The sequence below is a fragment of the Zingiber officinale genome, chromosome 2A, assembly GCF_018446385.1.
Source record: "Zingiber officinale cultivar Zhangliang chromosome 2A, Zo_v1.1, whole genome shotgun sequence".
Lineage (NCBI taxonomy): Eukaryota > Viridiplantae > Streptophyta > Magnoliopsida > Zingiberales > Zingiberaceae > Zingiber > Zingiber officinale.
In genome coordinates this window covers 138,324,502-138,396,590 of record NC_055988.1, presented here as the reverse complement: position 1 = coordinate 138,396,590, position 72,089 = coordinate 138,324,502, and the positions used below count along the sequence as shown (strand labels likewise).

General features: G+C 41.6%; 1 protein-coding gene across 1 annotated transcript; it reads left to right on the top strand.

Moving 5' to 3' along the window:
- The first annotated feature begins 29,904 nt into the window (after nucleotides 1-29,904).
- LOC122042428 (chaperone protein dnaJ 15-like) lies at nucleotides 29,905-56,895 on the top strand. Its single transcript, XM_042602545.1, has 11 exons — nucleotides 29,905-30,374; nucleotides 35,847-35,970; nucleotides 51,055-51,137; nucleotides 51,206-51,317; nucleotides 51,422-51,526; nucleotides 51,658-51,708; nucleotides 53,885-53,974; nucleotides 54,079-54,187; nucleotides 54,267-54,415; nucleotides 54,490-54,543; nucleotides 56,330-56,895. Exons 1-11 carry the CDS (start codon nucleotides 30,247-30,249, stop codon nucleotides 56,549-56,551), a joined length of 1,227 nt encoding a protein of 408 aa, XP_042458479.1. The 5' UTR covers nucleotides 29,905-30,246; the 3' UTR covers nucleotides 56,552-56,895.
- Nucleotides 56,896-72,089: the final 15,194 nt, after the last annotated feature.

Here is a 72,089-nt window from a genome sequence, read left to right as displayed (position 1 = left end):
TGGGGGCTGAAACCTGCATATCCATGAAATGATGTAAGGAAGTGCATCTCACAAAGAGAAAAAATTAATATTAACTCTTCTAGGATATCATGAGTCAAAACACCAGGGATTTAGTGCATCATAAATCATAATCTTAGTATTTCTAAAATGTAACTACCATATAGTGCTCAATTTTCCTACCATCTATGTTATACGTCATGTATAAGTGAGAAAACATTTCTAGACAATCATATTGCTAATATTGAAATTTCAGACAGATACTACATCAATTTTTATCTATAACCACGATAATGACTTTTTGACAACTGCCCTAAGATTATAGTTGGCAAAATAATAGATCCCTGAAGTAAATGCCCAACATTGGAAATAGTAAATTCTGTAAATTTTTCATCTAAAAACTAACTTTTGGAAAAATAGCAAAGAATCAGACAGATATGAATGTGTTTGAGAGGTATTGAATACTAAAAGATTCATTAGAAAGAAAATTACACATTAAGGAAGAAATATAGGGTCAAATTTTTACCTTATGCAGATGTGAGAAGGCACACTTAAACAAACAACCAATTCACTTCTTGGAATAGATCAATAGGAATCTCTGTCACACAGATGCAAAACATGCTTATAATCTGTAGACTTTTAACACTATCAAGTGCAAACTAAATGACTGAAGAAAAGACATGTAAATGTAACAAAATCCAGCAAATTTGCAAGTGTATTTAAAGGAAAGAACTTTCATGTATCTGCAAATGAAAATTTGAAAGAACTTCCAGAGTCAAATATAGAGCAGAATAAGACTAAGGCGTCTAGCTATTATAATAGTGGATCTCCCCAACATGAGAATATCCAGAGCCTCTTGAACTACCTTTTCGGCCTCAAAATCAAGTCCACTTGTGACCTCATCTAGTAGAAGAATAGAAGGATTTGAAAGCACAACACGAGCTATTGAGATTTTTATTTTCTGTTCTTCAGTCAATGTTAAACCAGTCCTACCAACCTATATTGCATCATGTTCAATAAGTGTAATGCAAAATAGAATATCAAATGAGACTCACCCAAAATTAAATATGATCAAAAGACAAGCTCAAAATTAAACATGTGCAAGATCAACCTGAGTTTCGTATCCCATTTCAAGAGAAGTTATGAAATCATGTGCATGAATTGTTTTAGCAGCTTCTTCAATTTGATCAGATGTAGCAGATCTTCCATAAGTTATATTATCCTTGATGCTCAAACTTAACAAAGTTGGTTGCTGGGTAACTAGTCCAATTTGGCTTCTCAACCATTCCAACTTTAGATGTTTTATATCTCCCCATCCAATAGAACTTCACCTACATCAAGAAATCAAGATGAAACTGTCAAGCATCAATGAAATGTACATTAGTGTATGATAGGAAAACATAGTCAAAGAAGACAAACCTAAGGTAAGATCATAGAAACGCTCCATAAGAGGAATTATACTACTTTTTCTAGAATCATTCCTACCAACAAGGGCCACAATTTTTCTAGCAGGTACATTTTGGTAAAAGCCACTCAGTATGAGAATTTTTGGACGTGAAAGATAGCTGAAGTAAATATTCCTGAACTCAATATTTCCTTGCATTGTAGCTAAGGTACTTCCATCCTGATTAAGAGAAGAATTTGAATAGCTTATCATCTCAAAAAGTTTGTAACCAGCAATTCTCCCTTGCTCAAATGAATAGAAATTGATAACCGCTTGATTAAGTCCCTTGAAAATGACAGACTTAATGAGAACAAAAGATATCCTAGAGAGAAAATGAAAAGATATACTGGAGATGAATGTAGATTTCATAACAAAGCTTACTTACAGGCTACTCAAAATTACAGCAAACAAAGTTGTAATAATTTCTCCACCATTAGCCTTTCTATTCGAAATCAGGAACCTCCCAACCCAAAGTTGTAAAGCACAAGAACATATAGCAATGCCATATGTGAAGTCAAGACCAAGGCCTTGCACTAGACTAAAATTGTTCGGCTGAACTACAAAATACGGCTAAGTTGTTGAATTCCCCAAATACGGCTAGGTTGTTGAATTTCCCAAAGTTCCTTCTTGTCTATGTAGTAGCTAGCCGGTGCTTCACCATCGATTTTTTTGGATGCTTGTCTGGACAAGTCTTTTATTTGAGCTCCCTTCCTGTCTTTGAGGGTGTTGTTTTGTGTGGCTACCAAGATAATTATATTATCCAGTACTCTATAAGTGCCTCATGAATTTCTTCCTCCCCTGCATCCTCATGAATTTCTTCCTCCCCTGCATCTTCCCTGCATTTCTTCCTCCCTTGCAGACACCAAATTGAAAAATAAAATATTGAATATAATAGACTCTTTGTAACTTCCTCTTCCAAGAAGTTAAGGTTTTGTTTTGCCACACGTCATAGTATGTTGAGATTTAATCTTATAGTATTTAATTTTGTCACCCGCTAGTTTAATTATTTCTAAATATAAATATAATGTATCAATTAAAAGTCAACTGAACTAATATATAATAAGTTTACTATACCGAAATGGTTGTTGCATCACTTAGAACATAACTTTTGATTAAAAAAATGCTTTCATATTGGCTTTCAGAAGATAAACAAAATGGGAATATTTGGTAGTATTGTTACCTTCGACTCTCTCTTAATTGTGTGCGCTCGTCGAAGGTACTTTTGGGGTCATAACAACCAAGTAGAAACTCCCAAGCTTCTCCTTTTATTGTCGGATGAACTCCCTAACACAATGATATAAAATAAATTACGCTAATGTTCACTAACAGTAATATGTGCAACAAATCACTCACCCCTCTTTGTATCCTCCTAAGAACTCTTGCAATGTCCAAATGCCCCTCTTCTGAGAATGGAGAACGCCACCGTCTTCCAGTAAGCATTTTTCCGGGCTGAATTGATAGAAGAACAACCTTTAACACTTGATGAAAAGCATAAACATTCAAAGAAAGATGACACATGCATTAGAATGTTCATCTTGAAGACCTAGATTCTTTAAAATAGTACACTAACGCAATTAAACACGCATTTTGATGTGCTTGACATGGGGCTCCCTGTTTTGTTGCATGCTAAAGAAGGAAAGGAATGAAGGGGTAAAAAAACTTCATCATACAATCGTTGTTTGTTTCACCTAAACAGCAGGATGGAAGGAAGTGGTTAAGGAATGGAATTGCATTCTTCCTCTTCTTCTCAGTTATCTTCCGACTAAACAAGAGAAATCAATCATTTGATTTAATTTCTTTCCTTCTCTTGTTTTTACCTAAATAAATGATGCAAAATATAGGGGGAAAAAATCGAGGGAGAAGAGAAACTAATAGTGGGCTTGAAACGAGAAGCGAGAACCTCATCCCGACAATCTGGCCTGATAGGGTAGAACTCCTCGGGTTCGCCCCAATCCTCCGGAATCAATCTACAACAGCTGAACATTCTTCAGATTTAGATCCAGCAAAACCTAGAAACTTTGGCAGAAAACGCATTTAGTTGTTCAGCGCCTCGATCTCCGGCCTTCCTACACAGGAACAAACTGACGAATAACTCACCATGGTGGTAGTGAGACGAGAGAGCAGTAACAACGAAGAGGAAGATGGCGACGGCGATGGCGAGAGGCGGATCAAGCTTCGGCTGCGACAGGTTGAAGGGAAGATCCCATGGCTTGGGGTTGTGCTTCAGAAGGCTGTCGCAATGGTAGAGGAGGAAGTCGACTAGGGTTTTGAGGCACTTGCAAATCTCGCGCAAGCGCTCCATTTGTTGTCATGGCGTGAAGAGATAGTCGAGGAGAGGAAAGAAAAATGGCTTAGGGTTCGGGAACGCTAAGGGGAAAACACGGCGCGAAAAGATTTCTGCAGAGAGGGAAAGCAAAACTGCGAGGGGAAATGACGAAATGAATAAAGCCAAAGACAACGATTTTATTAAAACTGTTGTCGTAGTCCCTAAAAAAGCGCTTAAAGACAACGATTTTAGAAATCCGTTGTAAAAAGTGTTGTTGATTCAAAAAGAAATCGCTCAATGACAACAGTTTTCCCAAAACCATTGTCTTTTATTTTTAATGGGGAGTTCAAAGACAAGGGTTTTGGCAAAAACCGTTGTCTTTGAGCAAATACGTAACACTTTCTCTTAAAATCGTTGTCGTAGGGGTGTTGTCGTTTGCAGTTTTTGTTGTAGTGATTTCTGTTGACTCATCAAGTCATTTTACCAAAACATCCATTTTCTCATTGTTCTATTCCTTTACTAATAAAGCAAACCAATCCATTTAGTTTATCTTTGATTATATTCCAGAGCTCAATAAACTTTTCTGATTAATGTTGTGCCATCAAAATACAGTGGTGGAGAATTTAGAGATAGGGCAAGCTTATGGTAGTGAAGTGTGTAAGTAACAATGAGAGAAGCTCTAGAATTCATGTGCATTGAGTGTGAGAGTAGATTAGGGATACTTAGTCAGTGCAATTCTTTTCATACTCAGTCCATTCAAGTGATCCATGCAGCTATACTCATTGACTTATAAAATACTTGGATTCATGAATGCAATGATCTTTGTGAATTCAATGATCTTAATCAACCATCCTTTACAGCATCAATGAATTGTGAGGAATCTCTTTATGGAAAGTGATTTGTTTCTGTTGTCCTTGTTTGAGACGCAAAAAAAACTCAGTGTAGGGGAATTGATAAATGATTAATTTGACAACATGTTTGAGTGTTAAGCTTTTGATTTGATGTTAGTTCATAACCAATTTATAGGTTGGAAACATATTTTTCTGAATTGAAATTGAGCATGTATTATAATTGATTGTTAGAGATAATTGAGGATTTGTACTTAATTCATCTAGTTTCATTCTCTTGCAAGGGATTGCAGTGGAGAATAAAGTGTGGTTTGATCGAATTGGGATGGATTGGAAGGAATAGCTTGAATTAACTTTAGCTGTCCATTTTGAATCAAACTTCATCTGAGCCATTGAAACCACATTTGATTCTAGTCGTTCAGATGAGATCTGAACTACTTATCACCCTCAGATGGGGATAAAAGGGGGAGACGAAGCACAGGAAGGGGGATATGGTTTTGGGGGGGGGGGGGGGGGGGGAGGGGATTGCCGCAACAATTCCAATCAGTGGAGAGACACAACTGAAGGTTTGAAGGAGATCGCTAGAGAGGATTATCTCCAGCCAGTGGCAAGGAAGAATTAGTACCTTTCTCTGACACTGATCAGCAGTTTTCCCAATTCCATTGTCTTCCTTCTGCAGCTAAGTTTTTAAAAATGTTTCCTGATTAGGACTCATGTGAACAATCTGTAGAAGAGATACACTCCTTATTTGTTGTAGATGTTTTCGGATCTTCAGTGATCACTTGGATATTTTCTGCACTTGTGATAATTTTCTTAAAGCTTTTGGGTTGTTCTCAAATTGACTTGGAATGTTTTGTGATTAGAAAGCTTTAGATTGGTTACACTTTTCTTCTCATAGCCCTCGTTATAGATTGCTGCATTAATCTAATTATATTTATTCACTAAATATTATTTCTTGATATATTATTCACTAACATATATTTATTTTACATAAAATAATTTAATTATATCAACATTTAATTATTTTAAATCCTTAGCTATATTTTTGGTATATTACATGAAATGTATAAGTAAACAAGTCAAATAGTTAAACATGTAGGCATTAAATAGATTCTATGCACCATTTTCTGCTTGCTATAAAGTAGAACTAGTCTCCCCAAGGGTAATGGTGCAATGGTTAGACCTTTTAATAAATAATCAAGAGATCTAAGGTTCGAGTCTCACCTGTGACGTACTATAGAAAATTTTTCCCTTCAGTGAAAAACAGATCTAAGAATGTTGGTCATCTAGAGAAGGAAAACTAAGTAGTTGCGAGAGTTGAAGCAGAAGGAAGATGAATTGTCAGCTTGTGATCTTTACAAGTAAGCTGAATGTGGTAGCTGACCTAGAGTTAAAGAAAACACTAACATCTTAAACTAGGTAAATCAATCAACTATGGTTTAGATGCATTACGGGGTTGTTTGGTTAGGTCATCCTTGATAATCTTGATTATCCATCTAATATTATTATCAATGATAATTATGTTTGGTTTAGGAAATCAACTAGTCCTAAGTAAGCATACATGCCTAGCAACATTAACAAACATCATCAATTTGGGAATTCAACTCGGAATCAGATTACCTCTGATTTTTTAGGTTTTTCTTGATTTTGAGGTTATCGAGAATCCAACACAGTTGTTCTTTCATGCGAAAGACTCATCGAGGCTGGAGAACTCGTTGGGGCCGCACAAAAGACTCTCTGAGGCCATATGTGGCAGCAGGCGACTCACCGGTCCCATGAACAGTATGTTCGACAAGTTGTGCCCATCGCTATTGTTTTAGCGAGAAGCTCACACACGCCGCCCATCGAACATAGTCACCGGAGGTGGTAGCGGCTCACCAGAGGTGGTAGTGGCTCGTCGTAGGCTCATTGGGCCAGAGGTGGTAAGCAGCTCGTCAGATTGGAGGTGGTAGGTGACTCGTCGGGTCGAAGGTAGCAGCGACTCGACAGGTGGCGATTCTTCGGGTGACGATTCTGTAGCTGGAGAGAAGATTGCACTGTATTTCTTAAATTATATATTTTTTAAAAAATAATTAAAATTTTAATTAATTGAATCAATTAATTCCTAGTTATAGTTAAAATAAATTAAATAGCTCTAGTCTAAAGCCCAACAAAATTATCTCAAAAAATTTCTAAAATAATAAAAAGATTCTAAAATATTATCTAAATTTATTTATCTATATATATCATAATTAATAATAATGATTGATCATGTCTGAGAGCTTGCGAGATGAAGCACTGGGCGACGATAAGCGGTGGCGAATAATGACTCTGATGCCGATGAACAGGGGGGGATCTGAGAAAACCACAACGGACCTCACAAGCGCCTAAATGTGGAACGATAGACCCGAGAAAACCAAAGCTGATCTATGAATAATACCTCGCTAAAAGGAATTCCGACGAGGTGACTCCTTGAATCGGCCAAAGCTCGGCAATCCAATAGATGATCTCGTCTTCCTGCACACAATGAGACCAACCGACAAAGCGTTAGTGACCTAAGACCGGGATGAGAATCCCTGGCTAGACCCTCCAACGCTCAAGTTAGTCTCCGGCGAGAAGAAGAAGTAGTGTGGAAGAAGATGAAAATTAGGGTTTGATTCTAATGCAATGCGTATGTTTGCGTACCTGGCCAGTGAAGAGGATTCCCCTTTTTATTCCACCTCATCTAACCTCCACAGTCATGAGGTGAATCCCGGTTTGTTAAAGTTTGTTAAGAGATAATGTAAGCCAGAACTGCAATAATAATTTAAGGAATCTTTTTCTTACCCCAGATGTACCTTCTTTGTTGTTTAGCATACCTGTGGAGACTTCTATAAGCTATTTGCTGTCAAATTAATTAAGTTGTCATATGATCACATATTATTATGGTTCACCTATTACATACACTTGGTTAGTCACATAAGTCAATTCTGTATATATGAGGAATATCCTCTGTTTGTACTAGTCTCGGTCGGTATTCTATACTCGATCAGTTATTTATACCCCGACTAGGACTTTACTATTATAAATATGCCAAAAATCGTGTAAGGTTAAAGACCTTTACGTTCGATCTACTTCTCATACTCGGTCGGTCTATTAAGCCCGGTCGGTCACACCTTATCGACCGAGATTAACTAGTCGGGTGTATAAAAGCACCATTGCCCACTAGCCCTTCCTTCGGTCGATCGTATGCTACTAAATGCCTTTGTTCTTGATCGGTCTATTAAGTCCGGCCGGTCCTACCTTATCGACCGAGACTAACCAGTCGGGCATATATAGGCCTTAAGGACAGCTTAATGCTAAGTGCTTCTACTTTCGATCGGTCTCTTACACTCGACCAGTCTTTGCCTACCGAACTCATATGCTCGGTCGGTCTATTACGTTCGTTCGATCCTTGTCTGTTGTGCGCAAGGTTAAGAACTTCTACGCTCGGTCGACTCTATATGCTCGGTCGGTTATTTATGCCCGACCGAGAGCTCATGTTCGATGGGTCTTTGCTTATCAAACTTATATGCTCGAGTGACCCTACCATGCCTTGGACCACCTAAGGTTAAACCTTCTTTAAACTGGGTTGATCCTTTATGCTCGACCGACCATTCATACTCGGTCGGTCTTTTATATTTGGTCGGGCCCCGCCTGCCGGTCTTATATGCTCCGCAGATCCACTGTGCTCAACCGGTCTATGGAGCTCAGCCGATCATGCCTTATCGGCCGAAGTTAATCGGTCGGCGTATATAAGCCTTCTCGCTCGGTCAACCCTCCTTTGGTTGGCCTTTGTTTGTCGAACTTATATGCTTGGTCGGTTTATTACTTTCGACCGATCTCTGTCTGTCATATGTGTAGACTACAAAAAAAATAGTTTTACCGACGGAATTATCTGTCGGCCTTCCGTCGATATAATAGGTTACCGACGAAAATATAGTTGTCGATAACCGATTTGTTGGAAAGGTCATTATCGATGGAAGGTCCTATTTCCGTCGGTAATAATATACCGACGGACCCTAATTCCGTCGGAAACATTGCACGAACAGTGATTTTGGTCAGGGAATAAACTACCGACGGAAGACCTCTTCCGTCGGTAATTACCGACGAAAACACCTCTTCCGTCGGTAATTACCGACGGAAACACCTGTTCCGTCGGTAATTACCGACGAAAAAAGGTTTTTCCATCGGAAATATATCGATCTACCGACGGAAATAGGTGTTTATGTCGGTAGATTTTCCGATATTTACCGACGGATTATGATTTCGGTCGGTAAATTAAAAAAAAAATCTAGGTTCTATCTGTTTTGACAATTTCCATATATACAAATTCCAAATATACAAACCATCACAAATATAATTCATTACAATCAATCCACACAAACATATATAATTCACACATAAATTAAAACATCACATTTACACAATCCACAGTTAAACAATCATAACATTCTAACACTTCATTAATATATATATATATATATATATATATATATATATATATATATATATATATAATCACTTTTACACAATCGACACTTAAACAATCACAATATCATAACAATTCATTCATATTATTAGAAACAACTATAATCATCTAAAATAAACTAAACTGAACAATATATCATAGTGCATATATAAATCCTATCAAAATGATACATACCATAGTGCAAAGTTACAGAATACATACCATAGTGCAGAGTACGCAAAATAATACAAGAATGAAAGATAATGCTAGAAATCTTGTCAAAAGACAAATATCAAATGATCATGTTGATATATAAATAAACATTTTTGCATATATGTATATCGAATTTTATTTATAATAAAATGATACCTGAACAAAAAATGAGCATATGATCATATGAAGAGCCAGTATGAAAATAGAACCGAATGTGACTCCTGAAACATATATTAATAAAATATTTAGAAATTAAATGACCATATTATACCAAATATAAAAATGGAATAAATATATTACCACGGTCTATCTATGATAAATAAAAAACTAATAAAGTGTAATTGAACATACCTCAGAAAATGCTAATCATCACCGGTTGATGGATCTTGAGTCTCCTGTGACTCAGAACCATGTGACCCCTGGGTGAAATTAGCCACGATCTGGGGTATCTAGGCCATGAGATCATCATTACTCTTGTCACGTTCGGCTCTCCTCTTCTCCTCATCAACACTCCTCTTCTCCTCATCAGCTCTCCACTGATCCATATCGGCCATCCTCTGATCTATTGATTTCAATTGAGTGAGCAGTTCTTGATTTTCACGTCTTAAGAACTGCATCTCACTAGATGAAGAGGAACTAGCACGGTCGGCCGAATTTCTCAGACAATCAAATGCAACTTTTCTTGAGAGCCCAGGCCGTAGAGGGTAGAGTTTTTTATCCTTCCACCGACAACATCATAATAAATCTCATTTAGAGCGTCGGTAGATAGAGACTGTGAATCTCCCCCCTCTACTAATGGCTGAGATGCCTGAGCCACCCTTTCTGTCATTTGTTGCTGTAAACAAATAAATAATATCTAATTTAATCAGTATTGCTGACTACTAATTAAGATAGAAATGAACAAATGTAATAAAGTTAATAATCTTACATGGAGAGTCTGAGATCGAGAATCAACAAATGATCCATCCTTCTTCTAATGGGTCTTGAGAAAGACTTCCATACATGTGGGCTGTCGGGCAAGCTCGCGTTCCTACATACAAAAAATTTTTGGATAAAATTATACAAGTTTGCTAATAAATACATAATTTGTTACAATGTATAACTTTAAATTTTACTCACCAGATCCATGGTATACTCTACAATAGATCTGGATCCTGACGTATGCCGAGCGGTTCCGGTGCTCGGGCCACCTAGTTCTGTATTTCTATTTGCTTTTGCCTTTTGAGCATTTGCCTGCCATCTTTCTGCAGCCCAGGTGGCCGTCCATGCACTCCATATCGCCTCGGAAACATACGCAGGTCTAACGCCCTTCTTTCTCATGTAATACATATGGTCTCTGTATAGTTTGGCACCGTATGTATTCCATGTAGATTTAAATTCTTCTTCATGCCCGTCCTCCCATGTATACATTTTCTGCAATTATAAGTTAAGCATTTCAGTTAAGTGATAACGATATTAACTATAATACCAAATATATTAAATTTACTTACCACAAATTCATTATAGTAAAATAGCTTTATCTCTTGGTCTACATGTCTCCATGTAGTACCAGACGCGCTAACTCGTTCTTTGAATTTTCCCGTGATATATGTGGCAACTCAGTGGCCATTTGGAGTGAACTTGCACAAAATAATATTAAGTTAAGAGAAATCAATTATATATTAACTTGAATTAATATAATAAAAAATACGTATAAGTCCCCGACGACTTTAAGGACCTTGTAGCCACGTGGTGCTACAGGCTGCTGCTCTGCCATAATGATATCTGTAAAACAACATTGGAACACATAATAATAAGGTGATGAAAACATGATAATAAAATTATAATTTAATACGAAAGCATAACTTACTTGATGATTACTAATTATAATACTTAATCATCGTTACCATCTGACTAATCAACTCTGTACAGTTTCTATGTCCTCTTCGCTAGATGAGCTTAGTTCAACTTCATACTCATTGTTCGACATCTCTCCATCATCGATCTCTTCGTAAGTGACATTAACATCTACAAGTAATTGAGAAGTAGATTGGAGTTGTAAATCAACTAAATATCTCTCCACTTTATTATTCTGAAATGCATCATGATTTTGAGGAGTGACTGTGTTCGACATCTCTATGGTTGAGCGAGACTTGATTCGACAAACAGACAACCATTCACTAGATCTTCTTCTCTTCGTAGGGTATTCAAGATAGAAAACCTGACCCACTTGTATCCCAAAAATGAAAGGCTCAAATTTGTTGAATCTTTTGTTTGCATTAACCTCAACTAAATTATAATTTGGATGAATTCTAGAACCTATTCTTGGTGTCGGATCATACCATGAACACTTGAACAACACACACCTCTTTATTGGTAATGCAGGATATTCAATTTCTATGATCTCCTCAAGTCTACCATAGTAATCAAACTCAGTATTGTTGTTGTTCATAGATCCTTTGACGCAAACACCAGAATTATAAGTTAATCTCTGTGAATCTCTTTGTGCCACGTGAAATTTAAGACCATTAACATAGTAACCAGAGCACACCTTAATTTTACAAAGAGGGTATGATGCAATATTCATTATCCTATCATCTTGCACATTTGATATTCTACGGTCTTTCACCTATAAAATATAGTCCACATATAAATTAGGACACCCATTAATAGGATTGAAGGAAATTTTTTTATACATTTTGTAACTTACATATATTTGAAACCATAGTGCAAATTCGGTCTCTAACTTTTCAGCTACCTCACTTGCAGCAATTGATGGATTTTGTATATATAGTTGTTGTTCGTATAAGCTGGGAAAGAATGTAATTATATAAATATTGGGATATCAAGAAAGATATTTAAGAATGAATAATTATTTACTTAGAGTAGTTAACTTACTTTATGTATGGCTTGATCTCTTCACAGTTTAATAGTATGTATGTTCTTGCAGCATGGTATTCATCTTCGGTTAACCATCTAGAACGTGATGCACCCATTGATTTACCAGGAAATTTGAAAATAGAAAGCATCGATGGGTCTATCGGCTGAACATCATCAGAATTTCTAGGACATTTACGGTATCTTGTTTGCACACTATCAGCAAAATAATATGAACAAAAAGAAGATGCTTCTTCAACCAGATAAGCATTCAGATTGAACCCTCAACTCTTGCTTTGTTACGAACATTATTTTTTAATTTCCTCAAAAACCGTTCAAATGGATACATCCATCTGTACTGCACAGACCCTCCTATTTGTGCCTCGTATGCTAAATGCACTGGTAGATGTTCCATTGAATCAAAAAAACTAGGTGGAAATATGCTCTCTAGCTTACATAATATAAGAGGAATGCCTGTTTCTAGCTGAAGCATATCATCCATCATAATACATCTCGCTGTCAAATCTCTAAAAAATAGACTCAATTCAGTGAGTGCTTGCCAAACATGTTGAGGAAGTAAGTTATGGAAGGCTACTGGAATAAGTCTTTGCATGAATACATGACAGTCATAACTTTTTATTCCAAACATCTTTAATCTATTCACATCCACGCATCTAGCCATATTTGAGGCATACCCATCCAAAAATTTGATTTCTTTCAACCAATTGCATAAAGCTTGCTTACCATCTTTGTCTAATGTATAACAAGCTTTCGGAAATCTATTGGTTGTTTCATCCTGATGCAACTCTGGTCTATTAACTAGTTCCTTTAATTCTTCACGTGATTTTACAGTGTCTTTAGTTCTTCCAGGCACGCTCATCACAGTGTTGAAAATATTATCGAAGAAATTTTTCTCAATATGCATGACATCCAAATTATGTCTAATAAGTAGATGCTTCCAATATGGTAGCTCCCAAAAAATACTTCTTTGCTTCCAACCACACTTGCACATCCTAACAATGTAATTTATTTAACTCATCGGAACCAGGTTGAGATACTGGTAGAAATCCATAACTATCTATTTGCTCAATGATTTCTTCACCTAAAACATGGGCTGGAGGAGATTTTCTCACTACAACATTTTTTAAAAAGAATTTCTATTTTCACCTAAAAGAGTGATCAATTGGTAAAAATTTACGGTGATTATCAAACCAAGATACTTTCCCACTGTAAGGTAATGAAAATGCATCAGAATCTTTCATACAGTGTGGACAAGCTAATTTACCAGTCGTGCTCCATCCCGACAACATTGAGAATGCTAGAAAATCACTGATTGTCCATAATAATGCAACATGCAATCTAAAATTAGTTTTACTTGTAACATCGTAAGTCACTGACCCTACATTCCATAATTCATTCAACTCGGCAATCAGAGGTTGCAAGAAAACATCTATCTTCTCTTTTGGATTTGTTGGACCAGAAATAAGTACTGTAAGGAACATAAATTCATCCTTCATACACATCCATGGCGGTAAATTATACGGTGTTAATATAACTGGCCAAGATGAATATTGTTGCCCTGACTGACCAAATGGCTGAAATCCATCGGCGGAAAGTCCCAATCTCACATTACGTGGTTCAATTGCAAACGAGGGAAATAAAGCATCAAGATGTTTCCATGCAGGGGAATCACAAGGATGACACATCAACGCTCAATCGTGCTCATGTTCATGATGCCATATCATGTGGCAAGTTGTAGCAGTAGATGCATACAAACGTTGAAGTCTAGCGGTTAACGGAAAATAATACATGACTTTCCAAGCAATTTTTTTCTTCTTATGTCCTAGTATACGAGTATCATGCTTATAACAAGGGTGTGTACAGATTTTGCATTCACGCATATCATTGTCTTCATTCCAAAATATCATGCAGTTGTTTATACAACAATCAATTTTCTCTACAGGCAAGCCTAAACCTTTGACCAATTTCTTTGTATTGTAAAAACTATCAGTCATTATGTTATCAGCAGGAAACAATTCTGACATCAATTGACATATGTCATCATAGCATCTTTCTGAAAAATGATGTTCTGCTTTCATATTCAATAACCTAGTAGTAGCTGATAACTGAGAATGACCAGAGGGAATTCCTTCCCACACTTCTCTTTCACTAGCTTTTAACATTTCATATAGTTGCTGATATTCAGGTGTTGGTGTTTCATCTATATTGGAATAATCAACTGCAGCATTCATCGCATCGTGAACCATTGACTGCATTGTAATATCATTAGTTGAGATATCAGGAGCAGTATAAGTTGTGGCAGATGACGTCCCACTAGAAGGTCCAATTGATTCATACACATAAGGCTCCTCGTGACAATACCAATTATAGTAATTTGGTACAAAATCATTTCTGCATATGTGAACCTTCACGGTATCCTCATCACGAAAAGCTCTATTCCTACATTTCTTAAGATTACATGAACACCATAACTCATCACCATTCATACATTCTGGATGACTTTTAGCAAAGTTCACAAATTTTTCAACTTCAGCAATAAAATCATCTCTAATAAACCCATTTTCCAAACGATTGTACATCCAAGTTTTGTTCATAGACATTTTGACCTTAAACTAATAAATTGAAAATTAACAAATATTAACGTACAAACACATTACAAATGAAATAACTATATTATGTTACAGAATAATATACGAATATATCTAAATTAAACCATGCTAAATAATATCAAGTACAATTTACTAAAATATACCTGAAGATGTGTAGGTCAACCGGAGAAGAGCAGCAAATGCTATTTGTTTACAAAATAAAAACAACTTAGTACAAAATTTTACTAAAAATTAACAAGTACAAAGCATAAACTATTACTACCGACCAACACAGCAGTGTCCAACGCAGCAATGATCACCAAGGCAACGTCTGGAACAGCCGGCTCACAAGCGGCTTGATGCCAGCCGGCACAGCGGCACAGTGGCAACAGCGGCCACCGGCACAGCGGGCCGCTGGCGGCCGACACATGCAGCGGCCTGATGCCAGCCGGCACAGCGGCCACCGGCACAGCGGCCACCGGCACGGCCGGCACAGCGGCCCGCTTGTGGCCGCCACAGGGGCCACCGGGTCGCTGGCGACCGCCACAGGGGCCACCGGCCCGCTGGCGGCCGACACAGACGGCCAGCGCCGGCCGCCACAAAGGGCAGCAGGGAGAGGGAAAAAAACGAGGGAGAGGAGTTTTTACCGGCGAAATTGGGGAGAAGGAAGAAGCTGTCGCCGTGCGCGCGTGGAAAGAAAGGAAAGGCTAGGGTTCGTGTTTTAGGCGGAGTTACCGACGGAAACTATTTTCCGTCAGTGGAGCAAATTTTTTTTTTTTAAAAAAAAAATACATTTCCGACGGAATCTTATATTCCGTCGGAAATGGAAATAATACCGACGGAATTTTTAATTCCGTCGGTGATTACGAATATTACCGACGAAAATTGTTTTCTGTCGGTATGGTCGTCGGTAAAACTGTATTTTTTTGTAGTGGTAGCGACCCCCTTACATGGTCAAACCTTTTCCAGGCGGCCCCTCATCTCGCTCGTTTCAGCCTTCCTTGTTCTTATTATCCCCTTTTCCTTCTCCTGCAAAGGATCCACCTATCATAACTTATATCAATGATAATAATAAAAATAATATTATAATTATATATAGATATTTTTATTTTGTTTTATTAGTTGATTCGTCGATACAATTACATATACTAAGTTATATACTAAAATTTTTAAATAAATTAATAAATTTTTATTATATTACCTAAAATTGAACAAATAATATTAGATTGTATTTTTATATTAAGTAATTATATAACACATCAGGTAGGATAACTATAAATCAAACACATCCTAGCTAGGAGTATTTTGAATAGTTTCTTTGCAAGGGAGCGCCAAATAAATTAACGAAGGATGCAATAATTTATTAATAATGAATACTTTTTTTATTTTTGTCATATTAGTTTATTGGTGAAATAAAATATTTTTTAAAAGTTTATAATTTATTACTTTCACCGTAAAAATAACTGCATTATTTTATATTTAAAAATATTAATTTTAGAAGTTTGAATTTACCCATTATTTTACTTTAAAAAATAATGAATTGGTAACATCAAATCGAATGAGAAAATCTGCCTGGTCCTATAAAAATTTTTTATTAGTCACTAAGATAAATCTAGAAGTATTCATAACGGATGACTTAGAAATTCAACATCTGATATATGTGTATCTCATTTTGAGAAAAAATTATTATAAATATATCGTCACTTAAGATTGAACCACGAATGTCTATGTGCTTATCCTAGTCTGGGTGGACTTGACCACGATTTGACCTTTCAGAATCATCGGTTTGTTCGGAACCGCTGGTTTGACGGTTTAAAGCAAGTCGACCGTTAACTTTAACCGCCTAAGACGATTATAATTCATAGTTCAGAACCGTTGTTCACAGTTCGTCATAGTTCAAGATATTATATTAAAATTTTTAAAATTTAAAATTATTTAAAAAAAAGGACTTGCACTCATTTAAGTTACCTAAGTATCCCCTTAGGGTATAGGGGAATCAAAGCTCATATAGTTCTTTTACATTTTAACCTTTTTATATTTGAAAGTGGCATTATCACTCACTTCTATTTCCCGTTCTTGTTGTATTCATTCCTTTAGTATCAAAATCTCCAATTTCATTATCTGAAAGTTGCATTCCTTGTATTCTTTTCACGACTCTGGTCCAATCGTCGAGTAATACTTGGGCTTCCAATGAGTTGGAAGATAAAGTTAATCATTGTTCATCTAATATGTTGTCGTCGGCACTAAATGTCTACTCCACAGCAACAGTTAAGACTGGAGGGAAAACTTTGAGTCTTCTGTGACTACCATTTTAAGATATCAAAGTTTTCATTATCTGCTTAATTAAAATCAAAAGAAATCGTAAAATAATTCTGAAGTTCCTGTGTGAAACTTGAAGATCCTCGTGGACATTTTCTCCATTCTTTTAATAAAAATTGTAATTTTGTAAGTTTTAAATTACTACTAATAGTTTGTTGTATTTTAGAAATATTAGTTTTTTTTCTATATTTTGTATAATATTTGATCCTGTCAGATGTTGAATCAACGGACGCTGGGCACGTGACGCTCTCCGGTTTCGGACGTGGGTCGTCGACTAGTTGCACGAACCTCCGTCGAACCTGCACAGAAGTCGGGCCGGGAAGGGGTTCCCGGCGGCGACCCTCCGACGCTCAAGTCAGGCTAGCTAGCAGTGAAGAAGTGGCTCTGAAAGTGGTAGAACGCGTACCTCCGGCGAAGTATAAGGCTCCTTATATAGAGCGGTGAAAGAGCTCACGCACACCTACCGAGGCAAACACGTGTCCTTAGCCCATACCTCGGTATGTGTTTGTCAGAAAGCTTACCCGACCCCTTACTGCTACAGTCCGAGCACATCTTTGATGGGACAGCGGACTCCTGTTATAAGATCCTGCGTATGGCCTGCTCCTCGAACATACCCGCTGTCAGAGGATGTTTCCTTGTCCTGTTGTCTATTCTTACTCCGTCTCGAGTGTCCGTCCGGTTGGCAATCCCCTTACGTCCGACCGATCTTATGTTGTGTGGACTGTTCGCAGTGTTGCTACTTTGTGCCTTCGGCCGAGCGGGCTACCCGCTCGGTCATACGACTCTGTTCAACATGAGCGTCAGAACCCCAGCTATGGTCGAGTTGCCTTCCATTCGGCCCGGCATACTTCCGTTCTGCGCGAACTTGGGGTTGACCTCCACGTGTCTTTGACCCTCCGCCCATGAGGGTCCCCCGTCCTTACCACCGGATCACATGCCTCCCCTTCAAGTCTAGTCGAAGGAGGCGCATAGTCCGACTGACTGGACGCCCGTAGTGCCGAGCGGTGCATCCAAGAAACCATCCTCCGCTTCTCCTCGTTAATCGCCTCTCATCCTACCTCTCTTGCGTTTTGCAAGGGATTTCTCACGAATTATTTTGCGTAGCTTTTCCACTCGGCTTAATATATCCTGTCTCGACAAAAGAGGTTGTTCGTTGGACGTTGATGAAGTACTTTTGGGTACTTGGCCGATCGAATAAATGACTCACCAGCGAAACCTCTTTATTGCATTCGTCCGGCCGGAGGGTTTATAGACGCTGGTTCGTCTCTCGATTTTTAACGTCGGAGCTCGACGGTCTTCCGCTCGGAGGGTTTATAGACGCCGGCTCGTCTCTCGATTTTTAACGTCGGAGCTCGACGGTCTTCCGCTCGGAGGGTTTATAGACGCTGGCTCGTCTCTCGATTTTTAACGTCGGAGCTCGATTTTTCACGTCGGAGCTCGATGGTCTTCCGCTCGGGAGTTTATAGACGCCGGCTCGTCTCTCGATTTTTAACGTCGGAGCTCGACGGTCTTCCGCTCGGGAGGGTTTATAGACGCCGGCCCGTCTCTCGATTTTTAACGTCGGAGCTCGACGGACTTCCGCTCGGGAGTTTATAGACGCCGGCTCGTCTCTCGATTTTTAACGTCGGAGCTCGACGGTCTTCCGCTCGGGAGTTTATAGATGTCGGCCCGTCTCTCGATTTTTAACGTCGGAGCTCGACGGTCTTCCGCTCGGGAGTTTATAGACGCCGGCTCGTCTCTCGATATTTAACGTCGGAGCTCAACGGTCTTCCGCTCGGAGGGTTTATAGACGCCGGTCCGTCTCTCGATTTTTAACGACGGAGCTCGACGGTTTTCCGCTCGGGAGTTTATAGACGCCGGCCCGTCTCTCGATTTTTAACGTCGGAGCTCGACGGTCTTCCGCTCGGGAGTTTATAGACGCCGGCTCGTCTCTCGATATTTAACGTCGGAGCTCGACGGACTTCCGCTCGGGAGTTTATAGATGTCGGCTCATCTCTCGATTTTTAACGTCGGAGCTCGACGGTCTTCCGCTCGGGAGTTTATAGACGTCGGCCTGTCTCTCGATTTTTAACGTCAGAGCTCGACGGTCTTCCACTCGGGAGTTTATAGACGCCGGCTTGTCTCTCGATATTTAACGTCAGAGCTCGACGGTTTTCCGCTCGGGAGTTTATAGACGTCGGCCCGTCTCTCGATATTTAACGTCGAGCTTCGAGGTCTTCCGCCGGGAGTTTTTAGATCTGCTCGTCTCTCGATTTTTAACGTCGGAGCTCGACGGTCTTCCGCTCGGAGTTTTTAGGCGCCTTTGTCTCTCGATTTTAACGTCGGGCTCGGCGGTCTTCCGCTCGGAGTTTATAGGCGCCTTGTCTCGATATTTAACGTCGGAGCTCGGCGATTTTCCGCTCGGGAGTTTATAGACGTCGGCCCGTCTCGATTTTTAACGTCGGAGCTCGGCGGTCTTCCGCTCGGAGGTTTATAGACGGCGGCTCGTCTCTCGATTTTTAACGTCGGAGCTCGGCGGTCTTCCGCTTGGAGAGTTTATACGCCCGTCTCTCGATTTTTAACGTCGGAGCTCGACGGTTTTCCGCTCGAGAGTTTATAGACGCCGACCCGTCTCTCGATTTTTAACGTCGGAGCTCGACGGTCTTCCGCTCGGGAGTTTATAGATGTCGGCCCGTCTCTCGATTTTTAACGTTGGATCTCGACGGTCTTCCGCTCGGGAGTTTATAGACGCCGGCTCGTCTCTCGATATTTAACGTTGGAGCTCGACGGTCTTTCGCTCGGGAGTTTATAGACGTCGGCTCGTCTCTCGATTTTTAACGTCGGAGCTCGACGGTTTTCCGCTCGGGAGTTTATAGACGCCGGCTCGTCTCTCGATTTTTAACGTCGGAGCTCGACGGCCTTTAAGGCTAATTTTAACACTGATGATATACGCCCTGCCGAGCGGCGAGGGGTCTTCGTCATCGATCACTTGGCTCAGATAATTTTTACGCCCGGCCGAACGACACGGGATCTTCGCCATCGAACTTTTGACTCGTGTAATTATACGCCCGGTCGAACGGCGCGGGGGTCTTCACCATTGAGCCTTTGACTCGTATAATTTTACATCCGGCCGAACGGCACGGGGTCTTCGCCATTGAGTCGGTGGCTCAGATCTTATACACCATGGAGATAGGCCGCTCGGCAGATAATGCCAATTGCGTTTTAACATTTTGCTTCCTGCATTTCAAATATACAGCCAAATGGAAAATATACAGCACACATTATATTGGTGCACCTTTCACCCTGCCCGGAAAGGCTGGAGATAATTTGCGCTTCATGGTTGATCCAAGTCCCAATCCATCTTCATCCGCTCGGCGGTGCTCCCCCTTGAATGTCGGTTGGATCATTGTCTCGGGGGAGGCGTCCGCTCGGGGATCATTGCCTCCGCTCGGGGATCATTGCCTCCGCTCGAGGATCATTGTCTCCGCTCGGCCACCTGATGCTGACGTTGTTTGTTGATTCAGCCGCTCGGCTTGCGCATTCTCTCTCTGTTGCTCCACGAGCTTAGCTGCTCTTGCCTTGATTAGAGCATCGAGCTCCTTGGTGGAGAGCATCACCGTGTGTGGTCGTCCAGCCTCGTCCATTGCTTCCGATCGGATGTAGGAGCGTTCCCACAGATGGCGCCAAATTGATCCTGTCCGAATGCTGAATCAACGGACGCTGGGCACGTGGCGCTCTCTGGTTGCGGACGTGGGTCGTCGACTAGTTGCACGAACCTCCATCGAACCTGCACAGAAGTCGGGCCGGGAAGGGGTTCCCGGCGGCGACCCTCCGACGCTCAAGTCAGGCAAGCTAGCAGTGAAGAAGTGGCTCCGAAAGTGGTAGAACGCGTACCTCCGGCGAAGTATAAGGCTCCTTATATAGAGCGGTGAAAGAGCTCACGCACACCTACCGAGGCAAACACGTGTCCTTAGCCCATACCTCGGTATGTGATTGTCAGAAAGCTTACCTGACCCCTTACTGCTACAGTCCGAGCACGTCTTTGATGGGACAGCGGACTCCTGTTATAAGATCTTGCGTATGGTCTGCTCCTCGAACATACCCGCTGTCAGAGGATGTTTCCTTGTCCTGTTGTCTATTCTTACTCCGTCTCAAGTGTTCGTCCGGTCGGCAATCCCCTTACGTCCGACCGGTCTTATGTTGTGTGGACTGTTCGCAGTATTGCTACTTTGTGCCTTCGGCCGAGCGGGCTACCCGCTCGGCCATACGACTCTGTTTAACATGAGCGTTAGAACCTCGACTATGGTCGGGTTGCCTTCCATTCGGCCCGGCATGCTTCCGTTCGGCGCGGCATCTTTCCGTTCGGCCCGGCATGCTTCCGTTCGGCGCGAACTTGGGGTTGACCTCCACGTGTCTTTGACCCTCCGCCCATGAGGGTCCCCCGTCCTTACCACCGGATCAATATTAATTATAAATATCATATAAATAAATTCTAACATTATATATAATATTATATGAATCAAAAGAAAAAAAATCTTTAATTCAATTAAAGTGTCATAATATAAAATTAACATTTATTGTAAAACTTCTAATTTAAATTTAGAATCTAAAGAAAATACAATTAAACAAATTTCAGGAATAAAATAAAAATATTTTTACCATTTAATTTTCATAGCTAATATGGAAGAAGATAAACAATCATTATTAATATGTTTATTTAAAACTAATACTATATTAAAAAAATTCTAAACTAACTAAATAGTGAGATAAAAAGGTTGCATCATTAAATATTTTTAAATTTTCACAAATATTACTATAAATATTCTATTGTTGTGAAATTAAATATATATTAGTATTAGTATTTTGTTAAAAAAATGAATATAATAATTATTTATATTAAAATGAATCATATGTTGAATTCCAACATGTTGGTAGTGGAAATTTTTTAGGTTTCATTCTATTAATTTTACAAAACTTACCTCATTGTTTAATTATAGATAGATGCGACCATAAATAAGAAATTACAATTCTAATTGGTTTAATATACTTTTTTAAAATTTTTAATCTATTTTGAACACATAAATTTAAAACATAACATACATAACGAATATGAAAAAAATAAACCGCTAATATGTTATGAGCATTATGTGATTCATCAAAAACTCTATAAGCTAACTGATCCTGTCCGAATGCTGAATCAATGGACGCTGGGCACGTGGTGCTCCCCAGCTGCTGACATGGATCTTCGACTGGTTGCACGACCCTTCGGTGAACCTGCACAGAAGTCGGGCCGGGAAGGGGTTCCCGGCGGCGACCCTCCGACGCTCAAGTCAGACAAGCAAGTAGTGAAAAAAGTGGCTCCAAAGGTGTCCAACGTGTACCTCCGGCGAAGTATAAGGCTCTTTATATAGAGCGGTAAAAGAGCTCTTGCACGTCCACCGAGGCACATACGTGTCCGCAGCCCATACCTCGGTATGTGTCTGTCAGAAAGCTTACCTGACGCCATACTGCTACAGTCCAAGTACGTCCTCGATGGGACAACAGAACACCTCGTTGTCAGACTTGGAGTATGGCATAGCCATAGGACTTGACAGCTGTCATAAGATGTTCTGGTCCTCCTCTATTGACCACAGGCCGGGGCGTCCGTCCGGCCGGCGGGACGGGGCGTCCGTCCGGCCGGTGGGACGGGGCGTCCGTCCGGCTGGCATTCTTCTTACGCCTGGCCGGACGGCACTTACTTCACGTCCGGCCTTCTCTCTCCATCTGCATGCTGGGGAGATCTTCGGTAAGATGTTATGTAGGGACTACTAGCAGTATGTTACATTGCCTTTGGACAATCATGATGTCCGCTCGGCCCTTCGTTACTGTTCAATCGAGCGTCGGAACCCCGATCCCTGTCAGGGCGTCTTTTTATTATCGGATGCTCATCGATCGGCCGGTCGGGAGGCCGACTCATCCTTCTCCGGTCGACCGGTCGGTCTGCCCTTCTCTCATGAGTCCGGTCGGCTCACCCTTCTCCGATGGACCACCTGACCCTTTGACTTCCACGTGGCGTTGACCCCTCGCTATGGGGTCCCGTGTTCTAACCGCCGGATCACTTGCCTTCCCCTCAAGTCTAGTCGAAGGAGGCGAAGTCCGACTGACTGGACTGCCGATCTGACTGAGTAACGACTGATATATTAGTCCGCTCGGCCAGGATCAGGGATGCTCATCCGTTCGGCGGTATCTTGCCCGTGCCTTGTATTGCCTGGGAATTTATGCCGAATCTTCTTCTCTACTGCCAGCCACGTGCGTTGCGTGCGATACAGGGTGCTCATTAAATGTAACCCGTATCTTGCTGACACGTGGCTATTTTTATTTTGTCAGGGTATGGCGGTGGTGTTACCTCCGATGGGACAGCCGCCGTTTGAAATGAACGGCTGGATGATGACCTCGTTCTTCACGACCTGAATCGGACGGCTAAGGCCGTATGGGGAAAACGTTATAAATCTCGCGGCCCCCTCTCTCCGCCGCCTTCTTCTTCATCGACCTTCGACCCCCCGCCGTTGTTTGTGCTCCGGCGATCCTTATTCCCTGCCCGTTTGGTGCGCTCGCCATCTTCTTCCTTTCCTCGATCTTTCTCGTACCCGTAAGCCTTCCTTTTCAACTCCCCTCCTCCTGTATTGCTTTCTTTTTCATTCTGTCGGCATTTTCTTCTAGTTTTTCTGTCAATATCTCTTCTGTTTCGACCATGGCGAGTACTTCTACGCCTACAGTCGGCGCTCCTGGTCTCTGGTATACGACTATGGAGAGCCGATTCGATGAAGAAGACGCATTGCGTCTCATTCGAACGTATGAAGTTCCGGCTGACCATGAGATAGTTGTGGCTAGTCCTTCCGATCGGCCTAATGACCCGCCGCCCGGCACCATTTGCTTCTTCCGTGATCAATTGTTGGTCGGGTTGCGCTTTCCTCCATATCCGCTCATCATCAAAATATGCAACCACTTTCGCCTCCCGCTCGGACAATTAGTCCCGAACTCGATTAGGTTGCTGAGCGGGGTGATAGTCCTTTTCAAGTTGAATGATATCCCCTTGGACCCCCAAATCTTTCACTATTTCTTCTACCCAAAATAATCCGAGTGGGGGACCTTCATATTTCAATCTAGGTCGGGTTTCGTCCTATTTACCAACATGCCGAGCTCCAATAAGCATTGGAAGGAGCATTTCTTTTTTATGCGTCTCCCCGAACGGCCGGCCTTCCGAACGAAGTGGCAGACGGCGGTGCCGAATCAACCGGGTCTTGGCAAATTCAAGAGCCATCCGGCGTATCTTCATGCGGCCAACCAGCTGGTCGGCCAACGTTACGATATCGACAAGTTGCTCCTTCCTGGAGTGATGTATATATTCGGCTTGTCTCCCATCCAAGCCGATCTACCTTGTAGCATGAGTAAGCGATTCTTATCTCCCCTTTTTCTTTTGTTCTAATTGATTTATTCTTTGTTTCTGCAGCTGAAGTTATGTGGCGTGCAAAGGCAACCGAAAAACTCAAGCTGAAAGCCGCCCATATTGAGGCGGTGAAGGACAAGGAAGCGGCCGAACGGGGGCTGGTCCTGACCGGCCATACAACTGAAGGGAGCGAGGGAACTCAAGTTGCTCCCGAGGCTTCGGCCGCCCGCGTCTCCACTGACGAGGCCGCGGCCAATATCACAACATCTGCCCAGGCTGAGGAGGAAGGTCGATCGGCTGACGAGACACCTTTGGTGACTCGTAAACGCCGTCGGCTAGAGCAAGCCGCTCAACAACCTCCACCAGGAGAGCAGCTTTCCGAGCGGAGCGATGATGCTCATGTGGTTTTTGAGGTGGTCTCCTCGGAGCACACTCCAACTCAGCTTGACTTGCCGCCGACCATCACTGAGGCGCAACCTTCCACCTCTCAGACTCTACGTCGTCTTAGGCGGCTGGGCGACCGTCCGGTCCCGATCGACGAGTCCTCTGGCCATGCTGCTGTGTCTCAAGATGACTCGAGTGGCCCGAGGGTGATTAAAACTATCCTCAGATTTCCCTCGGAGAAATACTTACTGGCCGCCGATCAGCCATCGGTTCCCGAACAGCAGATCACCCTCACCGGTCCGCTCGCCAAAGTTTGGGAGGACGCGCGCGTACGCGTCGCGCTCATGTCCCCCAGTCAGTTAGGGGACAGTAACCTGCAGCAGGCGACCGGGGTATGCCTTTCTGCTTTACTGATATTTTTTATTTTAGCTTTTAACTTAACTGTCTTTATTCGCAGAGTTGGGTAGAGCAGATCGCAGTCAGCAATCGATTGGCTGAGCTGGAAGAAGAAATGAAAAAACTCAAACTTTCGGAGGCAAACCAAGGGCAATCCACGGCTGCTTTGGAGAAAAGCAAAAAGCTTTTGGAAGCCGAACGGAAACGAGCTTCCGATCTGGCGAGCGAGGTCGCTCGGCTTGAAGCTGTGGTCAAACAACGGGATAAAGAGATCAAGACGGCGACTTCTCGGAAGCGCAAGGCCATTGACGACATGGATCTAATGAAGGTGGAGATCAGAGGGCTAGAGCAACGCGTCAAGGAGCTGGATGCCCTCCTGGCCACCGAGAAGGAGGGCCGCTCGGCCGATCTGCTCAAATTTGAAGGAGACTTGAAGGATCTCCATGCCGCCAACGATGCTTCCCGAGCCGCGCTCCAAGGTTATCAGGATGGGGAGTCGGCCCACTCTGACGAAGTGAGGAAGGCATTTGTCCGCTCGGATGATTTCGGAGAGAAATTCACCGACAAGATTTCCCTCACTTTCGAAGAGGTGATCAAGGCGGCGGTGGATTACTTAAAGGCTAAAGGCCACCTTCTCACCGAGCTGACCATCCCCCAGAGGATTTGGCTATCGTGATGGGCGCCATTCCTGATGCTCTTTTTGATTTTGACGCGTGAGGAGTGTTTATGTTTTTGTACTCTTGCTGTTCGGCACAACTTATTTTTGCTGTAACTTCTTTTGTTTGCCCAGCGTTTGGCGTAAATAGATCATCTTTCTGTTCTTGCAACTTTTGTTTTGGCAAGAAATTTTTCTTTCGTCATGTTTAAAGTGTTCTTTAAAACTCCTCCGCTCGGCTCCATACTCTAACATGAGCTCAAGCCGATTGTCTTCGAAAAACGTCTTTCGCCATGCGACTGCATAGCCGCTCGGCGAGCGAACGTCATTCGTTCACGTGCTCACATCTTTAATTCTTGTTAACTATCTTTTGCTTTGCACCTTACCTCAAAGGGATTTTCCCCATATTTTTGCTAAGCGAGCCGCTCGGCCGTATGCTGGCCTTAAAGAACAGGCTCTGTCGTCGATCGGCTCTTACCGCCGGAATGTATCACGTGGATGGCTATCCGCTCGGAGGGTTTATAGACGCCGGCTCGTCTCTCGATTTTTAACGTCGGAGCTCGACGGTCTTCCGCTCGGAGGGTTTATAGACGTCGGCTCGTCTCTCGATATTTAACGTCGGAGCTCGACGGTCTTCCGCTCGGAGCGTTTATAGACGCCGGCTCGTCTCTCGATACGTCGGAGTTCGACGGCCTTCCGCTCGGAGGGTTTATAGACGCTAGCTCGTCTCTCGATATTTAACGTCGGAGCTCGACGGTCTTCCGCTCGGAGTGTTTATAGACGCCGGCTCGTCTCTCGATTTTTAACGTCGGAGCTCGACGGTCTTCCGCTCGGAGCGTTTATAGACGCCGGCTCGTCTCTCGATATTTAACGTCGGAACTCGACGGTCTTCCGCTCGGAGCGTTTATAGACGCCGGCTTGTCTCTCGATTTTTAACGTCGGATCTCGACGGCCTTCCGCTCGGACGTTTATAGACGCCGGCTCGTCTCTCGATATTTAACGTCGGAGCTCGACGGTCTTCCGCTCGGGGGTTTATAGACGCCGGCTCGTCTCTCGATATTTAACGTCGGAGCTCGACGGCATTTAAGGCTACTTTTAACACAGCCGGTCGGCGAAGATATTTGTCATCTTTATAATTTTGCTTCCTGCATTACAAGGACATAGGCGACAGAAATGTATATAAATTTACATTTAGCGCACCTTTCACCCAGCTCGGATAACGTACTCCCGGCCGAACGGCTCGGGGTCTTCCTCGTCGAGCGCTTGGCTCGGATAGCATACTCCAGGCCGAATGGCTCGGGGTGTTCTTTGTCGAGCGCTAGGCTCAAATACTGTACTCCTGGCCGAACGGCGCGGGCCTTCTTCGTCGAGCGCTTGGCTCGGATACTATACCTCCGGCCGAACGGCTCGGGGCCTTCGTTATCAAGCGCTTGGCTCGTATATTATACCTCCGGCCGAATGGCTCGGGGCCTTCATTATCGAGCGCTTGGCTCGTATATTATACCTCCGGCCGAATGGCTCGGGGCCTTCATTATCGAGCCTTTGGCTCGGATACTATACCTCCGGTCGAACGGCTCGGGGCCTTCATTATCGAGCGATTGGCTCGTATATTATACCTCCGGCCGAATGGCTCGGGGCCTTCATTATTGAGCGCTTGGCTCGGATATTATACCTCCGGCCGAATGGCTCGGGACCTTCTTCGTCGAGCGCTTGGCTCGAATACTATACCTCCGGCCGAATGACTCGGGGCCTTCTTCGTCGAGCGCTTGGCTCGGATACTATACCTCCGACCGAATGGCTCGGGGCCTTCTTCGTCGAGCGCTTGGCTCGATTATTATACCTCCGGCCGAACGGCTCGGGGCCTTCTTCCGGAAAATTACGATGAATTCTATGCCCGAAAGAAACTATATCTGAAAAACTAACCTGCCGATCAGCATAAGATCTGACTCAAGTTCTCAACTCCCGAATACCCGTGGAGTGAGGTGGATACAATGTACTCGTCGAAATTTATCAAGGCCAGGAGGATGGCGAAACTTCCCGGTCGGTCCTCCATGGTCGCTCGGCCCCCCAGAGGTGGAGGCGGCCTGCTGCGTTATCCTTCTACTTGAGCCTTCTGCTCCTGTTACTCCACGAGCCTAGCTACTCTTGCCTCTGTCAGAGCGTCGAGTTTCTCCACGGAGAGCATCACCATGTTTGGTCGTCCAGCTTCATCCATTGCTTCCGTTCGGATGCAGGAGCATTCCCACAGACGACGCCAATTTGATCCTGTCCGAATGCTGAATCAATGGACGCTGGGCACGTGGCGCTCCCCAGCTGCTGACGTGGATCTTCGACTGGTTGCACAACCCTCCGGCGAACCTGCACAGAAGTCGGGCCGGGAAGGGGTTCCCGGCGGCGACCCTCCGACGCTCAAGTCAGGCAAGCAAGTAGTGAAAAAAGTGGCTCCAAAGGTGTCCAACGCGTACCTTCGGCAAAGTATAAGGCTCTTTATATAGAGCGGTGAAAGAACTCCTGCACGTCCACCGAGGCGCATACGTGTCCGCAGCCCATACCTCGGTATGTGTCTGTCAGAAAGCTTACCTGACGCCATACTGCTACAGTCCAAGTACGTCCTCGATGGGACAACAGAACACCTCGTTGTCAGACTTGGAGTATGGCCTAGCCATAGGACTTGACAGCTGTCATAAGATGTTCTAGTCCTCCTCTACCGACCACAGGCCGGGGCGTCCGTCCGGCCGGTGGGACGGGGCGTCCGTCCGGCTGGCATTCTTCTTACGCCTGGCCGGATGGCACTTACTTCACGTCCGGCCTTCTCTCTCCATCGGCATGCTGGGGAGATCTTCGGTAAGATGTTATGTAGGGACTACTAGCAGTATGTTACATTGCCTTTGGACGATCATGACGTCCGCTCGGCCCTTCGTTACTGTTCAATCGAGCGTCGGAACCCCGATCCCTGTCAGGGCGTCTTTTTATTATCGGATGTTCATCGGTCGGCCGGTCGGGAGGCCGACTCATCCTTCTCCGGTCGGCCGGTCGGTCTGCCCTTCTCTCATGAGTCCGGTCGGCTCACCCTTCTCCGATGGACCACCTGGCCCTTTGACTTCCACGTGGCGTTGACCCCTCGCTATGGGGTCCCGTGTTCTAACCGCCGGATCACTAACAATCCTTTTTTTAGAGGTTCTAAGAGTTATCGATCTAATAGCAAGTCACATCCATATACGAATGTATTTATCAATGATGACTCCAAATATCATAAAATAAAGAAACTTTATTATCTAATTTACTAAATTCATTAATTAAATTATTTTTTCCTTATTTTACTAATTTTTTAATTGTACGAGTAAGTGTAGTTCTAGGAACATGTTTAGTACATGGATTAAGAGATTCTTTACAAAAATCTTCAAATGTGCATTTAGATCGAAAATAAAAAAAAATTGTTCTACGAAAATAAATTTATCTAATGGTTCTCTTAATTTATTATCCGAATATAAAAATAAATCTGAATCGGTACTACAGATAGTTGAAGAAAATCTAGATAATTGTGTTTGAGAACGATCGAGTCTATATTCTATCAGGTGCTTCATTTCTACGTGTTGTTTCAATGAAAAAAATATCTAAAAAAAACCCCTCACCCCTCCCTCAACGGCTAACAACCGACGATTCTAACGACTAGGAACTGTTAGTTCCAACGAGAAAAAAAAAATTGATAAACAGACAGGTCGAACCGATGATTAACATCAGTCAATTTTTAACTTATGGAACTGGAACCAACTTGACATCACGGTTTGGCCTGGCAAACCAGGTCAACGGGCTATCTGTTGACCTAGTTATGGACCAGGCTGGGTCCGGGTCGAACCTGGCCTGGGGTTGGGTCTAAGTCCGAGGGCTTGAAGTTACTCTCACGTAACTCGCCAGATTAGGTGTAGCACGTGACCCACCTGCCCTTCAACGGACGCGCGATTCTTCTCTTGCCATCTGCGTATACCGCTCTCGGGTTACCGGTGGGACCCTCGACATAATGCGGGTATCGGGAAGATGCGTACTGAAAATTCTCATTTTCCATTTTCCATTTTCCATTGCTTCGTCTCTGGTCTCCTGGGATTCCACATCGGACGCCACCGGCTTCGAGCTCTTCGATCCCATGAATCCCTGAGACCGATCGATCGATCGGTAGATTAACTTGATGAGGAAGGGATTTTGGCATCCGATTAACATTGGAGGATTTTGGTGTAGAATCTGTTCTTATAAGATCGGGGAGTTGGAATATCGTAGACCCAGTTTGGACCCTCTTGGATTATGGTGATTTAGCTTAAGGGTGACCAATTGGCAGCGACGGGAGTGAGTGTTGGAGATAGGTTGAAATTTAAGGAGGACTGGCCGGGGAAGATGGCCTCGGGGAAGTTGGAAGGCCCTTCGGCTCCCGCTGTCCGCCGAGATCCCTATGAGGTGCTGTGTGTCTCGAGAGATTCATCTGACCAGGAGATCAAATCTGCGTATAGAAAGCTTGCACTCAAGTATGAATCTTTTCCCCTTACCTTTCTCATCCTTCAAGGCATTCCTTTATAACAGGTTTTGTGTTGTTTTTTAGTAGGAGAATAGTTGCAATTGCGTGGGAATTTTTGTGCATGAAGTATTGTTCTAGCTCAAGATTAAATAAATAAGCAAGGGAAAAAGGATGTTTTTCATCCCTTAGATCTAGTTGTACTATGATCAAATAACAAGTTTGTTCTTGCTTGGTGATAGGTATCACAAGTTTTGTTTTTCTCAGTTTCTTTCAAAGTCTGATTCAACTAATGTCCTGGTGACATTTCATAATCTATGCACACATGGAGATTTCTATAGGAAGAAAAATCTTAGTAAAATAACATTATTAAGAAAATATTCTTTGAATTCCATTGGTTTTGTTTGGTGAAGTGACTTTTGGACATTGATGTGGTTGTATTGTAGAAAACTTCAAATCTGTTATGGTTATGGAATGACTCAAGTTACTTAAATGATCACGATAACTAAAACTAAGATCACTATAGTAGTAACATGTTGGTAGATGGATGCCCTTGTTTACTTGCATCCAGTAGTATGGTATTTGCAAACAATTATTGTACTCCAATAGCAACCAATAGCAATCCTCTTTCATGTCTCTAATTTTTTCCTTTGGTCTATCTTACACACTTTTTAAGAAACTCTTAACTTGTGACTAGTATGGAAGTGGATCAACACTCACAGGGAGAGATCTAATACCACGATATAACACAATCAACAAATAAACAATCCCACAATAGGAAATAAATGATCTCATAGAATTAAGACTCACGAAGAGAAATTTTATTATGCAAAAATGATTTTTTTAACTTGGGGATTAGAGTCTCTTTTAAAGATTCCAATCTTAAAAATATGGAAATGAATTAAAAATAATCAAGAAAATAAATAATCCTCACTCAATCAAATCAAGAAGTAATCTAAATTGCAAATTAGGAAAGAAACATAATGAAATCAAAGTTCTAACAATTTATTCTAGGATCTTAATAAGATAATTATCTATTTTAAAATAACCTTAAACAAAAGTTTTAAAATTAAATTCCCAGGTTGCATTATTTCCCCAGCCAAGGAGAATTTAATTGTAAGCTTTATTTGTTGTTTCTAAGCATAAGGAACAATTGCAATTGCATAACATGTTTTTTTTTTTCATCATCTTTCTTTGGTTATTGTTCCTTCCAATGATTAAGAAGTTGCTATTTTTTCTTTCTCCTAGTTCTTGAAGAATTAAAACCGAACAATTGCAATTGTTTAACATGCATTTTTTTTATTCTCTTTGTTTGGTTATTGTTTCTTCCCATGATTGAGGAGCCTTATTTGGTTCAAAAGATTTGCTAAACACTTTTTTGCTTCTTAGAAAGAATTTAAAAATTAAAAAGGTAAATAAAGTAAATACTTAGAACTTAACATTTTTGACACATTTACATTTGTTAGAGGTGATTTTTTTTCTCCTTTCAATTTTTAATAGATTTATTTTATTTTCTAGAAACTACAAACCGAAAATAGAAATTTTTTATTACTAAACTTGATCTTATATTTTCTTTATGCTTTTAGTTATTTAAGAATTATATTCCGATTTTATTTTCTTTCTTTTTGGTCTTCACTTTCAATGAATAGGAAAACATCTTGATTTATTATGAGCTAGGATGATGTCTGTATTGCTATAATAGTCATAAGTTGGGGAAATGAGAATGCCGAGGATAAATCCATTTACACCAAAAAGTGCATACGCATGACCTACAACATTGTGTCCATGCAAACATAGAGGTTTGAATGTAGCTAGTAAGAGTTTTATGTCAACTGAATCAATGATTAAATAGGTTGTTAAGGAAAATAAGCATACATTAAAATTATGTTTTCTCATAACATGACTAAATAAATTGGACAAGAATGTTCTTATAACAATTTTGAGACAATTCAAGTTCTTGAATAAGAAGATTATTGACAGAAAATCAAAAGGGAGCCCCTTGTTATCATTATCATCAAAAGACTGCCCCACTTTAAAACATCAAAAGGGCACTCCCTCCCTATTCAAAAAATACTCTTGATTCAACTATATTGCAATAGCTTCAGCCAATTCATGTTCTTGAGTAAGAAGATAATTGATAGAAAATCAAAAGGGTGCCCATTGTTATCATTATCATCAAAAGAGTGCCCTACTTTAAAATATCAAAAGGCACCCCTATTCCGAAAATACTCTTGATACAACTATATTGCAATAGCTTCGGCCAAAGTTGCTCTAACATGCTCAAAATTACTAAGTAATTATAATCAAAACCCAAAATTGTATTAACGTTGGTCAAAATTGCTTAAATAACGGTTAAAACTGCTCTAATTTGGTCAAATTGGTCCAACTCGGTAAAAGCTAATAAATATTATTCAAGTAGTTTTATTGCTACAAAACAGAGCAGTTGACCAAAATTGCTTAAAACAACTTTGGTCAAAGCAGATCCAATTGCTTCATGTCGAAGAGCAAATTTCGCTAAAGCTGCTATAATAACGTGGGACAAGGGAATTTCAGAATATAGGTACCCCTTTAATGTGTGTTCAAAGTGGGACTATCATGACCCGAAGGCTTCCATCCCTATATGAGAGATAGCCTCCCTACTCAGACAATATTCATCACTGGATCAAAAACTACAAATAATACGCCTAAGGGTGCATCTACAAACATGAATACACAATAATTTATTAAATGATGTAGAAAGTTGACATGATGTTTGTCTTAATACAATGACCCTGTTGTACCCATATCACGACTGACAAACTAACCTCATGCTAACAATGAAATGAAAACATTAAAGTATCAAAATACCAAAATGCGTAAAGTAATAATCTATGCAATAAAAGAAATAAATTTAACCGACTTGTCTCCAATATTATTGTTGAGCATCTTTGAGCAACCATCCGTCATATTGATGAAACCTCAAAAATCACCTGAGTTTGCAAATCTAGAGGTCAAAGGGAAAAAGAGAGTGAGCACATAGTGCAAAGTGGAGAAAGAAAAGAAGTGCATAAAAACAAAATCAAAGAGGGCAATAACATAATTGATAGTTTATGTTTTCATATTCTTGAGCACAATTTGATTATTACTCTTTCTTATTATTTGTCTTTTATTCACTTCTTAATTAATTTCATTAGTTCTTCTTATTTTCTCTTTTTCAATATTACACACATTATAGTCTTATTTTTTCTAAAAATTCAACATAATTTATTAAATGGGTGATCGTCTTGCAATTCACCCATCAAGGATGTGTCATATAAACAAAGGTTAACAATCCACAATCCACTTGATATGAAAAACACATCATATATAATTGTCAGATAAGGGTGAGCAACCTACAACCCACCCCAGAAGGATGCAATGACCTGCAATCTACTTGTAACAAAATGCATCATGTGTATGCACATATACATACATGGTTAGGGTGCACGACCCGCAATCCACTCAAAATACGCCTCACATAAGAATAGGTGAACAACCCTCTCTTTAAACATAAGAATGGAAGAAAAGAAGAGGGGAATTATGAAGACTTTAATCTTGCTCTATGCTCTTGGATTTATTTGAGCACTTGATCATAATAAGCACAAAAGTATTGGCTTTTCTTGTGTTCTTAATGTTCAAAAGTTCATGAGCTATTAAACCTTTGGCCCCACATTCACTCTTTAGACACTTTTTTAGTTGATTGAGTAAGGGTTTTTAGTAGTCAACAGATAATTTTCTAGTTGAGTAAGCTCATTCATTCGACTGCAAACTCTTACTAGTTGATTAGCCTGCTTTCAATCAACTTGAAAACCCTTCTTCCATTCAACTAGGCTATAGGAAAACCTCTTCATTTACAACTTGTTGTAAGTTTAGAGGCTTAAATAAGTTGACATACATGACTTGCGCACTTCTCATAGTTGAAATGCTTTAACAATGAAACCTTAAGTAGCTCATCTACTATACAGTCAATCACACATCCCTATGTTTGGCATACCAACAAAAAAACCCAATATTGCAACACCATAATCACAATACATAGTCTTCAAGTCTTTTAACTTCTCAATCCAGGCTACTCGCCCTCAAGTTGTCTTATCACCTCATCGATTTGAGTTACCTATTAAATCGTCTGAGTGTTTTTTTTTTTATCTAGACTACTTGTGCCCGAGGCCTTCAAGCTCCTTCTTGATTTAGGCTACCCACTCTTGAATTGTTTGAGCATCTCCTCGATTTGGGCTGCTGGTCCTTGAGGTCTTCTAGCTCTTCCTTGATTTGGGCTACCTGCCCTCAAGCTCCAAACCACTTGATTTGAGCTATCTGCTCTCAAGTCCAATCTCACATTATTTGAGCTACTTGTTTTCAAGAGCAAGATCATCTAGCATGACTAAACTTGCACAATTGAAACATCAACATGAAATACATACTTAATTCAAGTTACCTGCATTTACCTCCCTCCATATCCGTGGGACCAGCTCTAGGGGGGTCGTTGATGTGGCGGTTCCACATTTTTTTTTAATTCAAGTTATATTGCTAAATTGTTAAATAAGATGGTCGAACCCGAGGAACTAATTTCCCAATTTGGCACCTTATGGCTGAGATGTAATTAAAACTCTAGGGGTGCACATGACACTGTCGTAGGTGGGTAGGGAAGTTTTGGTGCAACTCAATGCTACTTTAGGCCAACATGGAATTAGTTTAGGTGTGTAAGATACCATTGTTGCAGGTGGTTCTTGTTAGTGAAAGAAGACATCGAGCCTGTTGAGGAGAGTTGGTTGTCTGGAGTCGCTGCAGATGCCCAAAAAAAAAAAAAAACTACTGCACCTTTCGGACTTGTCCAGGAGATGGAGCATGACAGGGAAAGAAAAAAGTCTTCTCAAAGGAGGAGGCGTCAAGGAGGAGGCAGGGGGTGATTTGGTTGTGAGGGAGATGAGATGAACAAACAAATAAATTCTGCTTCATAGGAGGAAGCAGGGGTTGTATGCAGAGGAATTAGGATTGAGGTCATTTTTAAAGACTAACCCATATAAAATTGAAAATAAACTAAAATAATTTTTTAAAAAAAGTAATAATCATATTCCTAAAAGACCCATTCAAACTAGATTTTAAATAAATCAACTCGCATAAAAACAAAAACTAAATTTATGAAATTATACTACACTCATAATAACTCCTGATAAGACAATTGCCCAATTTAGAGACTACCTTAAATAACTTATCCTCTTAATCAAGATAATTAATCAAAAATAATCTTTGACAAAATCTAAAATTTTTAAAAATTAAATAATTTAAATTCCTAGTTTGCATTAATGTATTTCTTGCCTCATAGCTTACCTATCTATGTTCTTTGTTGATACTATTTTAGTTTCTTGCCTAGTCTGCAATACCAGTATATGATGTAGTCATAGTGATTAGCAATTGCATACCTTTATCTACTTAGATTGTACTAAGTTTTAATTTCTTATACATATAGGTATCATCCTGATAAAAACACAAGCAATCCTGAAGCATCAGAACTTTTCAAGGAAGTTGCATATTCTTATAGTATCCTATCAGATCCAGAGAAAAGAAGACACTATGATTCTGCTGGTTTTGAGGTAATTATCTTTTCAGTAATGGCCCTAATGATTTCAGCACTAATGCAGTGTTTAAGTAGTTTTAAGTCTCTTATTAAAATTGCAAGCATATAACACCCTAGTTTTATCCCACATGGGAAGTCATAGTTATTAAATTACCACTAACACATGGGGTTAAACATTTTGGGCCAACTTATGTGTCATTCACTGAAATTATATAGTTGGAAAAGCTTGTGACATTTCAATTTAGTTTAACATGGATATTGTGAGCCAATCTGAGGTGTTTATAAAGTTTAAATGTGTACTGATATAAACTTGGTCTTAAGCATTTTGGTTCGACTATCGAGTTAGTGGACTAGTTCTTTCATCTAGCGTTGAAAGAGTTTATATATTACTTAGCTGTATTACAAATATAATGGCAGATAGAACTAGGGAACCAATACCTCAGATATAATATTCAATGATGTATTTTTCCTTTTCTCACATGGATATAACTAAACACAAATATGTATAGTTACTGAGTGCCTGTTCCATGTATATCAATATGGGCAGTTCACAATTACCCCCACTGGGTTGTGGAAGTTTATTAATGTTATCAATGCTTATGGTGAGAATCGGTTCAAACTGGTTCCTCAAAAAATAGATTACCTAAGAAACGACCTAACCTAGCTTTTCCCCCTCATGGATTGGCTACAGCTTAAGTCACAGACTCACATACTTATACCATAGGTTGGATAAGAATAAATATGATAGGAAAACTAATAATCTAAGATTTGGAACATGAAACATAGGAACCCTCACTGGTAAATCAATGGAAGTAGTAGATACGATGATTAGGAGAAGAATTAGTATTTTGTGTATACAAGAGACAAAATGGGTAGGCAAGAAGGCAAAACTGATAGAGAACTCGGATTTTAAGTTATGATACACAGGAAAGAGTAAAGCAAGAAATGGAGTGGATATTATTGTAGATAGTTCGTTAAAGGATGAGATTGTAGAAGTAGTTAGAAAAGCGGATAGAATTATAACCCTTAAGATAATAGTGACGAAAGAAACTATGAACATAATTAGCGTATATGCATCGCAAGTAGGATTAGATGAAGCTACCAAATCAAGATTTTGGGACGACTTGAATGAAATATTACAAAACATTCCGCTAAATGAAATTATTTTAATAGGAGGTGATCTAAATGGGCATGTCGGAGTAAAAATGAGAAATATGAAAGGGTATATGGGGGTTATGGGTTTGGAACAAGAAATGAGGAAGGGAAAACTATATTAGATTTTACGATAGCACATAACCTTATATTAGCTAATACGTTTTTTAAGAAAAAAGAAGAACACTTAGTCACGTTCAAATGTGAGAATAATAAATCGCAAATTAACTTTCTTATGGTTAGGAAGAAGGATAGAAAAATTTATAAAGATTGCAAGGTCATCCAAGAAAGCATAACTACCCAACATAAGTTAGTAGTGTTGGATATACGCGTCAAGCATAATATCAATAGAAAGAAAATATATACGACTCCTAGAATTAAGTGGTGGAAGTTAAAGGATGGGAAACAAAATTTATTCAAGGAGAAAGTAGGAGTACAAGCATTAGGTGAAATATACGATGATTTTAATATAATATGGGATAAAATGGTATCAAAGTTGAAAATAGTAGCTAAGAGTGTACTCGGTGAGTCAAAGGGACATACATCATTAAGTAAGGAATCTTGGTGGTGGAATGAGAAAGTACAAGAGAAAGTGAAGGAAAAATCAATAGCTTATAAGGAATTATATATTTGTAAGAACGAAAAAACCTACAAAAAATATATAATAGCCAAGAAAGAAGCTAAGAGAGCAATGAATAAAGCAAAGAATGAAACTTTTGAATGATTATATCAAAAATCGGATACAAAAGAAGGGGAAAGAGATATTTATAACATAGCTAAAGTGAGAAAAAGAAAGACAAGAGATCTTATCCAAATAAAATATATTAAAAATAAATGTAATAGGGTACTAGTAAACGAGGGAGAAATAAAAGAGCCATGGAAGAGGTATTTTTATTAACTTTTTAATGAAGGTTTAGGTGATCAACTTAACTTAGATAATTTAAGTAGCTCAAAGGAGCATAGAAATTTAAATTTTTATCGTAGAGTTCAAACTTCAAAAGTAGAACAAGTTTTAAATGGGATGCACAATGGAAAACTCGTTGGACCAGATGATATTCTTATTGAGGTATGGAAATACCTAGGGAAATAAGGTATTGAATAACTTATGAAATTATTTAACATGATATTGAAAATAAAAAAAAGTCTGATTAATGGAGGATAAGTACTCTAGTTCCCTTATATAAGAACAAGGGAGACATACAAAATTGTGTAAATTATAGGGGTATTAAAAGAGTCATACCATGAAACTTTGGGAAAAAGTAATAGAAAAAAGATTAAGGAAGGTGACCACGGTGATCGAAAATCAATTTGGGTTCGTGCTTGGAAGGTTGACAATATAAGCTATACATCTTCTTAGACAATTAATTGAAAAATATCGAGAGCAAAAATAAGATTTGCACATGGTATTATTGACTTAGAAAAAGTTTATGATAGAGTCCCAAGAGAAATTATATGGAGAATTCTAGAAAAGAAAGATGTTGGTGTAACATATATTGAACTAATTAAGGATATATACGAGGATATAACGACTATAGTAAAGACTTCAGGCAGAGTAACTGAAGTATTTTCAATAAAGATAGGGTTACATCAAGGATCAGCTCTAACATTAATTATGAACGAACTCACTACACATATTCAAGACACATTACCGTGGTGTATGTTGTTTGCAGATGATATTATTTTGGTAGATAAAACACGTGAAAGAATAAATATTAAACTAGAAACTTGGCGGGAAACTAGAAGGTAAAGATTAAAAGGCTTAATAGACTAAAGACAGAATATATGGAATTTAAGTTTAGTAATATTAAATATAATGAGACAATTGTTAAGATAGGAGACAACGAGTTGTCCGGAACCAAGAGGTTTAGATATTTAGGATTATTTTTGTAAAATGATGGAGGGATTGAGAGAGATATCTTACATAGAATACAAGCAGGATGGTTGAAATGGAGGAGAGCGTTGGGTGTTTTGTGTGACCGTAAAGCACCACTAAAACTTAAAAGAAAATTCTACAAAATCGTAGTTAGACCTGCTATGTTGTATGAAGTTGAATGTTCGCCTATGACTCGAGCATATAAGCAGAAGATGCGAGTTGCAGAGATGGGGATGTTAAGGTGGATGTGTGGACATATGAGAATGGATAAAATAAGAATGAGTGCATTAGAGAAAAAGTCGGAGTTGGGAAAACTCCGAGAGACGCGTTTAAGATAGTACGGGCATATACTTAACTACCAATAAATGCTCCAGTTAGGCGATGTGAAACTATGACAAACACGCATATCAAACGAGGAAGAGGAAGACCAAAAAAGACTTGGTTAGCCACGATAAACCAAGATAAATTTTATTTAAATATAGATGATAGTATAATTGGAGATAGAGCTCAATGACGTAAAAGGATCCATATAGCCGACCTCACCTAGTGGGATAAGGTTTGGTTGTTGTTGTTATTGTTATATGTATCTTTATCTTCTCTCTATATATAATTGCATTCTTCTTTAACTACTTTTGGATAAGCTTAGCAGAACTCTTTTTCTTCTTTGCCATCTTCTGTACCTCTCTGCTGTTTTCTCCTTGCAATCCCTTCCAAACTTATTGTTCTTCCTTATGTCTCTTTATCTAATCCACATCTCACATGCAGAGGAACAGTGTTCCCTTGATGTATGGAACTTTGTAGTGATTATCTAATTTAACCTAATTATCTTTTTGTTTCTCTACCTCTCCATTGTTTATCTCTTCTCTCATTTTCTTATTCTCCTTCCAATTCAAAACTCAGGTGTCTAATTTTTTGATAGTTGAGTGGCTGGGTTCCTTATGTGGGCCTATTCTACTAAATGGTTGTCTTGAAGTCAGTGAACTTCAATTAGGACGTTCATCTAGGTAGGATTTTGCTTATACAAACCAAGCTTTACCCTACATAGTTGATCCGGTAGTAAGAGTGGCCCCCCCCCCTTTTCTTGCAAAGTCAACGCCAAGTGGAAGTCACCGGAACAGCCGCCCACCCAGAGGAGAGTGTGGTCCGACCGGACGGACGGTCGTAGACGGCCGGTCGGCCGGTCGATGGAATCGAGTACCGGAGGGTCCGGCGGCTCGCACTTATAGTTGGGAGGCACCTCAAATCGGGCTCGACGCCTCGATTAAAAGGTCGTGGACCGGTGACCTTTGTGACCGCGATCGTAAAGCACCCTGTTTGTTAGTCTCCAGCCTGAGTAAACCCGCTGCGGATGTCGGTTCGGATGTTTAGGTATCATCCGCTCGGACTCTGAGTTTGGAAGCGAAGGAAAAGGCCGGAGGATTTCTTTCTTTGACAACTGTGGGTTTCACGTGTGTGCCGTGCTCAAATCTTGTGACATGGGATTACTTTGTCCCGTCGAGGCGTGCTTTGGTATGCGATATGGGTCGGGTAAACTTTCGGCGGTAGCGTACCTAGGAAAGGACGGTAAGCTTTCGGAGCGTACCTAGGATAGGACGGAGGACACTTATGGACCAGGCGTGCCCAACCTTTCACTGACTCTATATAAGGAACCTCGGGTTTCAAGCGGAGGATTACAGTGCGTACTACGAGACTTTGGGAGCCACCTTGTTCATCGTAATTTACGACTTGGCGTCGTCGCCGGGAACCCCTTCGGCCCGACTTCTGCTTGAGTTAGCCGGGAGCATCGCGCCACGGTCGGAGATCTCGTCGAGCAGGGGGCGCCACGTGCCCGTCTGTTGATTTCTAGTTGAGCAGGATCAGGTGGCGCGTCAGGAACGCACTGCGTTCGAACAAGAAGCGATGGGCGGTGGGCGGGCCTGCGGTGGCGCTTTCAGAAGAACTCGAAGCTCGGTCGAGATGAGGGTGCCGAACTAGTGGAGCAAAGACAAAAACATCGGCCGAGCGGCGGGCAACAGCAACGTCTGCGTGCGGTGGCGGCGGAAGCACCTCCGCCACCGTCGCGTTCCATCGGGCCTTATTTCGCACCCCGGAAGCCAACTCGAAGAGATAGAGGCTCTTCTTGACGAAATTCAGGCGGGATGACGAAAAGGAAAAGCTCCGGGCGGACTCGTCTCCGGCGGATCGATCGCCCGATTCTCGGAGGCTATTCTACGAGACCCTCTGCCAAGACTCGTGCCTCGCGATCGGCGTAGTCTGATGGAGCAGCGGACCGGATGATCGTCGGTAAGTTTGATATGACCGCTCGTGATACGATGGGTGAAGTCTGAAGTCTTTCTTACCACTCTCTCGGGATCCGCTCAACGGTGGTTCGGAGGTTCTGACGGATCCATCACTAGCTTGAATTCGAGCGGCCTTTCTCCACCACCGCCCGGTGGTCGGCGTTATCAAAGACAAGTGTCGACTTATTCGCCCGTCAAGCAGGAGAGAATCGCTCGAGGTTATATTGATTGACCAAGTGGCGATGGATATCCCCACGGCACATCGGAGCGATGATGAATGCCTTCGCGCAAGGCCTTGTGGATGGGGACTTCTTCCGCTCGTAAAGCCGCCCGAGATTATGATCGCGCTACGTCGGGCCAGCGAATATATAAGCGTGGAAGAAGCGCGGCCGCCGGAAAAACTCGGTAGGCGCACTGCGTCAGGCGGAAGCGACGCCGCTCGTGACCACCGGAGGACCGAGGGCGGCAATTCGATCCTGCGCCCGGATCGCGCGTCAAGAAGTGGTCGCTCGTGAAGCGAAGAGGTGGACCCCATGTTCGCACCTTCCACAGACGGATCGCACAACACGAGGGATTGCGAAGTCTTCCCTTTGTGTCGATCCTGTTCCGGAAAGCGAGCGGCAGTCGCCTCCCATCGGCTGGGAGGCGTAGGACTCGAGCCGCCGGACCGAGGGGCGTGGCACCGATCGGCGGCAGACCTCGAGGCGGGAGAATCGCGGGCGTCGAGGCGGTCGCGGCCGTCCGCTCGGGAGGAGGAAAATAGGAGCAATACTTCCGGGGGAGACATCATAGCTGGTGGGCCGGCCGGAGGAGATTCCAACCGAGCCGTAAAGGCGGGCGTCCGGCATGCGGATCCATCGGGTGAGCCAAGAGGCAAGTGGACGGAAATCACTTTCGGACCGGGGACTTAGAGGAGTAGAAGTGCTGACGGTAATAGCCAATTACACCATTCACCGCGTATTTGTTGACACAGGGAGCTCGGTCGACATCGTATTGAAGCGTTTGATCATTGCAAATTGATCGAGCCGAGTGCCACGACGACCCGCTCTACGGGTTTACGGGTGTCGGTCGGACAGATCCGGTGGCTACCTCATTGGGAGAGGAGCCGCTAGGACCAGGACAATAAACTTCGTGGTGGTCGACTCTCCCTCGTCCCACAACGTCATTTGGGACGGCCGGCGCTCGGCGAATTCCGAGCGGTTGTCTCAACCTTCCACCGAAGATAAAATTCCCGTGGAGGATAAAGTAGGAGAAATGCGTGGAGATCAGCTAGCAGCTCGGCGGTGCTATATAGAGATGATCCGAGCGGAAGCTTGTTCCGCTCGGAAGGCGCCCGAATCGAGGTACACGCCATAAAACCTCCTGCTTTAATTTATGATGAAAGGAGGAAGTTCGGATCCATCCAGGCCGATCGGAGGCCACGACTTTTATCGCCTCGATGCGGAGGAAGAGCGAAGGAGAAGGCGATCGATGCCTCAACAAAATCATGATGTCTTCGGGCGACACATGAGTTGCCGGAATTCGCCGAGCCTAACGCGGCGTGAGAGTTGCATGTCGCAGACGCTCGGCGGTGAAAGCGAGAGAAAAGAGATTTCGGTCGAGCGAATGCCATCGTCAGGCGGTAGAGAAACTTCTGAGGTACCACATCGCGAGGTCAGTTCCGGTGGGCTGACGTGGTATTGGTCTCAAGCGGGCGGCAGTGGAGAGTTGCATCGACTTCGGGACTTAAACAAAGCATGCCCAGATTTTATCCTTTGCCGGATAGATCGGTTTGGTGGACTCTACTACCTGTGAATTAATTGCATGCTCGGCGCCTACGGGCTATCACAATCCGCTCGCCGTGAAGATCGGGAAAAGGTTAACCGTGGCCGGCGTACTCTGATGTGATGCCGTTCGGATTGAAGAATCTGGGCCACCTATCGGCGCTTGATGAACAAAGTGTTGGGGGAGCGGATCAGGCGGAATCTGGAAGTTTATGTGGGCGACATTCTTATCAAATCCTTCCGAGGCCGATCTCTTGAGGACGTGGAAGAAACCTTTAACGCTTCTGATATGGAGTCAGCTAAATCCCGAAATGCTTGTTCGGGAGGGCGTTTCTTGGGATATATAGTGACCGAGCGGGGAATTGAAGCCATCTCTAGCAAGGTGAAAGCTCTGCAAGACATGCCGCCTCCAAATACAAGGAAGTCAGAGGTTAACCGGTCGGATAACTGCTTTGTCGATTCATCTCAAAAACCGGAGCCTACCATTCTTCAAGATCCTGCGCAAGGCTACGAGGTTCGAGTGGGATGAGGAATGTGACCGGCGTTCGGAGAATTGAAAACATATCTGAATTCTCTGCCTATACTTGCCAAGCCGATCGGGGTGAGTCACTTTATCTGTATCTGTCGTCAACTGAGCAGGCTGTAGGACGAGGAGCAGCCGGTGTATTTTCTAAGCCACGTTTTAAAAGATCTGAATCTCGTTACAAGACTGAGAAGTTGGCCTTTGCTTTGATTCTAGCCGCTCGGCATCCGACCGTATTTCTTGGCTCACACCATCATTGTCGACAAACAGTCCACTAGGGAGAGTCTTTATTAAATCCGAGCGTCCGGACGGCTCGTGAGTGGACAGAACTAAGTGAATTTGACATCCAATATCAGCCCGCTCGTGATGATCCTTGGTGATTTTGTGACCGAAGTCACGAGGCGGCCGGAAGCTCTGTGGAGGATATATGTGGATGGGTCTTCCACTCGACTCGGAAGTGGGATTGGAATATTCTTGATCTCACCTCGAGAAGAAAGATGCACTATCCGTCCGGTTGGACTACAAAGCCACCAACAGTGAAGCGGTATGAGGCCCTCATGGCGGATTCTGACGGCACGGCATGTGGGGCGGTCGGGTGACTCTATTCGGATTCACGGTTGGCGCTCGTGACTTCGGTACCTTTGAAATCAGCGTTCGCTTAAGCTACTGCTGAAGCCTTTGAAAAACTCAAGCTACTTTCAGAGGTCCTTATTGAAGATTCCCGAGCGGAGAACCGGCCGATGGGTTAGCGAACTAGCAGTTCTATGATCGCCGTTCGGAACCAACGATTGAAAAATCTCGGTGGCGCGTCGACCGGATGGAAGGCCTCGCGTTTCAAGCAATGGAGGACACCCGTCATGTAGAGTTCCTCGCTCGGAGCCACCACGGTCGGGATGAAGCCAGTTGCTCGGGAGGGTGGTCGGTTCACCCTCATCGGCGATTAGCTCTACAAGAAGGCTTTCTCTCGCTATTGAAGTGTGTGAGCTCGGAAGACTCGGCTTACATCCTCCAAGAGGTACATCGAGGATCGTGCGGAGGACATCAGGCGGAAGATCACTAGCCAAGAAGATTTTGCTAGTGGATACTTTTGGCCGACCTTACAAGAAGACGCCGGACGGTATCTACTTGCCTTTCATGCGAAGTATCACGCTCCGACCCGCGGAGGAGATGAAGGCATCAGCCGTCTCGTGTCCGATTCGATCGATGGGAATGGATATTGTGGGTCCATTTCTATGGCGGCCGGCAGAGGAAATTTGCTAGTGGCGGTCGATTATTTCTCCAGTGGGTGGAGCCACTAGCCAGGATCACCGAGCGGATGGTCAAGAAATTCATCCATCATATGTAGGTTCGGTATCCCTCGCCGATTGGTTTCCAACAAGGCGGGGAAGGTCTTGGAAGATTGGTGCAAAAGCTACGGCGTCGAGCAACACTTCACGTCTGTGGCTTACCCCCAAAGCAACGTCAATCGGGAGATCCTCAAAATCTCGTGTGCTCGGCTCGACCACGTGGGAGGAAGTTGGCGGATGAAGTCGGCGTTTATGGGCCATCGAGCGCGAAGAAGGGACGAGTCACGCTGTTCCGTTTGGTATCTGGCGGTGAGGCCGTCGTTCCGATTGAAGTCGGCGTCGAGTCAGATCGATGTTATGATGAAAGCGGCGGCGGAGAAACATGGGCTGGATTTGGTCGACGAAGAGCGTGCGAGCATCCGTTCGGTGATGGCTTATCGTCGGCGAATGAAGCAAAACTGACCGACGCGTCGTTCCGGATCGTTCGGTGGCGACAGTGCGGAAGAAAGTCGAGCCGGTCGGCGTCGTGACTGAAGCTCGGTGGGCGGGTCCTTGAAATCATCAGCTCGCTCGGCGTATTATTTGGAGGATGAGGACGGTGGGAAGCTAGATAGGCCGTGGGCGCGAACCACCTCGGCCTTAGGACGGGGTGAAAGGTGTGCTGTGTAAATCATCGTATGCGTTTTCGATTGATTCTGGAAATGCGAATGAAAAGTCGAAAAGAGCGAATATAAGGCATTATCATCGAGACGCTCGGCGGGAGGTAAATGGGTCGAGCAGCTCGAGCGAAGGCCCGCTCGGGGAGGTAAATGGGTCGAGCAGCTCGAGGCGAGGCCCCGTGCCGTTCGGACGGAGGCGACTTATTCGAGCCAAAATGCTGACGAAGTAGACCACTGAGCCGTTCGGCCATGAATCGTTCTCGAGTTGGGTGAAAGGTGCGCTAAATATAAACTTATATACTTTTGGGTCGCTTATGTACTTGCGATGCAGGAAGTAGAAAGATGAAAGCACAGGGTATCCTCTGCTGAAAGGAAGGCCAAGGTCGCTAGCCCAGACGTTAAGACGGGCCGGCGTCTATAAATAATCAGGGCGGACGAACCGACGAGCTCCGTCGTTAAAGATCGAGAGCCGCGTCGATTAAAATATCGGAGCGAGAGACGAGGCGGCGGCCATAAATAATCCGAGCGGACGAACCGGCGAGCTCCGTCGTTAAAGATCGAGGGCCGCGCCGGAATACCATCGAGCTCCGTCGTTAAAAATCGAGAGGCGTACAATAATCCGGGCGGACGAACCGGCGAGCTCCGTCGTTAAAGATCGAGGCTATAAATATCCGAGCCGTCGAGTAAAATCGACCGGCTATAAATAATCCGGCGGACGAACCGGCGAGCTCCGTCGTTAAAATCGAGAGGCAGTCGGCGTCTATAAACCCGCCGAGCTCCGTCGTTAAAGATCGAGCCGGCTATAAGACCGACGAGCTCCGTCGTTAAAATCGAGAGACGGGCGGCGTCAATAAATAATCCGAGACGAGCTCCGTCGTTAAAGATCGAGAGCCGCATAAATATCCGCGTCGGCGAGCTCCGTCGTTAAAATCGAGAGGCGCGCCAAATCCAGCGGACGGACGACGAGCTCAGTCGTTAAGATCGAGGCGCCGTTATAAATATCCGGCGAGCTCAGTCGTTAAAATCGAGAGGCGCATAAATAATCCGGACGGACGAGCTCCGTCGTTAAGATCGAGGCCGCGCTCATAAATATCAGTCGTTAAAATATAAATAAATTATAAATATCGATAGTTAAATCAACGACTGAATTTAAAATCGACGAGAATATCATGAAAAATATCCAGAGCCCAGAAATTTAAATGAATCGAGGCATGATTAAATGATCAGCACATTTAAATTCGTTAAAAATCGAAATCGCCGCGCCGTCCTATAAATATCCATGGTGAATAAAAGGCGTAATAATATTAATAATGAACCGGCGAGCTCCGTCGTTAAAGATCGAGAGTATAAATATCCGAGCGAGCTCGTCGTTAAAATCGAGAGCGGCGTCATAAATAATCCGGCGGACGGCGAGCTCCGTCGTTAAAGATCGAGCGCCGTCATTTATAAATATCAGCGACGAGCTCGTCGTTAAAATCGAGGCAGGGCGTCATAAATAATCCGGCGGACGAACCGCGAGCTCCGTCGTTAAAGATCGAGGCCGCCGTCCGGCTATAAATATCCGAACCGGCGAGCTCGTCGTTAAAGATCGAGCCGTCCGGCTATAAATATCCGGACGAGCTCCGTCGTTAAAGATCGAGCCGCGCCTTCCATTATAAATGCCCGGTATGATGTGATAGAAGGCAGGCGGACGATCTGAGTTTTAGCAAGGAGCGGTCTGAAAAGATAGAGTACGAAGGAAAGCATTTCATTAAAATTAAAACCTTAGGCGAGTGGCTAAGTCTGAGTTCGTATTGCGGGAAATTACAAGAATTACTCGATGTAGTCGTGGGGTCCCTCGGATGTTGCTCGGGAGCTCCACGATCGCCGGCCGGAATATTGGTGGACTCGGGAAGAAGCTTCAGATAGGTCGTAGTGGTAGTAATGGCGAAGTCGGCGAGTACATCCGCTCGCAAATTTTCTCCGAGAACTCGGGCGATCGGATGTGGCTTTGTCGGAGAGCGGCGACTCGGCTCGGCTCGGCATCTGGTATTCTTTGAAGGTTGCACAGGAGCTTGTGAGGGCCTCGTTCAGACGTTGATCTTCTCCGCGTCGGCTGCCTTCTCCGTCGGTGCTCGTCGGCTCCTTTATCTTGACTCCGGGCCGGGTCTCCGCGTTTTCTTCTCGGATCGGAGATGGTGTGTTCTTCAGTGGTGGCGGAGTTATCTTTGTGTCGGCGACTTGACTGTCGCTCGGACTCGGCTAGGGCGTGGGCTTGGTCGGTTGTTTTCTGCTCGGTAGCTAGTAGGTTTGAGCCCTCTTGACCTTTGCAGTTCGGAGTAGGATGGGCCTTGGGAGCCGCTCGGACCGCCCACCAGTTGTCTTATCTCCTCGTCCGCCATGCTTGATGGTGAAGCTATCTCTTCCACCCGTCTCGAAGCAAGAAGGCCGGTTGTTAAAAGCGAGGTGAAATATTTAAGCGAAACTTGAAAAACAACAAACTTACCCGTGGCAGCTTGCGTGTGGTACATTGGCTAAGGAGGATCGTTGCCATGGCGCGGCGTCGGCCAGCGTCTCGGCGAGGGCCCTTTGAGTAATGGTGTGCTCGGGCACGGTGGGCGGTCGGCCACGCAACTCTTGATCGGAAGATGAAGAATTGATCGTGACGACGGCAGCGGCAGGTCGACGGGATCGTCGCATGGATGAACGGTGGCTCCTGAGTTCCTTGTCGGGGGAGAGTGCAGGAAGCGCCAGTCCCGGCAAAAGCCTAAACCGTCGGACGAAATGTCTACAGGCTCCTTTCCTTTAGCGACCACGGCGGCCCGATCGGATGGTTGGACCGCGGAGGTAGCCGAGCGCAGCGGAGTCTCCACCCGGCGCCTCTTTTGCAGTGGCTGTTCCTCCTCCCGAAGGACCCTTCCTCGGGGGTCGTTGGTTCCCTGGAGGGGGTAGCTCCGCTGGCCGCCTGTTGTTAAGAGGCCTGAGCGGCCGATTCAGCCTGCACTGTAGAGCTCGAGAAGGGTTTGAATTTCATTTTTGCAGGGTAGTTGCCCCTTCTTGCAGGCCATCAAGGGTCTTGCGATGTCCTTGCTGAGTGAAGAGAATTATTTCATTACCAATTCAAGTGCCCTCATTGAAAGCAATCTGGCCGAAGGTCTAAACCCAATATGTACATCACTCCCTCGTGAAGAAGTTTGTTGATGTCGAGCTTCAGACCGGCTAGTATATTTGCTGCGTGAAGATAATCCGGTCGGGTCTTGAATTTCTTGAGCTCGGGTGAGGTAGGCGGTCCGACCTGCCATTTGGTACGAAAGGGGATCTGCCCGGGAAGACGAAGAAAGAAGTAGTTCTCTTTCCAATGTTTGTTGGAAGAGGGCAGTTTATCAAAAAAGACCAAGCCAGGCCGAGCCTGAAACAAATAGGTGCCCGGCTCAGACTGCTTGGGATAATAGAAATAAAGAAGACCTCCGGTCGGAGGGAATGTTGTGAATCTTAAACAAAATGACAACGCAGAGGAGGCGGAAGGTGTTTGGTACTAAACTTAGGCGAGCATGAAATAATTGCAGACGTCAAGGATAAAGGGGTGGAGGGCCGTGATAAATTGGTCATGAAACACGAAACCACCGGCGGTCTGTGTGGCCGGCGGGACCGGCCAGTGAACCCGATATCCTCGGGATTTGAAATTGTCGGATATATCAAAATCCGTTGTTGAAGCAGGATCGCGTAATATATACCGTGGGCCTAGGGATTGTTCTTGAGAGGAGAGGCGGCCATGATCCGGACGGGATAAATCGAAAAGGAAGTTCGAGGCGAAGGAATGGAATTTGAAGACTCGAGCTAGGGAAGAAATACGGATTAGATCTAGGAAAGGAAGGAGGAGAGATCTAAAACCTTCTGAGGGGAGATGAATCGAGGAAAGGAGCCGGAGGCGTCGGAAGGCGGCAACAAGATCGCCGGAGCTCCACGCGAGAGAGCAACAGTAGAGGTAACGGAGGCGTGTGGGCGAGAAGGAAGCGAAGAATTTATAGGGTGAGGCATCGGCTCCAGTCACGGGAATCAATGCATACATCTAGCCGTTTATTTGAATTGCTTGGTCACATCAAATATCATGCAACCGCCTCCGTACTACGATGGCATTGCTCCACGTGGCGGTCGATCATTCGGAGCATTTAATGAAGGTATGATCGACATTGATGTCGAAGATTGGCGCAGAAGAGGAGATCCGTGAAAGCCATCGTTGATTCATTCAAGGATATCTCTGCCGCTGGCCGGGCGGAGAGTATTAGCATGGAAGAGCCGTTCGGCTAGACTCACGATCGAGTCGATCGGACTATCGCCTCCTTCGACTAGACTTGAAGGAAGGCAAGTGATCCGGTAGTAAGTGGGCTCCCCTTCTTGCAAAGTGCCCAGTGGAAGTCACCGGAACGGCCGCCCACCCGGAGGAGAGTGTGGTCCGACCGGACGGACGGAAACGGCCGGTCCGATTGGACTGCCGGCCGATGGAATCGAGTACGGAGGGTCCGGCGGCTTGCACTTATAGTTGGGAGGCACCACAGTCAAATCGGGACTCCGGCGTCGAGGTGACCTTTGACTGACCGCAGTCATAAAGCACCCCTGTTTGTTAGTCTCCACAAAGCACAAGTAAACCACTGCGGATGTCCGGTCGGATGTTTAGGTATCTGTCCGCTCGGACTACAAGTTTGGAGCAAAGGAAAAGGCCAGAGGATTTCTTTCTTTGACAACCTGTAGGTTTCACGTGTGTGCCATGCTCCAAATCTTGTGACATGGGATTCTGCTGTCCCATCGAGGGCATGCTTTGACTGTAGCGATATGGGTCAGGTAAACTTTCTGACAGCCGCGTACCTAGGAAAGGACAGGTAAGCTTTCTGACAGCCGCATACCTAGGATAGGACAGAGGACACTTATGCACCTTGGTACGCGTGCCCAAACCTTTCACAGCTCTATATAAGGAACCTCATGTTTCACCGACAGAGGATTCTGGGTACATACTCTGAGACTTTGGGAACCACCTTGTTCATCGTAATTTACCTGACTTGAGCGTCGGAGGGTCGTCGCCGGGAACCCCCTTCCCGGCCCGACTTCTGTGCAGGTTAGCCGGAGCATCGCGCCACCAGTCGGAGATCTACATCAGCGAGCCAGGGAGCGCCACGTGCCCAGCGTCTGTTGATTTCTAGTTCGAACAGGATCAATAGTGTACCTTGAACCACAATATATGGACTTACAAGCAGCTATGGTTGACATAAATCCTTGCTGAGTGATTTTGAAATTCTTGCCCTGCGGTATCAGATGGTGATGAACTTAATATTCTGTTTTAGTTATACATTGATGTGATTGTTTTAAGGAATTGATTAGGTAGTCTGATTTTTCTTGGCTGACGTATAAGATCTGTCTTTTTGCATCTAGATTTTGTAACTATTTCGTTTTGTTTTGTATTGATATCCTATTGACCTATTTTCCTTTTGACTACCTGTTCTGCAGCCAGTGGCAAATTTGTTTAAACTTTAAAATGCACCCACATTTAGTCCCCCAAAACACTGACACCTGTGCATTCTTTCATTGGTTTAGGCTTTGGATAATGAGAACATGAATATGGAGATTGACCTGTCCAACCTTGGAACTGTAAATACAATGTTTGCAGCACTTTTCAGGTGATATTGAAATATTTTTGGTTATCAGTGTAATATTCTCTCTCTAAGCTTGCATTTCCTTTTCATAGCAAGCTGGGAGTTCCTATTAAAACTACGATTGCTGCTGCTGTTCTTGAAGAAGCTCTAAATGGAACTGTCACAGTTAGACCACTTCCTCTTGGAACATCATCAAATGGCAAGGTACTTTAGTTTGTTACTTTGTTCCTTGTGAATGTAAATTTTTTCTTGTTACTTTGTTCCTTGTGAATGTAAATTTTTTCTTATTCCTGTTGCTTCTGTTGTAGGTTGATAAACAATGTGCTCACTTTTTTAGTGTCACAATCAACGAGGAACAAGCACAAGTAGGGGTTGTTATCCGAGTAACATCAGCTGCCCAAAGTAAATTTAAGGTGATGGCTAAGGACATTGAATTCTACAAATAACTTGGATTTGTTTATGCTTCATTTCTTTTAGAGTTTTTCTTCTTTTTTCTTGGATGCTTCCATGTCTCTAACTTTCTGTTTTTTTGTTATCAACATAGTTACTTTACTTTGAGCAAGAAATACATGGTGGTTATGGACTGGCTTTACAGGTGATTTTCACTTTTTTCTTCTTTTCTGCGTCTTTTATAAAAACAAAGTAATATGCCAATCATATATTTGCTATGTTAAATATTGAAAGAATTAATGACGAATGCTTATTGATCTTACTGAAGTCATTGAGCTTGTTTTATTGGCTATAAGAAAGGAGGAATTGTAGCAGTTAATTTGCTGTGGACAAAGGAGGCATTCCTTTGATTAGTCATAGACTTGAAGTCCTTACAATCATTGTCTAAAACACTATATATATATATATATATCAACACTTTGCCTTTGGCTGTTGAGAAGATAATATTCCTATGCTATCGTATCTGAAATGAATATCACTTAGTGTTAGATGTGATGATATGCAAGGATTTGATGTAATTTTACTTTGTGAAGCTGCATGTGGTCTATATTTGGTATTCTAAGTTTAGATTTGTGTTACTGTTGACTTTATATCGAAATCAACCATCTTAAACTCTAATAGCATGGGTCCTTGAGTTGTTTTACCTTTTTTTTTATCCTCTAAATTCAATTTTATCCATGAGGATCTTATTTTTTTCAAATAATTTGGTGTCTATTTGACTTTCATTTTTCATATCTCTTACTATTTCTATATCTTTCATCTATGATTTTTGTTAAATCTTCACTATTTTTATTGAGCTTTATGTCCCTTGACATGTTCATTTAACTCGTTGATGTAAGGGAGCAATAGAGGATTGAGAGAAAAAAGGAGGTGAGACGAGCAAAGAAACTTAAGTTCAATACCTTTGATAATCAGACTCATCACTACTCCTTTGCACATGACATTGGCAAATTTGAGTGGACACTTGAAATCTCTTTTGATCACAAGCAAAAATTTATAAATATAGTGATTTTGGACACTTTTCCACATGCAAAAATTATAGATATAGCAATGTTGGACACTTATATCCACACTTATGATAGATACTCGTACTAGAGACAAATGCTCTAGTTGAAGAACTGACTAGATGATTAAATTGATCCGCATAACCTATGCAACGTGGAAACGATAGTGTTTCTGACATTTACATTTAGGAGCATTGTTGAAGACAGAACAGTCATAGATGCTATGATATCTACTCAAATATTTGATATTGAAAATTAATATTTTAGTCAAAAGGTAAATCAAACAAATATGTTCAAATCCCTCAAAATTATGTGATAGGACCATTACACAACCCTCAAAATATCTCAAAGTTGTGCCAATTTAAAAAACCTACAGCTTCTATGAACTTGCTTTGAAGTGTTTCTGAGGTTTTGGTCAAAACTTCAAAAGTACTTTAAACTACGACCATTACACTTCTACAGCCTCCTGAGTGTAACCATACTCTCAGACCTAGACTCCCCAACCTAGATTGAGAGATATGGATTTTTGAAATCTTCACAACCTTAAGACATTAACAAGCTCATTAAAGGACTTAGGCCTGTCATACTTACTCATTAACACCACCAAAGGGTTCCTAGAACTCTTCTGGTTCAAACTATGTCAAGATTTTAAAATTCTGAACATTGTAGGACCATTAATGAGTTCTTGCCAAAAACTCATTGATGACCTTAAGAACCTTAAAATCACTTCAATTTAGGACCATTACATTCCTAGGAGCCTCTTGAGTGTAACTATGTCCTCAAACCTAGACACCACAACATATATTGAGAGTTGTGGGTTTTTGAAATGACAATTCACCAACACCACCAAAGGGTTTCTAAGACTCTCCTGATTCAGACCATGTCAAAATTTTGAACACTATAGGACCATCAACAAGTTTTTGGCCAAAACTCACCTCAGAATCGCTTAAAACCATAACCATTACTTTTGGGGAGTGTAATCACGTCCTCAGATCTAGATTTCACAGCCTAAATTGAGAGGTCGGTTTTTGAAATCTTCACAACCTTGAAACAATTTGGCCTATGTCTGTCATACTTACTCACCAATACCACTTACTCACCAATACCACTAAAAGATTTCTAGGACTCCGTTGGTTCAGACCATGTCAATATTTTGAAATTTTGGACTCGAGTTTTGGCCAAAACTCGTAGATAATTGTCTATGTATCTTTAGTGCGATGATGTTATAACTTTTATTTGAAATAGATCTATCTATCTTTATGCTGCACCGATTGCTTTTCTCCAGGGTTATATAATTTTAGTTTTCTGTATCACCAGGAAGATAGTGAAAAGACTGGAAAGGTAACATCTGTAGGAATGTACTTCCTACATTTTCAAGTTTATAGGATGGATTCAACAGTCAATGCAGTGAGTTAACTCTTTCATTCCTAGGAAAATGATTCATTATTAATCATGATAAATGACAGTAGATGCATTCCAAACCATTTGAATGTTTTATCTTTTTTGAATAGTTAGCAATGGCCAAAGATCCAGAGGCTGCTTTTTTCAAAAAGTTGGAGGGTCTTCAACCTTGTGAAGTATCTGAACTAAAACCTGGAACCCACATATTTGCTGTTTATGGTTCGGATTGCTATTTGTTCTTATGTGCATGTTTACTATATGTTTTCCTCTGGATATTTGACCTGAATTGTTCTTTCAGGTGATAATTTTTTCAAATCTGCTAGCTATACAATTGAAGCTATCTGTGCTGCATCATATAAAGATACCACTGAGAAGCTTAAAGAGATTGAGGCTCAAATTTTAGCAAAAAGAAACGATCTGCGCCAGTTTGAAGTAGAGTACAGAAAAGTAGGACTCTTTTTATTTGTCCATGACTACAAAGGTAACTTGTGATCAACTTTGATATTCTTCTTGTTTTGCAGGCACTCGCACGCTTTCAGGAAGTGACAAGCAAATACAACGAAGAAAGGCAATCTGTATGTATCTTTTGTTAATGCATAATGTTTTACTACTGGTTTCTACCTAAATAGTTTTTGGTTCTTTTGCCTATGTATCTTTTTGACTGACTATGTGTGGAGCTCACATTTTTTTTTTTGGTATGTTTCATTATTATGGCTTTTGGTGCATGATTGTTGTTATGGACATAAATGTAAATGTCATTTATATTTGGGATGTATTTGTAATTAATAAATAATAGATAGTGGTAGCATGGTTTAAAATTTCATGGCATACAAGATAGTATGGTCAAAAGTACTGTTGTAGTAAATCAATGAAACTGGATATAAATTTACATGAGTAATCTTTCCTGTGTCGTCTGTGCTTAAGTATGCCAATGAGGATTGTATAATGCCAACACTCATCACTCAGTAAGGTTTGGCACACCTTAACACACATCCAGATGAATTTAAATAATATTTGTTATTTTTTGTAACTTGTTACTCTAATATTTATCTAATTGCTATTTTTTGTTTTCTAAAAGTAGATAAGGTTATTGGAAGAAGATTATAAAAGTAAACCTTATATGAATTCATTTCGACATTCATTGAAGTGAAAAATGAGTTAAAATAATATTTTGTGTAACTGTCTAAATGATATAATCTTATTAATAAGTAGACAAATTAATGTGAAAGAGGGGTAAATGAGTAAAATTCATCTTGACAACTATAACACATGCCAAAGCACGTTGTGCATTTTATAGTACATTAAAATTTTAATTCAATCGATTAATTGACTGTCTAATTGCTGAGGTTTTATTTTTAGAAACAAATAAACTACTGAAAGAGGAGTAAAGGAATTTAGGCATCTAAATTCATTTAAGAATGCTTTAGTATTTGCTCAAGTGCGCTCAAAGTTACGCCCTAGCATTGAATGTAAATAACTTCTTAGTTACTAAAGACTTATCTTTAAAAGAAAGAAGTGAAGTCAAAGATGTTAAGGATGAGATGCATAAGGAATAGCTATTCATGATATAAAGTAAGGAATAGTTATTCCTTATAAATCGGGAAATAAAATTTTGTAGGAATTAATATTCAATGTTATTTTTGCAGCAAAACATTGGATTGTTCATTCTATAGGAATTTATAGGGAATAGAATTACACTTAATGTGAACCAAAAGCACACTTAGTATGGTTACACAATGGTGCACGCAGAGTAGAAAACAGAATTATCAGAGCTAGCCTGAGATGTGAAGTTGCTTGAACATGGATTTTAGAAGCTGCTACGTAGACTTTGCCTCCCTTGTGGATTTAATCTCATGTTTCAGATGAAGACAATAAATCTTAATGTCCTCCAAAGTTCCAAATCTTAGTTATTTTCATTATTATGCACAAGGTGCATTGGTTGTAGAAATTGAGAGTTACTTTGTCGCCTCACCTGGTTGCTTGAACATGGATTTTAGAAGTTGCTTTGCCTCATGGATTTGATCTCAAAGTCAAGTCAGGTGAAGGTAATCAAGAGGACAAATTGTAGTTTTATAATTAATCAGTTACTTCCTAAGTTGTAATCCCTCTAGGCTCTAACACTGCCAAATCTTGTGAATGCTTCTGGGTATCACATAAGTGTTGTTTGTGATGCAAGGCAAAAGCCCTTCACTTCATGATCAGTTTGTAATAGAACTAGCCTCCTTCACTTATTCTTTGTTTTTTGCTTTTCATTCGCCCAATCCTCTCTCTGTATATCTTCTCGCAATGTCCATGTATAAATTGACAAAAAAAACATTTGCTTCAGAATTTCACTGGTTTCATGTATGTATATTTCTCCAGGTTGATGAGTTGCTGAAACAAAGAGACATTATACAATCCTCTTTTACAACTGTGCGAACTTTGGTCAATTCCAGTGGAGTTACTAGTAGCAGCAGCAAAATTCCAACCGAGGATGACAGATCAGATAGCCCGGTAGAGAATGCAAATTCTGATGGGAAAGAGAAGTCAAGTAAGAAGAAATGGTTCAACCTCAATCTAAACCGTTCTGATAAAAAGGATTGAGTAGTATAGAGTGATATTCTTTTGTAAATGTGGGAAATTTTATGGTTTGCTTGAATATGCAACGCTGCCCTCGTGCAAGTCTGTAGACGGGTAAAGTCAATTCAGCCATTAGTTAGCCTTTTCACAGGGCTCCCAAAGTTTTACTAGTTTTCACTCCAATGCATTGTTCAGTTGGATGCATTAGCTTTATAAACCTACCCATGGGCTTTAGGTTTAGCAAGAAAATGAAGTGGTGTTAATTGGTCAGCGGTCGTGATCTTCCTTCTATATGTTTATTTCAGTTTGTTGGATGTTATGTATATGGTTATAAGTTAGTAGATGTACTCGATGAATGATCAACCCAAGTTTTGGCAGCCTGACTTGGTAGTGGCTCAAGGGTTGGGCAGAAACATGATTTTTATTTTGCAACTAAAGAGATTGAACTGAAGGTACAAAGCATGGCAGTATACTAACATCGAAACTGTGAAGTAGATAGTCTAAGATTTTTTATGTAGCATAGGCTTTAATGGATTCCTACTTTGGAATGACACATTCAATGGAACAACCAACTCTCCATCAATAGCAGAGCCTCCAACTGGAGCACCAGGAAGACAAAGGACTGTCGTAAACTTCCACAGCAAGTGCACCAAAAGAGAACGAACCAACAAAACTAATATGAGGGATCCCTTTGGCATTTTTTTATATGAAGATCTATTTCATAGTCGCTTGAGAATTCTGGCAACTTATTGAGCACATTCGTGACAATTTTTTCCCTTGAATTTTGAGGAACTTTTCTTCTAGCAATGATCAATTACAGAATTTTGGCCTTTAATTTGTATGTATGATGTATATAGATTGAAGAATATGGGAAATATTATTAATTTTTGCAGCAAAGATCAAGAGGTGAAAACTTCAAGCTCATCAAACAAATGGATTGTTAAAATATCCTGTCACATATTTGAAAGACTCAGATGATGTGTGCTTTATTGAAATTCTGTAATGGGTCTCAGCACTCCATCTTTTGTAACAAAAGGTAGAATCCGTCACTCCAACGGCCCCATACAGTTGGTCTCACGAGGTAAATCGAAAAATTATAGTTTGCGACTGCGGAGAGAATTATTTGTTCGACTTTGCCAAGAATCGACCCTTATCTATTGTAGTAACTTTATCCCGTAATAACCAACACAACCTTACCTCAGGACCCTCGACACTCCTTCAAGAAGCATCAGCTAGAGAGGAGGCAGCTATTGACAATTAGACTTGGCAAGCATCTAGAGCATGACAACCAATCATCATCCGCATCATCACCCGAGATGGAACTTTTTTTTAAAAAAAAAAAATTATCACCCGAGAAGACTTAAACACATCAAAGCACCTACCCTCTAGCTCAACAAAGCCTTGAAGAAAGAAAGCTAAACGGCCAAAGATGAGCTCAGGTGGTTTGGGCGAACAACTAGTGATGATGACCGATGATAAATCTCTGTCATAGTCATGCAGCTTTGACATGGTATCATGCAACATAAGCAACCAAATGAAAGGCACTGATGTCCCCTATTCAGGGGCAGATCTAGAATTTTACGTTTAGATGGGACTGCATACTAAGTGACGAGTAGACCAACTATACACATTTTATTTTTGAAAGGCCAGAGCGGATTCTAAGAGAAAAATCAAAGGGCTTCAACTTGCAAGATAGCTAGCTTCTGCATTTCATCTTACTCTTCTTCCCTTTTTGTTGATGTCTATGCCTTCCAATTTCCTGTTCAACTGCAATCTCATGAAAAAGATTTTAAAAATTTGTTTTGCGTTTTGGCAACGTTGATTGTGGTTTTGGTTTGAGAAATAGGGAAAAATAAAGGTTTTCATGACAAATTAGGGTAGATATGAGAACAGAAATCTCCCGATTAAATTAGAGCTGAGGGAAGTATTGTAGGATTTGAGGGAGTAAATTATGGATTCCACGTCTGATGCCGGAGATTTCTTTCTTCTTGATTCTTAAATCAAGAGTAATTGTTTTTTTATGTGGCAAAAGACGATTCGTTCGCTCCCAACGCCCCCATCAATCCATTCTTATGTCAACACGGAATAAGTAAATCATAAATAGCTACTAGTCATTAATGTAAGTGGTCAAGATATGAAGGAAGACATACTCGGAGGCATCGAATTTCGAAAACTTAAGTTTCAACAGCTTTTTCATAAACATATGCAAGTAGTTGTTATTATGAAAGCTTATTTTCATCATTATGTCTCTTTCTACCAGTCGAAACAAATAATATTAAATTAATGAGTTCGGGTTCTAAATCATCCATTCATATACAACTATAGAAGTTTGTATTAATTATTGCCTTCTAATAAATATTCTCCATTGTTAAGTAATACGTAAGCTTTCAGCTGAACACATTAGTTTATAGTGCATTCTTGGCTTGTAGAATTGTATTCCTTTCTCCTCCCTTTAGTTAATTGGATTCCCAATCCAAGTGTAAATCTGCTCCTGCCCCTATTCCACTAAGGCAGTCAATGTGATTTTATTGGGCATGTATGATGTACACGAGTAGGTAAAATTTGTGTCTAGCAAGTTATTTGGCAAAAGAATTGGAAGTAGATGCTCATTATATAATCAGAAGATATATATATATACATTGACTGGAGCCTTGTAGAATGAGTCTAGATCCTATTACATTTTGAAATTGATGATTCAATAGTTTCAAATTCACAGTTCAATAATTAAAAAAAACTCAACTCTTGATCTTAACTTTATGGTTATGGTTCATGATTCAAAATTATTGGTTGCGATTTGCGATGTATTTTAATTTAAAAATTTTATAAATTTTGAAAAATAAAAAAGGATTTTAATTGATTTAAGTTGCCTATATATTTTCTTAGGAAATAAGATAAAAATAATGTAGTTCACTTATTTTTTTTACTCTTACTACTTTAGAAAATAATGTTGTTTATTCACTTTATTTTCCATCACTATAATGGCACTTGTTTGATATCAAAATCTTCTATTTCGTCATTTGAAAATTACATACCTTGTATTCTTTTTAATTCAACTCTAATCCAATCATCAAGTAGTACTTAGTTTCCAAATAGTAGAAGCAAAGTAGATTATCTTTCATCCAAAAAAATATTAACCAAGTAACATTTAAGATATTGCATCTAGAGTTAATTAAACATTTATTCTAAAATAATGGTTACACGGGGCAAGCTAGAATCTTTTTTGCTATAACAGAAAGGATGAAATAACTTTGGCTTTTTTGTGACTAATAGAATATCAAAATCTAGCTTGCTACTTTGCTTCATTAAAATTAAAATAAATTATAAAATAATTTTAAAGTTCTTGTTTAGAATTTAAAAATCCTCGTGGACATTTCATTTGTTCTGATAATAAAAGTTATACTTTCATGAATTTTAAATTACTATTTACTATTAATACTATATGTTTCCACCACATTAGCTTCTAATCCATATTTTAAAATATATTTTTTATAAACATCATATAAATTATTTCTAGCATTTTATACAATAAAAATAACATTATGAGAAAAATAATCTTTAAATCACGATACATAACTAACATTTCATGCAAAATATCTAATTTAAATATAGGATCCAAAATAAAATGCAATCAAATAATTGTCCATAATATAATAAAAATATTTTTCCCCATTTTTGCCTTCATTACTAACACATAGGAAGATAAAATTTCATTGGTGCTATATCCATTTAAAATTAAAGCTTTGTTATAAATATTTATTGCAACTAAATAAGTAGGATATCATTAAATACTTTTAATTTTATAAATATTATTACACATGTTCTATGGGTGAGAAAATAAATATATATTAATATTACTAGTATTTTTTAAAAAAAATCGAACACAATAATTTTCTATATTGAAATGCATCTTATAATAATTTATACATTAAATTCTAAGATATTGGTACATCATGTAAAAAAATTTTAATACCTTTTTTAATTTTAGATTTTATATAATGGGGAATGGATAATTTCCTGGCGGGAACATGCCCTCGAGGAAAACTCCTCCCGCCCCCTAGATACTTAATAATCGGCTATAAGTTGATCTTGTGATTTATCTCCCTTCACATAACTTAGGAATGGACTGTGAGCGGCGTCTACGGTGAACATAATCACTTTTTGCTATAATCATGTAAAAATTTTATAGATTTCATACATTAATTTGATAAAATATACACCATTATTTCATTATACTAGAATAAATAAAACTAATAATTTTAATTGGTCAAGTTTGATTTTTTAAAGTTTTAAGTTTATCTTGCACACGTAAATTTGGCTCAGGATCCTCTGGACCACTTTTGCGGTCCAGAGGATGCTCCTTTCCATGCATTGGTGGAGATGCATAGTCCCCACTTGTAAAATAGGTAGGGATCATCCATCCCCACCAATGCATGGAAAGGGAGCATCCTCTAGACCGCAAAAAGCAGTACAGAGGATCTCCTCTCCGTAAATTTAAACACGACATACACATTATATATAAAAAATATAAACCAATTATAGGATGTTGATATTCAATTTCAAGTTCTTCAATATTTGCAATATCAAAATTAGAATTATTAAATGATATTCAAAATATTTTAGAAGTTAATTCATATTTTTTTAAAAAAAAAAATTAACATATCAATTGAGATATGTTATGACCTGCGTGTGCTCCATCAAACACTAAATATGGTAGTGAGTGTTTTTGGATTGATCGAGAATTGTTAATCCAATGAAAAATTACATCAATATATGATTAAGTTTATTAATAATCACTCTAAATAATGGAATATAAAGATTCTTTATTATTTAATTTACTAAATTTATTTTAAAAAAATTACCTTGTCTTACTATTTTTTTTTTAGTTGTACGAATGAGTGGAGTTTGGGAAATACATTTAGCAATAGAGTTAAGAGATTTTTGACAAAAATACTCAAAAGTACATTTAGAATCAAAACTAAAAAAAATATGTTGGACATAAATAAAAGCTAATAATTCTCTTGTTTTTAATATTATTTTTTAAAATAAACTAGAAATGGTACATCCACAAATCATTAAAACTCTAGATAATTATATTTGAGAACAATCAACTTTAAACTCAACAAGGTGCTTAGTTTTAATATGTTATTTAAATGATCTATAACCGTCACTCTATTGAATTTGTTAAGACGCATTATAATACTTAAATTTTGCACACATCTATCTAAATGGAGCAGTGATTTTATCAAAGTCTCAAGACTATGGTGCTTTGGTAAATAGTGAGATGGGCTCTCTAGGTAATGAGGGTTCGAATCTGATCCAAGTGACATTAACTTGAGGAGTTCAAACTACTTATGACGTTAAGTCATCAGCTAGGACCATCTATGCTTCCCGATTTATGTTATTGTCCGGTTGAAAACTTTTGTAGGTCGGATCAGTCACATTTAGGATTAGTCAAATCATAAGAGTTAGATATCTGGATTACCAAACAAATAAAAAAAGAAGTGATTTTATCAAAATATTCAGTAATACTTAAAGGGGGAGTTGTTGAAGAGATGGCTCATATGTTTAGAAGCCAACACGGTCATGTCCGATGGCATGACCGATACATGTCAGCTTTTGAGAGTCAGGACGTCGCATCGAAGTACACCATCACATGGCCATATCACAGTGCACGGCTTGGCCATGCAGGCAGGCATGGCCTAGCCGCGTCCAGGACTGAGGGAACGATCGCACCGGTGGCATGAGTATGCCCATAAGCATGGCATGGTTGTGCTTCTAGATGGAGGCACCGAGAGTTGAGAGATTTATGGTATTACTTGGTATTGAGGTCTAAAATACCATGTATTGCTTGGGTTGTATATATAGGATCATTGTAACTCTAAACCTAATTTTTAAATTGAGAGTTTTTGACCATTTTATGAAGTAGACACATCATCAAACAATGGTAGTTCTTTGTATATCTTCTCTTTTTCTCAATTTTTCTTCTTTTTTCAATTTATCCTCTATGATTCTTCACTATTGTTGTGGTGCAATCTCAAAAACTAGTATCAAAGTCAAGTTATCATATTTGGGATTTCTTCTACAAAGTTTGATCTGATGAAGTTTGATAGAATTGAAAACTTCTAATTATGATATAGGAGGGCTAAAGATTTGTTAGTGCAATAAGACATGATGAAAGCGCTAGGTGAAAAGAAACTTGAAGTGATGGAGAAGTTAGATTGGGAGGAAATATAGGTGAAGGCGGTGGCAATGATTACACTTTGTCAAACGGATGACATGATATATCATATTATGGATGAGGAAGCACCGGTGGCAATTTAGTAGAAACTAAAAAGTCATTACATGTCTAAGCCATTGATGAACAAACTCTATCTTCAGCAGAAATTGTTTAGGCTTAAGATGGCAGAGGACACAAATCTAAGCTAGCATATCAAAGCAATTTATGACTATCCAACGAGGTCATTTACGACTATCCGTAGTGATTCAAAATTGAAAGAACCTATATATCCTTATCTTTGTCATTTTTTAGGTAGCTTTTGTTGGAAATGTGAATGTAATAAAGAGATGGAGACGAAGAGACTATTGTGCATGAGTTTAGTCTCACATTAGAAGTCTCTTGGCTTTATTGTTGGTTTATATTATGACACATGCATTGACGTTGTAAACATATGCATGGGGAGAGCTCTCTCACACGTGAGTGCGTAAGGGTGGGTGCAAATCCATGGCCCGGATTGTACCGAACCAAGGTTGACTCGTGCGCGAGCACGACTTGTGCATGTCGAATGCCGGACCGGTTGTAAAATTTACCCAAAAGAATGAACCAACATATAGCCACTTGAATCTTGCTCAAGGATGTAATGGAAGCATTAATGTGAAATTAATGCTGATTCCGTAACGTCTCGACATTAATGGCGGCATTAAACACATTAATGGTGATTTCGTAACGTCTCAGTATTAATGACGACATTAATCTCATTAATAATGATTCTGTAATGTCTCGACATTAATGAAGACATTAAACCCATTAATGACGAAATTAAACTCAGCATTAAATGATCATAATTTGATCATTTATTGCAGGCAAGATGAGAGCTCCTATATAAGGAGGCTGGATCTTGAGCAAAGCGAAGAAAAAGAACGAAAGCAAAGCGAAAGCAAGAGAATTCCTCCACCTTCGTTCCCTGATTCTTTTCTCTCAGTCGTGCATCCGCTCGGCTAAACTATTTGTGATAGCACTCAGGTGCATTCTCAGTTCGCCACGAACAACCAGTGCTTGGTTGCGTTCGTGGTCTTGCCGTTGTATCCTGGGAAACAGACGATCCGAGAAAACCTTGAAGCACAGCCGGAGGTGGGACGAATCTGTTTCAAGGAAACTGCGTCGATCGCAGGCCTCGGTCCGGTGCTCTGTTTGTCCGCTCGGTTGGACTCTTCATTTGCTGGGTCGGCCACTCACCCTTCTGATCTGCCCGACTGGTCTCCCGCTCTGCTTGTCTATCTTTCAGTCTGCTCGGACGATCTGATTGCTCAGACTCTGAGGTCAGAAAAACCAGCCCCTACTGGCAGCCTGAGATTATCTGCTCAGGTCATCTTAACTGTGAGTTGAATATAATTCGAGTATTTAGATTCAGCTAATTTCCTGTAAATCTCCGGCTACAGATTGTTTGGTGTCCAACAATCTTGAAACAGACTCGATTCTGTTGAGATGGCCACGGAACGAAATGTTGAGGTGCAACAGACTCAACATGTTCAGGCCCCCTCCGCCCCGATTGGAACTGTGCCAATCAGTCATGGGGAAAGGCCAGAGAAGTTCAGTGGACTGAACTTCAAGAGGTGGCAGCAGAAGATGCTCTTCTACCTGACCACACTCAATCTGGCTCGGTTCTTGACCGAGGACCCTCCCAAACGCACTGAGGATGCTGATGCGCAAACCATCAGTACAGTGGAGGCATGGACTCATTCCGAGTTCCTTTGCCGAAACTACATCCTTAACTGCCTTGCCGACTCGCTGTATGCTGTGTATAGCATGAAGAGTACGGCTAAGGAACTGTGGGAGTCCCTAGACAAGAAATACAAGACGGAGGACGCAGGGGCAAAGAAGTTCATCGTGGGCAGATTCCTGGACTACAAGATGATTGACTCCAAGACGGTGATCAGTCAAGTCCAGGAGCTTCAGGTGATCTTGCACGAGATCCACTCAGAAGGAATGGTTCTGAGTGAAACCTTCCAAGTGGCTGCTATCATCGAGAAGCTGCCTCCCGGCTGGAAGGATTTCAAGAACTACCTGAAGCACAAGCGGAAGGAGATGAATGTGGAGGAACTCATCGTTCGACTTCGCATCGAAGAAGACAACAAGAGTTCAGAGAGAAAGTTGTTCTCTCCGGCTACTGTCAAAGCCAACGTGGTCGAGCACGGACAAAGCTCGAAACGGAAGAACCCCAAGTCTTCCAAGATAGGACCCAAAGGAGGCATCAGCAAGAAGAAATTCTCCGGGAAGTGCTTCAACTATGACAAGGTGGGTCACAAATCTTCGGAGTACAAAAAATCGAAGAAGAAACAAGAGGTCAACCTGAACGACCTCTGCGTAGTAATCTCAGAACTGAACCTGGTCGGTTCAAACCCGCAACAATGGTGGATTGATACTGAAGTCACCAGACATGTGTGCTGCAACAAGGAGCTGCTCCACAACTTCGAAAAAGTGACTGGAGACAAACTGTTCATAGGGAACTCAGCCTCGGACATCATGGGCCAAGGAAAGGTAGTGCTGAAGATGACCTCGGGCAAGGACCTTACTCTGAACAATGTGTTGTATGTTCCGGAGATTCGGAAGAATTTAGTGTCCGGATCACTTCTGAGCAAGCATGGCTTTCGCATTGTTTTTGAGTCGGACAGAGTTGTATTGTCCAAAAATGGGAGGTTTGTAAGAAGAGGCTATGTATCTGATCGGCTGTTTAAGCTCAATGAAATGGCCATTAGGCCCAAGATAAATAAAACTGAAAGCTCTTCCACTTATATGCTTGAGTCTTCGTGTTTGTGGCATGGTAGACTAGGACATGTTAACTACGATGTATTGCGTAGATTAATAAACATGCAAAGCATACCTACATTCCACCTTGACCCAAAATACAAGTGTGAGATTTGTGTTGAAGCGAAAATGACAAGGTCATCCTTTCAACATATTGAAAGAAGTAACGAACCACTTGACCTAATCCACACTGACGTGTGCGATCTAAAAGGTACGGCAACGCGTGGTGGAAATAAATACTTCATCACTTTTGTAGATGATAACATAAAATACTGTTATGTGTATCTTCTCAAAAGTAAGGATGAAGCTATAGAGAAATTTGCTCTCTATAAGAACGAGATTGAAAACCAGCTTAATAGAAAGATTAAGGTGGTTCGAAGTGACCGAGGCAGTGAATATGTGTCACCGTTCGCTGAGTTGTGTGTTGAACATTGGATCAGACATGAAACAATAACTCCTTATACTCCTCAGCAAAACGGGGTTGCTGAGTGAAAGAATCGAACTCTTAAGGAGATGATGAATGCTCTTCTATTAAGCTCTGGATTGCCAGAGTTCATGTGGGGGGAAGCTGTGTTAACAGCTAATTACCTTTTAAATAAAGTGCCTCGGAAGAAAATAGATAAGAGCCCTTATGAGTTGTGGAATGGAATGTTGGTGCAATTTCCAGTAGGTCAAGGTTGACCTAGTTGACCAAGCGTAAACCTTGGTCATGGTTTCGATGTTTGACAATACAGAAAGACATGTAGACATGGACAATGCAGGTGCAGTTGTCCATGCGAAAGATACTGATCAGGGTTTGATCAGGTTGAATGAAGAAGAGTCAAGTAGGTCAAGGTTGACCGGATACTTGACTGGGAAGTCCTAACTGGGATGTTAGGCAGAGTGAAAATCCTAGTGAGTGAAGCTAGGTGAAAGTGAAAGTCCTGGTGAGTGAAGCCAGGCAGTGGGAAAGTCCTGGTGAGTGAAACCAGGCAGTTGGAGAAAGTCCTGGTGAGTGAAGCCAGGCAGTCGGGAAATCTTGGTGAGTGAAGCCAGGTGAAAATCCTAGTGAGTGAAGCTAGGTAAATGTGAAAGTCCTGGTAAGTGAAGCCAGGCATTCGGGAAAGTCCTGGTGAGTGAAGCCAGGCAAGGGAAAGACTTAGTGAATGAAGCTAGGCAGTTTGGAAGTCCTGGTGAGTGAAGTCAGGCAAGGGAAATCCAGATGGGTCAAGGTTGACCAGACATCTGGTGAAAAGTCCAAGCAGGGAGCTTGGCACGGGAAAAGTCCAAGTATGGAGACTTGACACGGAGAAGACCAAGATGGAGACTTGGACCGGACGAAGTCGGAGAGGGCTCGGTAGCTCGTTCTCCGGACTGTGGTCAGAGAGGGCTCGGTAGCTCGTTCTCTGGACCGGACACTTGGTAGGGAGTCTTAGCAGGTCAAGGGAGTGACCAGATGCTAAGCATGAGATACCAATAGGTCAAGGTTGACCGGATATTGGTTTGGAAGGCTTGGGACTTGGTTTGGGCAAAAACCAAGCTCTGGATCGATCAGTGGATCGATCCAGTGATACACTGGGTATCTGGATTGGTCTGGTGACCGATCAATAACCAAACAGTAGCCTACTGAGTGTTATCTGATCGGTCTGCAGACCGATCAGGAAACAACGATCAGAAGGCAAGAAGCTCGGGAGAAAAGGAAGGGGATCGGTCCCTGGACCGATTAGAGAAAGCTCTGATCGGTCCCCAGGACCGATCAGGATGAAGCTGGACCGATCAGAAGCATGCCTGATCGATCCAGGTCCTAGCCGTTGCGTAGCAACGGCTAGTTTCTTCTGTGTCTTCTTCGCAGGTGCAGTGCAGGTTGAGTATAGAATATAAAAGGAGTTCAAGGGTTTCTACAGTGAAACTCTTCTTCTTCTTGCCCCTGCTTCTTGCTGTGTTTGAGCTTTGCTGAGCTCGCTTCTACTTGAAGCTTCGTGTGAGCTTCATCGGCTGGGTTTCTGCTGTTGTAGGCGTCGCTTGAAGTTGCTGCTTCATCCAGTCGAAGAGAAGGTAAGTAAGCGAAGGTTTTACAGTTGTATTGTATTTTGCTTCTTGCTGTACTTGTACTCCTGTTTATCTTGCTGGTGCAAGACATTGTGGCGAGGTTTCTCCACCCAGAAGGAGTGTTCTTATTAGCCGGTTTTCCGGGGACTCATCCACCGACGGATTGATAGGCTTCGTCCACCTTACGGACACGCCGAGGAGTAGGAGTTTCATCTCTGAACCTCGTTACATCGACGAGTTTGAGGTTTGCTATTCTCCGTTGTCGTTTCTATTGTTTATTTCCGCTGCGCTAACCTTGATTTATAGAAAGAAACGCGAATTTGGGGTCGGCTATTCACACCCCCCTCTCTAGCCGCGACCATCGATCCTAACATGGAAGACAACTGTCCTACAAATATTTACGAATGTGGGGGTGTCTTGCCAAAGTGTTGGTGCCTGATCCAAAAAAGATTAAGATAGGACCAAAGACTGTTGATTGCATATTTATTGGATATGCACATAACAGCAGTGCTTATCGATTTTATGTGTATGAGTCACACATACCGGAGATACATAAGAACTCGATAATCGAATCGAGAAATGTCTCTTTCTTCGAGCATGTGTTTCCATATAAGACCCGTGAGGATGCTAGCTCCACAAAACGAGCGAATGAAACACAAGGTGAAGAAGAAAATGATGACAATGAGGAACCAGTGGAGGTTGAGCCTAGACGGAGCAAAAGAGCTAGGGTAGAAAAATTCTATGGATCGAATTTTATCACTTTCATGTTGGAGAGTGAGCCCCGTAATTACTCAGAAGCTGTAGGCTCTTCTGATGGACCTCACTGGAAAGAGGCAATTGCATCTGAGATAGAATCTATCTTGCAAAATCACACTTGGGAACTTGTGGATCTTCCTCCGGGAAGTAAACCACTAGGTTGTAAGTGGATTTTCAAGAAGAAAATGAAGTCAGATGGCACGATCGATAAATACAAGGCCAGATTGGTAATCAAAGGATACCGACAACGAGAATGCCTTGATTACTTCGATACATACTCTCCGGTATCGAGAATAACTTCCATTAGAGTATTGTTGGCTATTGCCGCTCTATGGAATCTCAAAATACATCAAATGGATGTAAAGACAGCTTTTCTAAACGGGAATTTAGAAGAGGAAATCTACATGGACCAACCCGAGGGTTTTCTGTGCCAGGACAGAAAAACAAGGTATGTAGATTGGTGAAGTCATTATATGGCTTGAAACAAGCGCCAAAGCAGTGGCATGAGAAATTCGATAATGCCATGAAGGAATGTGGATTCAAGATCAATGAATGTGATAAATGTGTCTACATGAGAGTCACAGAGAGTGACTATGTCATCTTGTGCCTCTATGTAGATGACATACTTATCATTGGGAGTAATGATAAGATAATCAAATCCACAAAAGATATGTTGAACTCAAGATTTGACATGAAAGACATGGGCCTAGCTGATGTGATTCTGGGAATCAAAATTCTTAGAACGACAGAAGGACTTGTTCTTAGTCAGTCTCATTACGTGGACAAAATTCTTGAAAAATTCACCAAGGGTGATACTGCTTTGGCACGAACGCCGATAGATACGAGTCAACATCTATCGAAAAATCGAGGTGAAAGTATCTCGCAGATAGAATACTCTCGAGTGATTGGAAGTCTGATGTACTTGATGAATTGTACTCGACCAGACTTGGCCTACGTAGTAAGCAAACTGAGTAGATACACGAGTAATCCCGGTGTTGAGCACTGGAAAGGGATAACAAGAGTACTCAGGTACTTGAGGTATACTCGTGAATATGGACTGCACTATACGAGATATCCTGCTGTAATCGAAGGATACAGCGATGCAAGTTGGATATCCGATATAAAAGACTCTAAGTCTACGAGTGGGTATGTCTTCACTCTAGCAGGTGCAGCCATTTTCTGGAAATCTTCTAAGCAAACCGTAATAACCAGATCCACGATGGAATATGAGTTTGTAGCTCTTGACAAGTGCGGTGAAGAGGCTGAGTGGCTACGATAATTCATAGAAGATATTCCACGATGGGCGAAACCGGTGCCGGCGATATGCATACATTGCGATAGTCAATCAACAATCGGTCGGGCACAGAGCCATCTGTATAATGGTAAGTCTAGACATATACGTCGTAGACACAATACCATTAGACAACTACTCTCAACTGGAGTTATCACTGTTGACTATGTGAAGTCAAAGGATAACCTAGCGGATCCGCTAACCAAAGGGTTAAATCGAGAGTTAGTTGCAAGCTCATCACAGGGAATGAGTGCAGAGGACACCCAACCTATGCTGACTGGAGATCCCAAGAACTAGGTTCAAAGGGACAACTAATCTGCGCTGACAAGTCACACTGTGGGGGTAGCCCAATGAAACAGTGACTAGACGAGGGTAAGCCGATGGGTTTTTAATGATCAAAAAGAGTAGTTGGAACTCTTGAGGGATCACCTATGTGAGAAAGAAGTGGGGCCGCTTCGAAGAGAATTGGAGGCATAATTCTTAGAGCTTCTCACAGAACCAGGCGTGTTCATGGCCAAGAACGAACAAACTCATGAGAACTGAGTTGTATCAGGGAGAGTCTTGGGTGAGATTTGTCACTGCTTACACAGACGACAGTATAGTTCAAAGACATCATGTCTACTATCAGCCAGTAAGCAACCAGATCTTCACAAGGGAGGGTTCAAAGGGTAAAACCTACCTATCATATACTTGACTCAACTGTTGAATGCTTCACATACCCTGTTTTCCATTCATATGGGGGATTGTTGGAAATGTGAATGGAATAAAGAGATGGAGATGAAGAGACTATTGTGCATGAGTTTAGTCCCACATTAGAAGTCTCTTGGCTTTATTGTTGGTTTATATTATGACACATGCATTGACGTTGTAAACATATGCATGGGGAGAGCTCTCTCACACGTGAGTGCGCAAGGGTGGGTGCAAATCCAGGGCCCGGATTGTACCGAACCAAGATTGACTCGTGCGCGAGCACGACTTGTGCATGTCGAATGTCAGACCGGTTGAGGTAAAATTTACCCAAAAGAATGAACCAACATATAGCCACTTGAATCTTGCTCAAGGATGTAATGGAAGCATTAATGTGAAATTAATGCTGATTCAGTAACGTCTCGACATTAATGGTAATTTCGTAACGTCTCAGTATTAATGACGACATTAATCTCATTAATAATGATTCTGTAACGTCTCGACATTAATGAAGACATTAAACCCATTAATGACGAAATTAAACTCAGCATTAAATGATCATAATTTGATCATTTATTGCAGGCAAGATGAGAGCTCCTATATAAGGAGGCTGGATCTTAAGCAAAGGGAAGAAGAAAAAAAAACCAAAGAAAAACGAAAGCAAGAGAATTCCTCCACCTTCGTTCCCTGATTCTTTTCTCTCAGTCGTGCATCCGCTCGGCTAAACTATTTGTGATAGCACTCAGGTGCATTCTCAGTTCGCCATGAACAACCAGTGCTTGGTTGCGTTCGTGGTCTTGCCGTTGTATCCTGGGAAACAAACAATCCGAGAAAACCTCGAAGCACAGCCGGAGGTGGGACGAATTTGTTTCAAGGAAACTGTGTCGATCGCAGGCCTCGGTCCGGTGTTTTGTTTGTCCGCTCGGTTGGACTCTTCATTTGCTGGGTCGGCCACTCGCCCTTCTGATCTGCCCGACTGGTCTCCCGCTCTGCCTGTCTATCTTTCAGTCTGCTCGGACGATCTGATTGCTCAGACTCTGAGGTCAGAAAAACCAGCCCTTGCTGGCAGCCTGAGATTATCTGCTCAGGTCATCTTAACTGTGAGTTGAATATAATTCGAGTATTTAGATTCAGCTAATTTCTTGTAAATCTCCGGCTACAGATTGTTTGGTGTCCAACAGCTTTGTCTTTGAATGGAGTAGAGAAAGAAGACTCTAAGAACCTATACATCCAATGCATACCAATGATTTGTGTTGAGAATACTATGCTAGGATGTTTTCAATCAGATTGTAAGTGATCTAAATTGAATTGATATGAAGATTAAAGATGAAGACAAAGCGATGATGCTATTGAATTCTCTATTGTCATCTCTTACGTATAAGAATTTGGTTACGACTCTAATGTGGGAAAGGAAACTCTCAAATTAGAGGAAGTCACAAGTGCTATATTAGGTTTTCATTAGTGGAAGAAAGCTAGCGATGAGAATTCGCAAGGTGAATGACTTGTCGTAAGAGGTAATCAAGAACATGGTAGGAGAAAGACTCGATATGAGTCGAGCAACAATAATAAGGCCCTATCTAAATCAAGAAAGAAGCAGATCACATGTTACAAGTGCTAAATAAAGAGTCACTTCAAGAGATATTGTTCAGAGAGAGAAAATCAATGTAGAGAGTAAAGATGATTCATCGAAGTCTGCAAGCATAGTGGAGGGAAAAAATTCAGAGAACGACGATGGTAATATGCTTTCTAATCTATCTAGCTCAGAGCAATTGATAGAT

What these genes read in the sequence shown, in the direction of transcription:
- LOC122042428 (XM_042602545.1), top strand. Translation starts at nt 30,247, where the DNA reads ATGGCCTCGGGGAAGTTGGAAGGCCCTTCGGCTCCCGCTGTCCGCCGA. An exon ending in GTTATGGACTGGCTTTACAG is followed by an intron (nt 51,709 to 53,884) that starts GTGATTTTCACT and finishes CTGTATCACCAG; the next exon opens with GAAGATAGTGAAAAGACTGG. An exon ending in CCACATATTTGCTGTTTATG is followed by an intron (nt 54,188 to 54,266) that starts GTTCGGATTGCT and finishes TTGTTCTTTCAG; the next exon opens with GTGATAATTTTTTCAAATCT.